The following is a 72,089-nucleotide window of genomic DNA, read 5'->3' as shown; positions in this document are numbered from 1 at the left end:
AAAGCATAAAGGTAAAAATTAGTAGTTCAAATTTATGTTGATGATATAATATTTGGTTCTACTAATGATGTTCTTTGCCAAGAATTTTTTAAGCTAATGCAAAGCGAATTCGAAATGAGCATGATGGGGGAGCTCTCATTTTTCTTGGGACTCCAAATCAAGCAAAGAAAAGATGGCATCTTCATCAATCAAGCTAAGTATTTCAAAGATATGCTCAAGAAGTTCGGACTGGAAAATGGGAAATATCATGACACTCCAATGAGCTCTTCTACAAAGCTTGACTTTGGTGAAGAAGGTAAATGTGTGGATGTTAAATTATATAGATCAATGATTGGTTATTTGCTTTATATAACTGCAAGTAGACCTGACATTATGTTTAGTGTTTGCTTATGTGCTAGATTTCAATCATGACCTAAGGAATCACATTTACTAGCTGTCAAGAGATTCTTAAGATTCCTTAAGGACACTCATAGTTAAGGAATTTGGTATCCTAGATACTCTAGCTTTAGCTTGCATGCTTTTTCTGATGCGGATTATGGAGGATGCAAATTAGATAGGAAAAACACCTCTGTTACTTGCCAATTCCTTGGAAATATGTTGATTTATTGGTTTTCAAAGAAACAAAATTGTGTTGCATTATCTACCACTGAAGTCGAATACATTTCAGCTGGTAGTTGTTATGCACAAGTTTTATGGATGAAACAACAACTTTTTGATTATGGAATTGAAGTAGGTACCATTCCTATCAAGTGTGACAATACTAGTGCTATTTGTCTCACTAAAAAACTCATCCAACACTCTAGAGCTAAAAACATTGAAATAAGACATCACTTCATTAGAGACCATGTCACTAAGGAAAATGTAGTTCTAGAATTTGTTGATACTTTGCATCAATTAGCGGATATCTTTACAAAACCTTTAGATAAGGAACGTTTTTGGACACTTAGGAGAGAATTAGGTTTAACCAACCTATCTTCACTTAGTGTTTAAATTAATTTTAGCACTTTTAAATAATAAATGAAAATGCTTATAATAGTAATTTCTGATTACATTCATTGCTATTAGTTAGGGGAGTTTATGATTCTTGATAAAAAAAAATTAACTTTATGTTCAAATGTAGCTTAAGGATTAATTTGATTGAATGAACATAATTAATTTTTGATATATGAGTTACCAATATCACTAGAGAAGATTAATTTAGCATTTTGAGTGTTTAAAATACAGATTTTTTAATTATAGGGCAGAGGGAATCGATACCCACTTGAAGGGGAACCGATTCCCCCTTTGAAGGGGAACCGATTCGCCCTAGGGGAATCGATACCCTTTGGGGTTTTGGTTTTATTGGGAAGAACCCTTGTATTTGGCTCAAACCCTCTCTTTTTCTTCCTTTTCCACTGTTCCCCCTCTCTACTCTCTCCCTATCTCCATTTTGCCTCAAATCAACGTTTTTAATCAGAATTCTCTTCAAATATCATCTCCTAAACCTGCTAGCATCATTAAAATCGTGCAAACAATATCAAAATCCACTCAATCTCATCTTTCAAGGTAAATTTTTTTAAACTCTCTATTTCATTGATTTTGAACATAGGACTATTAATTAGTTCTAGATAGAAATAGTGATCGGGCATTGATTGTTTAGTGATTAGAAACTAGAATTTACAACTAATTTCATCAAAAACACAAGAATTTTCCAAAATTTTTGAAATTTTCGAAATAAAAAAATTATTTTGATTGAATTATGTTGTTGTTATGGAAACTATACATATATTGATTCCCAAAAACCTCATTTTTCAATAAGTTTTTCAAAAAAAAAACTTTGCCCATTAGGATTAGTTTAAGAGAACCTTGAAATATTAAGAACTCAATTGAGTTTTGGGATTGATTGAATTGCATACATGTGTTTTCTAAATTGCAGGTTATCCATTCTATTCCGATTTCCTAAACCATGTCCAATCCTAAACGTGCTAGGTCATCATCTAGTCGCTCAAACCGTCAATCCAACCCACCTCCAAATCCTCCACATATTCCTGAAATTCCTATTCCTAATCCTGTTATCCTAATATGACTATCTAAAACTCGTGTTTTAATCATCCTGGTCCTAGAAATCATCGATTTTGGTATTATCAATATTTTAACTCTTACAAAATTAGAGAAGAACGTATCCCTTCTCGTCAAGCTATGATAGATATCAATTTTAGATATCTTCCTCTTTTACAAGAGTGAAAATTTGATAAACTTTGTGACCTTGAACCTATAGTTTACCATCAACTTGTTTGCATATTCTATTCTAATACCGTGTGTGTTAAAAACCGAGCTCAAACCAAAACCATAACAGTTCTTTCCTATCTCCTAGGACAATTCATCCATCTTGACTCAGCTTACATAGCTAATGAATTAGGATTAGATAATGATGGTATATCAAATGAAAAACAGGTTTTAGGTTCTCGTTATAAAAGAATGGATAATGCGAGTGTCTTAGATCTTCATAATCGTTTTCTTCATCTAATGATTTCTTGGTGGTTTTGACCATCCAGAGGTCGTTACTCTACTCTTCGTGCTTTAGATCTTTGGTGGTTACATTGCTTCCAAAACAATCTTAAAATAAATCTTCCTGAGATTATTTTTGCTGAAATTGTTGAAACCGTAAACCAAGTTCCAAATAAGAAACTCTGTTCATCTCTAGTTTACGGTTGCATTCTGAGTAATATATTTTCTAAAGCCGGACTTAGGGTAGGTCTAGATGTCGTCTTTCCTCTCAAGAAACAAATTAATCTTCTTTCCTTAATGAGAACGGGATGGATAAAGAATAAGGACACCTGTGAATGGGTTCAATCTTATGAAAATACTTCGGGAGCTAGCTCTTGTCAAGCTCCACCAGAAGCTGACGACGATCCCGAGCTTGAACAATTAATGCAAGATATTGACGAAGCTGACGATGAGCCGGAACAACACGAGGAAAAAGCTCAGCAAGAAGATCATTTGCCTCCATATTTTCAATCATTTATGGAGACATTTTATTTCTGTTATGCATCCTCGGATTCTCGCTTCACTTCCATAGAATCTCACTTCTCGACTATGGAAGCTCAACAATTGGAAATTCTCCAGGAGATGCGTGCAAATAATAAAGCAACCAACGCTCGTATTAATGAAATCACTCATGAAATGGCAGCTATGCGAGCTCATTTCCCACCTCCCGATCCTCATACGGATGCTTGAACTATGATCTTAGATTTGCTTGTTTGGATTGAACTTATTGTTAAAACATTTTGAATGCTTTTGGATTGTTTATTTTTGGTTGTTCGAACTTATGTTTAATACATTTGATTTGAATTTCGTGTTTATTTTGCATCTTTAGACATATATGACCAATTATCCATTACATGTTTATGAATATTGATTATGGAACTAATAGCTAACGTTTCTCTTGATCGTGTTCTTAGCAACTTATTTTTATATATTTAATCAATTGGCTAAATGATTTCAAAACCTTGTTTTAAAAAAATTTACGAATCTTTTTGATTTAACAAAAAGAGGGAGAAATGTTAAAAACGTTTTTGAAGAGGAGTAGTGTTAAAGTAAGGGGGAGTAGTATTTTCAAAATCAAAATCAAAATTCATTTTGAAATTTGAAAATCTTAAAATGTTTTGTTATATCAATAAGGGGGAGATTGTTGAAAACATTTTTGATGTTTCGATATAACAAATTAAATTAAAAGAATTTTAATTTTGAAAAAGATTTTTCTAAGCACATTCGATATATTAATCGAATATCAAAATTTTACTCAAAGTATTTCAAAGTTTATTTTAAATCCTTACTAAAGTGTAAAATTAAGTTTTAATATTAAAATAATTTTAAAACAATTTTACAATGTATTTTGAACCGTTTCAAAGCCAAAAAATACAATTTGTCCAGAGGGAACCGATTCCCCCCCAAGGGGGTACCGATTCCCCCTGAATGGTTTGGCTCCGAGAACTCCAGTATGCTCGGAGGGAACCGATTCCCCCCAGGGGTATCGATTCCTCCTACTGTTCAACGGTCGAAATATTTGAATTTTACACTTAGGGAACCGATTCCCCATGAGGGGTACCGATTCCCCCCACGCTCCAAGCTGTTTTATTAAATGATTTCACACTTAAACGGCTCTATTATCTCCACTAATCATCCCCAACGTTCAGAAGTGATTCAAGGTGTATTTAAACAAGTTCTGAAGCCTTTGATCAACAAGAAATCATAGAGAAACAAGAGAGAAAGCATCAAACACCAAGTTTGTGCAAATCAAGCCAATTTTCCTTTCAATATTCATTTTTCTTTCAAGAACACCATTTGTGATCATTTGTAATTATTTTTTAGTGTTCTTTTCTTATTCTATAATTGTACAAACATCTTACCTTGTGAGGTTTTCCTTGTAAGTTTGCAAATTTGTGCATTTCTCTTTGAAAAAGAGTGTGCTCAAGAATTTGGGGTATAATTCTTTAAGGAGTTGTAAGGTTACTCTTTGTCCTCAAAAGAAAGAACAAATTAGTGAATTTGTTGGAAAATCCTTAGTGTGGATAGCTAAGGTAGTGGACATAGACTTTGGTTAAAAAAGTCAAACCACTCTAAATCGCTGTGCAATTACTTTCAATTTTCTGCAAAAGCTTCCACCAAAATTTTAATTGCCAATTCACCCCCCTCTTGGCCGATTCTACCAATCGATTAACTCAACAGCTTTCTAAGTCAATCAGTTTTGTGATCTGGAAGGGCTTTGTCTAGGAACTTAAGTAATACGCTTTCAACTCATTTATACAAATTTTACTAATACAACGTCTAAATATGTCTTCTTGTTTTACAATGCAATCGCGAGTACAGTATTCATAGACTCACACCTTTGCGTAGAGCAAATATTGGTGAAAAAATGACTGGTTAGATATGCTTGTGCCCATTAGTGCCTGGTATTTCCCTTCTCAATCACCCATGAATACTTTTCGACATTAAATTTTGAATGCCATTGAAAATCAAATTCTTCAGTTGTCCACCATGAAGCCACACATCTAGAAAATGTTGTTGTAAATTTGTGGTCACCAAAATTAGTTTGTGCATTGTGAGAAAGATGCCAAGAACATAATCGATGCTTAGCAAAAGGGATAACATATCTAATAGTCCTCTGTATTTCCCTATCCCCATCTGTCACAACTGAAAGAGGTGATTTATTCATCATGGCATGTAAAAAATTCTGCAGCACCCACTCGAGAGATTGAGTTGCTTCGTCAGCGATTATAGCAGTAGAAAATACTATTTTGCTATGGTGATGATTGACACCAACAACATGCATAAGTGGTCGACTATACATTTATCTTTGTACGTTGTACGAACGTAATTACATCACTGAAACATGTATAATCTGATCTTGATGTTGAATCATCCCATATAAAATTAAGCAATGCCCCTGATTCATCTACTATGTTATAAAAACCTAGATCATCTTGTTTCTTATAATCAAAGTAAGAAATTAGTGCATTAACATCCCCATTTACTATTTCCTTTGCTTTACCTCTTTGAAGTAGATTGTAGAGGTCTTTATGTATAAATACAACATTTTGATAACCCCTTGCCTAGTGCGTGAAATAATTAATTACTTGTGATGTCCCAACACCAACATCTTTCAATGTTGTTGCCTCATCAACATCAGTCTCAATCACAACTCTATTTGAATACATAAATGGTTTCATAACATTTGTGCACAATGTATGATTATGTTCTTAAAAAAATTATTTACAACCCATTGATCTTCAATATTTTTTGTCACTAAACTTTATTCCCTTGCACCAGGTTCTTGTAACTAGCCGATGAGAACATTGACGATCAATAGTATGAACTTTGGATGACCGAAACTCTTCCTTTGAACAATAAAATTCTTGTGTCTTAACATTCGCTTCATCACATGAAGAAAATATATGACCAAACAACTTTTTAGATTCATCAACAGTAACTATTTTATGGCATTCCCTGCTCGGCTGAACTTCGTCTGATGCAGTATGGTCCATTTTTATAAATCAACGGTGGTCCCAACAAAAAATTTAGTCGTAGAAATAAATTTTAAATTCATTCTCTTTTTCTTTACTTTAATACTCACTAAAGAAATAAATTTTATATTCATTCTCCTATAAAAGACTAAAATGCCCTTTTACTTATCCTTTGTTACACTTTAATCTAAACCACTTATCTAAACCATTTCTCCTCTTTTATCACTTAGTCAAATAAATCCTCAATTTTTAAATCTTTTCAATAAAGTCCTTAATTCAATATTTGGGGCATTATAATTCTCCCCTTAAAAAATTTATCCTCGAATTTAAAGAAGTACCTGAAATGAAGAGGTGTGGAAATTGCTTCCTCATATCCTCCTCTCTTTCCCAAGTAGGTTCTTCTACCTTATGATTCTACCAAAGCACTCTAATTAATGGAATCCTTTTGTTACGTAATTCCTTGGTTTCCTTAGCCAAGATCCGTACTGTTTCCTACTCAAAAGTTAAATCTGGTCGGATTTCTATTTCTTCAGGAGTGATAATATGGGATGGATCTGATATGTACCTCTTAGCATCGATACATGAAAAACATTGTGAATCTTATCCATATCCGGAGGCAAAACTGACTGATAAGCTACGGGTCCAACCCTTTTCAATATCTCATACAGTCCAATTAATCTCGGACTCAGCTTTCCTTTTCGCCCAAAATGTAAAACATTCTTTTAAGGCGATACTTTCAAAAACACTTTGTATCCCTCTTGATATTCTATTTCTTATCTTTTTAAATATGCATAGGACTTCTGGTGATCTGAGGCTATCTTTAGATTACTCTGGATAATTTTCACTTTATCCTCCATATCTTTCATCAAATCTGGGCCATCTTAAAACTTGATTGATAACTATTGTTATAGGCGAATTCCGCTAAAGGCAAATACTTTTCCCATGATCCTTTAAATTCCATCACACATGCCCTTAGCATATCCTCTAGTATCTATATAACTCGTTCTGACTGCGCATCTGTCTGCGGATGAAAAGTTGTGTTGAAGTTCAATCGAGTACCTAATGCCTCATGCAAAGACTTCCGTAATCTTGAAGTAAACCTTGGGTCTCGATCGGATACTATCGATATCAGTACTCCATGAAGTCTAACTATCTCTTTTATATATAACTTCGTAAACTTATCCATCGGGTAATATACCAAAAGGGATAAAATGAGCCGTCTTGGTCAATCTGTCTACTATTACCCAAATTGAGTCCTTTATACCCGGTGACAACGATAGCCCTGAAACAAAATCCATTGTAACATGCTCCCACTTCCACTCAGGAATGGTTATCGGTTCTAGCAACCCTGAAGGCACTTGATGTTCTTCTTTCACTTGTTGACATGTCAAACATTTTGCCATAAATTCCGTTACAGCTCTTTTCATACCAAGCCACCAATAATGACTCCTCAAGTCCTGATACATCTTATTCCCATCTGGATGCATTGTCAAAGGACTATAGTATGCCTCGCAAAGAATATCCTTCCTCAATTCATCATCATAGGGAATGAAAAGTCTTCCACGGTAATATAAACATCCATTATCCCTCATTTCAAAATCTTTGGCCTCTTTTTTTTCAACTTGTGCCAATCTCATTGACCATTTCTCATCTCGACCTTACAACTCTTTTACCCGATCCTAAAACATCGACTTTAACTTTAATTCAGAATCAAAACACCATCATCTTTTAAAGACATACGTGCATCCAAAGACCTTAAAGCTGCAAAAGTCTTTCGGCTGAGCGCATCTGCTACCACATTAGCCTTTCCCGGATGATAGTCAACAACCAAATCATAATCTTTTAAGATCTCAATCCATATTCTCTGTCTTAAATTCAACACTTTCTGAGTCAACAAATAATTTAGACTTTTATGATCTGTGTAAACATGGCAACACTCACCGCACAGATAATGACGCTAAATTTTCAAAGCAAACACTACTGCGACTAATTCTAAGTAATGCGTTGGGTAATTTCTCTCATGATTCTTCAATTGTCTTGAGGCATAAGCCACAACTTTCCCTTCTTGCATCAGCACACATCCTAACCCATTATGGGATCCATCATTGTAGATGATATAATCTTTACCCGACTTAGGTTGCACGAGCACTAGAGCCTCAGTTACTATTCTCTTTAGCGTTTCAAAACTTTATTGGAACTTTTCTATCAAACAAAAGGCATGCCTTTTCGTAAGAACTTAGTTAGTGGTAGAGCTAACATTGAAAAGTTCTTCACAAACCTCCTATAATACCCAGTAAGCCCCAAGAAACTTTGAACATCAGAAACATTCTTTGGGGATTGCCAATCCACTATGGCTTGAATCTTTTTGGGATCAACACTTATGCCTTCTATATAGACTACATGACCGATGAAAGCAATCTAAGCTGACCAAAATTCGCATTTGGACAGTTTCGCATACAACTTTTTTTTCACGAAGTATCTGGATAACTATTCGAAGATAAGAATCATGTTCCTCTCTTGACTTGGAGTACAAAAATATATCATCCATAAATACCACCACGAATTGATCCAAGGCTGAAAAACTTTGTTCATCAAGTCCATGAATGTTGCAAGAGCATTAGTCAATTAAAACGGCATTACCACAAATTCATAATGTCTGTACCGAGTCTGAAAAGCCATCTTAAAAATATTCTCATTTTCAATCTTTAACTGATGGTACCCAAACCTCATATCTATCTTAGATAACACTTTTTAATTGATCAAACATGTCAACTATCCTCGGAAGATGATACTTGTTCTTTAATGTTACTTTATTTAACTAACGATAGTCAATACATAACCACATAGACTCGTCCTTCTTTTTCACAAATAGCACAGGTGCGTCCCAAGGAGAAACATTGGGTCTGATAAATCCTTTATCAAGCATCTCTTGCAACTGTGCTTTTAATTCCCTTAATTCCATTGGAGTTATTCGATAAAGAGCCATAAAAATAGGTTTAGTTACTGAGTAAACCTCAATCCTAAATTCTACTTCACTATCTGGAGGTAAACTCGGTAAATCTTCCTGAAAAACCTCTGAAAACAACTTAACTATTGGAATATCTTGTAATCTCACCTCTGACACTCGTGTGTCTAACACATTGGCTAGAAAATCTACGCATACTTTTGACATCATTTTCTTGGCGGTCATGGCCGATATCACATTAGATAGGGATTTCGCTTTCTCACCTATTACTACAATTTCGGAGCCTTCCGCATCTTTTAAGAATAATCACTTCCGATGAAAATGTATCCATCCATGATGTGGAGACAACCAATTCATGCCCAAAATGATTTCAAACTCATCAAAGAGCAAATCCATCAAATTTTCCAAAAACACAACCCCCCTTGAATCTTAATTGGACATTTTCTACACACTCATGCCACCCTTGCACTATGACCCATATGGTTCACCGCTATCATTTCACTAGAAATTGGTTCTAAAGGAATTCCTCTAGGTCTAACCAACTTTTTACTAATATCTAATATATGAGTGCGTAGAACCAAGATTAACTAAAATAAAAATAGGCTCATCAAAAAGATGAAATGTACCTGTTATGATCTCCAAATCATCTCTATCTTCACTGGTCTTTATATTATAAACTCAGGTCACTCCTCGAGTCTCTTGTCTTTGGCTAGACTCATATTGACAACCTGATCTTCCTCTTCATCTACTTAGACTTGGTGCGACCACTGATCTATCAGTTTGTACTGATCTATCTCCCAACTTCTTTGGACAATTCCGAGCAAAGTGACTAGATTCACCATAATAAAAACAAGCGCATGAGAGCAATCTACATACTCCCCCGTGTGACCTGCCACATGTCTGGTATAGAGGTCTTTGTCCATAAGCTCTTCCTGAGCTAGCAACAATGGAATATGACTTCTTAGTTAGTAGAATCAGCTCTGTCAATGTATCGAGAACCTGAGCCCTTGCCCCTCTTAGCATAATGTATAAATGAAGACATCCCAATCCTTTTTCTCGTCTGTATACTCTGTTCCGCTGCTAGAGTCTTTTCTTGAGCTCTTTCAATAGCCTTCGCTCTGTTTATCACTTCTTGCAGGCTAGACAAATTTAAGGCCAACATCATCTCTTTTAACTTTAGCCTCAGACCCTTAGTAAACCAATCCCGTCGAGCTTTGTCATTAGGAACTACCTCGGTAGCATAACGACTAAGCTTATTGTATTCATCCTCATACTCGTGCAGTGCTTGATCGCCTTGCTTCAAATTAAGAAACTTCAATAGCATTGAACTCATAAAATGTTCCCCAATATACTTTTTCTTGAACTCATCTTGAAAGAATTGCCAATTCACTTGTTCTGGCGATGCATACATAGTCATATTTATTCAACATACCTGAGTTGATCCTCAGAGTAACAATATATCTCCACCTAATTTTTCATGATCAGAGCACTGTAGACTTTCCAACATCATCATAACATCATTCAACCATAAATGCACGTCCATAGGACCTTCTCTTTCTTCTCCCCTGAACTCAATAGCTCCCAAACTTCTTAACTCCTTAGGGGTTAACATTTGTGGTGCTGGAGGAGCAAGAGGAGGCGGAGGAGGTTGAAACCTTGCCAAGATAGCATCGAGAGCTTGCATAAAAGCTTCGAACTCCGAAACAAGCATACACTGAGGTGCATGTGTGGTGGCTTTCTTAGACGGAATTGGATGTTCACTATTTTCTTCATAACCTTCACTACCTGATCTATCTCTACCCTCTCGACCATCTGCTTTTCTCAAATTAATGGAATTCGACATCTAGTATAACATACATAAAAATAGTACTTAGGTTAGTAAGGAGAGACATCTATCATATTCTTTCTATAACCTATCAGCAACTTGACATCTTACTGGCATGTAAACTCTTTTTACATCAAAATCACTCGACTTCGGTCGAGAATCGGCTAAACCTGTAGCTCTGATACCAATAAATATAACACCTATATCACATATACATTTCCGTACACGAGATATAGATGTCACATCACTTTTAAAATAGTTCTTCCTTAGAAAACCTGAAATATTTTTTTAACATTTAAATTAAAACTAATATAAAACATGCATTAAACTTAATTACAAAACAAAAAGTATCATTCATGTGTTTCATTATCTTACATCATGATAAATCAAATGTTTTCTAGAGCATTTGTACTAAATATTTTGCATGCCAACTAAATACATTAAAAGTATACATGTATGTCATATTGTTACTGACGAGGCAACCCTTGCTTCGATGTTTGATAATCTCCTTACTCCGCTTGTAGTAAAACCAACGCGTGAAATTAATACACGCTAAGAAAATTCTTAGTGAGGCATAAATAATCATAAGCAAAATTCTATGTTCAAGTATATTATGACAATTTTAATATCCATTACTTCTTTCAATTAATTAAACATTTGATAGTTTACTTCTGTAATACAAATATAGTCATTTCTCGACCATTACTCTAGTGTACGTGGATTGTACACCTATTACCAATACGAAAATTTATACATTTAATATGAATTTCCTAGTTTTACACATAAAGTGGCCATGAAGTATTTTTATCCACTTAATATGAATTCCTTAAGTTTACACACAAAGTGTCCGTACGGTAATTCATCCACTTAGTAAGAATTTCTTAAGTTTACACATAAAGTGTCCATACGAAAATTCATCCACTTAGTATGAATTTCTTAAGTTTACATATAAATTGCCCATACTAAAATTAATCCACTTAGTATTAATTTCTTAAGTTTACACATAAAGTGCCCATACAGAAATTCATCCACTTAGTATGAATTTCTTAAGTTTAGATGAATTTCTTAAGTTTACACATAAAGTGCCCATACAGAAATTCATCCACTTAGTATGAATTTCTTAAGTTTTTGCACACTTAGTGTCATTTGGTAATCACCATATATATATCAATCAATCATACATCTATGACTGCCGTAACATATACGTACTTAAATAAATGCACTCACCTAGCTTACCTCACTTTGGTATTCAAAATGTAAAGCTTATTACTCTGGAACTTGGCCTTTTCCTTTTTCTATTCTTGACTCAAGATCTTGATTTCGATATATTCAATATCCATTAAATACATGCACAATATTTATTGTTAGTATATTTCCTAACAAATACACTTAAACATTACACAATAGTACCTATTATTAACTTTTCTATAAAAATATCAGCCTATCTTACAATTTTTGGCTCTTTAGTATCGATACCCCTACTATGGTATCGATACTACTATACTATGGTACCGATACTCTATTACGGTATCGATACCATTTTTGCATTCTGTTAAAAATGGAATCGATACCTTCCTCACAGTATCTATACCCCACTAGGTATCGATACTTCTTACATCAGTATCGATACTACTCAACTATTCTTCTCATTTTAAGCTTATAGTATCGGTACTGTTTTATCAGTAGTGATACCCGTGCCCATATTTCCAGTTTTCCACCCGATTATTACACAAATAGGTCAAATTTCGTTATGTTTACACCCAACAATACTCTTAAACTCTTCTTTACCTATTCATACTCACTTTCCTTCATTTAACTTCTTAAAACACTTAACATTTCCCAAGAACATTTTAAACTAAGAATCATACCACTTTTTCTAACTTGTTTTTAAACCCATACAATGCTTCTAATCTCTTATTTACATATTTGACAAGTCAAACTTCATTAAAACTCATATTCTAACATAACACTCTAAACTCATTTTCTTGAATCTCTATTATCTCATCCATAACTTATTTTTGATCCCATTTAATCCTTTCTTAAGCTTCTTTTATGCTCAATGCTTCAAAAACCAACCAAAAACGAAGGAATAAACTAATAAATTAAAAACTCACCTTTAACTATGGATGAGGGCTTTTTCCACAGGAATGAGAATAAAAGAGGGATAGCTTTTGGATCCCTTAAATTTCCCTTATTCTTTATTTTAATACTCACTAAAGAAATAAATTTTAAATTCATTCTCCTATAAAAGACTAAAATGCCCTTTTACTTATCCTTTGTTACACTTTAGTCTAAACCACTAATCTAAATCATTTCTCATCTTTTATCACTTAGTCAAATAAATCCTCAATTTTTAAATCTTTTCAATAAAGTCCTTAATTCGAAATTTGGGGCATTACATTACTGCTGCTGGCGTTATGGGATGTTGCAATGGGTTGGTGATTAGCTTCAATCGGGGAATTGAATGCCCCGGATACTATGGGATTTCCCTTTGATTTCTCTTTTTTTTATTTTTTTTATTATAATAATATAATAATATGTATGGTGAAATATTGGTGATAACAGTTGCCCTTCTTTCCTCATTGCTGTGAAACAAGAATATGGAAAGGATAAAAAGCACCAATTTTTCAGCTTGATCATATAATATCTCTGAGCTCCAAGTTTTTATCATTATGATATGTTCACTTGAAATGTTCATCCCTCGAGTAATGCATCGCTGATTTGAAATGTCGTGAATCGAGCAAAGGTACAAGCTCTTCTTTATGAATTTTCTACTGGAAATGTTGGTCTCTCAAGTAAGGTGTCGGTGATTCAAAATGTCATGAATCGAGCCAATGTTGAATAAGTTCTTCTCATGAATTATCTACTAGGAATGTTGGTCCCTCATGTGAGGCGTGGATGATTCGAAGTGTTGTAAATCGAGCACAAGAAATGTCATCCCCTCTGGTGGGGCGTTGCTGATTCGAAATGTTATGAATCGAGCAAATGAAATGTTGATCCCTCAAGTGAGGCGTTATTCCTTTTAATAAAATAATCTCAAGTGAGATAAATCTTATGTTTCGAGTCAAATTATCTCAAGCGAGATAAAAATCTGTTTTTTTGAGTGAAACCATCTCAAGCGAGATAAAAATCTTTTGCTTCGAGCGAAACTATCTCAAGCATTATAAAGTATTCTATTTTGAGTGAAACTCTCTCAAGTGAGATAAAATCTTCTATTTCGAGTGAAATTATCTCGAACGAGATGTTGATCCCTCAAGTGAGGTGTCACTGATTCAAAATGTCATGAATAAAGCAAAGGAAATGTTGAAAACATCTTGCCCGAAGGTCTTATGGATAGCCCGAATGACTTATCATCTTTCTCGAAAGACTTATAGATGACTTGAAGAACTTAAGCATCATGCTCAAAAGACTTATTGATGGCCCGAAGGACTTACTCATCAAGAAACCCTCGAAAATCAAGCTTAGTTTCTTTAAATCTTTTGTTTTCATTTATCATCTAGAAACCCTTAAAAATTAGGCTTAGCTTCTTAAAAAAATTCTTTGGAAATAATCATCAAGAAACCCCTAAAAATCATGCTTAGTTTCTAAAAACTCATTTGAAAACATCAAGAAACTCCCAAAAATTAGGCTTAGTTTCTTTTGAAAATTCATTGAAAATAACCATCAAGAAACCCCTGAAAATCAGGCTTAGTTTCTTTTTTTAATTTTTTTTTTTGAAAATATCATGTTGTTCGGGTAACGTGCCCCCACATCAACGTAATGATTCTTCTTGGATTGGATTCCTCAATTCTTGAGGTTCTACTGCTCGGAATATAATTCCCTTTATTCAAGACTTGTGTTCTGTCTTTTTTCCTCTTCTTTTCTTGAAAAATATGCAAAAATGTAGCTGAAAGCAACTATCCTGATGATGAATGTTTGATGACAAGATGCAAATTAATGTAGGTGTAATGCATGTTTTTCCTTATTAATAGCAGTGAAATCATGTTCATACAATTTTGGTTCTCTTATTGATTTATTCGTCTTCATTCTCCTCCCACACCAAGTGTATTATTGCATCTTTTACAAAAAAATCTATTTTTTTGGCTCCCTAACATTCTAATTTTCTCCTCCAATTTCTGATTCTTAGCTTCTAGGTCTGAGGGACCTTTGTCAATTTCCAAGATACACTCTCCAGCGAGATTATCTTATCTGAAAATATTTTATTTCCTTTTATTTTCAAAATATGGAAAGTTCATTTAAGAAAATGTCATTCTTTTAGGCTCACAATTGAAGCAAATCACAAAACATAAGTTCACCAAATATCAAATGGATCAACAATTCTTTTAATCTTTCAAAGTTATACCTCTTTGACAAGTGTTAAAATTGATGGGTTGGTTTCAAGTTAGCTCCTTAAAGTTTCTAAGGTTTTAGTCTTCAAAATGTTATTTCTTTTCCAGTCCTTGTGAATTCTACGACGTGCCCCTCTTTGGCTTGGCATTTTAATCAAATGTGAACAAAAAGACGCAACTAGCATAATCAATCATTAGACTTTCTAGAATGCTTCTATGTCGGTTCTCTGAAATCTTTCATTTGTTCAAGCTTCATAGACTTCCTTTAGCAGAGGTAGTGTAAGGACATCAGTCTAAATATAAAATTCCTGAGTGCTTGTGTGAATTTGACTATAATAGGTGTTCCTCGATTCCCTTAGTCCATTTTCATCAAACTCATTATTAGATCAACTTGATTTAATTTTCCATTGTTTGGCTAGTTGAATTTAACTTTATTGTATATATTATAATCGCCTTCATTGAGCTAGTTGAAGGGCTCGTCTCATCACAAGATCTTCGACTTGATAATTGTAGTGGAGCAAACACCAAACTACCAAGTATCTGAGTAATGTCATGGTTCGAATGCAATCTATTCATAAAGTCAGGGCTTTTGAGTTGCCTCTATAACCAATTGCTTTAGAAAAATAGATCAGCTTTATTGTATAATAATAATTTATTAACCTTTTGAGTATTTAAATTTAGAACTTCTTAAACTCATCGAGAAGAATCTGTTATAGTCTAGGTGTCTTTGATGGTCAGAAAATCCCACATTTAGAGTTCAATTTCCAAACAACTGACATAAACTAAATTCATCTACTCCACCATTCCATTTGCGAAGATTAGTATATCACTGAACGTCTTCAACAGAAGTGTAGTCTAGGCAGTTTTGTAATGTCATAAACAAGAGATGCCCCCATGTTGTTCGATCATATTCATACTGAATGTCAAGCCTTTTGATCATTTACTCATGAGTGGTCCCTATAAGAGAAGTGTACGGGGTTCAAATGTATCATCTTTGGTAAGGTCAAAGGTCCTTATTTTATCATTTTTCAATCTTGTCATTTTATCAAAGTTCTCTAACTCTGATTTTTAAAAGAGCTTTCAATCCAGTGGATATTTAAAGAATTTCGAGTCTGAAAATTACTCATTTCTCATAACCTCAAAAGGTAGCATTTTATTTAAAATGTTTGATTGTCAAGTGACTTACAAACCTTTTAACGAAAAGAGAAAGAAAAGAAGTTCAAACAAGAAAATATGCAATTGCATCAAAAGTTCATAGTAGTTGTAATGATTTTCTCTCGATTTGCATCGGGATGCCCCGTCATTCATCGAATGTCCATGCCCATGAATCGATTAAATTCTGAACCTTGCACTTCAATGCCCCACTATTCTCAATGATGTACCTTGAACATCAGATGGTGATAACATCAAGTCCATAGCTTTCAATTCTTCTTTAGGAACGAGTGGGGTGACTTTATCTTAACTCAAAATTTTTATCGCAAGATTCTCCAAAGTTACTCCTAGGATCCATGATTAATACATGTTGAGATGCAATGTATACCATGTAATGTACAATGTATATATGCTAATGATAAGATGCACATGCAAATGCAAAATTGGGTGTGCAAAATGTGAGATGCAAATGCAGCAAGGAATTGATCCCAAAAATAATTGTTCCTTGAACAATTCTTGAGAAACTGATAATGTCTCAGTACACTAGGAAATAAAAATATGGTTTATCTTCAAGTTGTCCAGCTCTTACGAACGTCTAGGCACTGCATCATCTTCAAAGCTTCTACTTCATCTCCTACTTTTATAAATTTTTTGAGCTGGTTCGTGATCTTCAACTGTTGGCTTCAGTATCGAATCTTCTTGAGTCCACCTTGTTACCTCAGCATTATACGTCTGGCCTGTCTCCTTAGTAGGTAGACTATCTCCTGACACTACCCGATCTATGTAAAGCATCTTTGAAATTCTAGTGATCCCAGCAAAAGGCATTACAGTGGCATTATTTTTTAAGAACCTTCTAAATGATCAGTTATTTATGGGATCAATACCTTTGAATGATATGTCATGTTCATGCAAAAATGTAACAAGACCAGACAAAAGGAAATCAATGTTAGTAGACACAAAAAGAATCAAGTCAGTTGAAATGATTAGTTAAAGAAATGTAATCTTAGCAACAATAATTAAATACGACTCAAAGTTGAGACTGAAAAATAAAGCATACAAAGGAAATTAATAATCCTAACCGCATGCGTTCTAGTTCTCCTAGGTTATTCACATGGATCTAGCGGGGTAGGTTTATTAAATTCTCTACGTGAGGTTGGGTTCTAACAGTAGATTCCCAAGCTATCTTTATAACTTGCTAAGGTTGACTCCGATTCTGGCCCATTATAGACTTGCAAATCAGATTCTGCTTAGGGGATCATACCACTAAAAGCATACCTCCGATCTGATATCCGGATAGGCAACTTAGGATGCTTTCCAGAGATACTTTCTCAGACCCACAGAAGGAAGCCCAATGCTCCTCATAAGGTGTGACGTTTCTCCCTACTTAGGTAAACCAAGTTTGAGCACGGGTTTAGAGCTATGATATGCAACAATCCTAAATATTCACATAAATGTAAGCATTAATCAGAGAGAAAATATTTTTATTTTGAAATAACAAAATGAATTGTAAATTAAAATAAGATCAAACTCATAATTTCCCAAAATCCTAAATATAGGGTAACCAACTCGTGGCTCGACTCTCAAGTTGTTTTTAAAAACAAAACGTCCCCAGCGGAGATGCCAAGCTGTCGACACCATTTTCTCCCGGGCGGGGAAAAGACCGATACCGACTCAGGGGTTTTCTCTTTGAAAAGATTTTTCGAAATGTGAGGAGTCGCAACTAATCATTTAAGGTGCGATTGGGACACCATAAAACCGTATGATTTTAATAAAAACATTTTATTTTTATCAAAATACCAAGTTTTAAGCTTTGCAAAAATCTAGAAAAAAAGGTTCGAGAGTCAGTTACGCATGGGGAAGGATTAGCACCCCTACAAGAGCCAAAAACTTGGTACCTAGTTGATTACCCTATAATTAAAATCAAAAATTTTGAGTTCAGTCTTTATTTAATATGAAAATCATTACAGATGCAAAGTTGAAAAGGGTATTTGTTTATTTAGACAGATAGCATTCACTCTCAAGCATAAATGCGGGAGATCGGTTTTTACGCATGTGCCAAATAACCGAATATTGTCTCATTTTTAGAAAATCATGATGCGAATTTTGAAAAGGATGTAAACCTATTTTTTGAATCACCAGTATTCACCCCCTGAGCATACTTGCAGGAGATATACTATTTATCCCTTAATAAATGAATATTGCCTTAGATTTAAAAACAAAGTGCAAATCATACAAATTTTTATTCGTCCTAATTACTCTTGTTGAAAACATTTTGATATTTCGATATAACAAATTATGTTAAATGAATTTTAAGATTTTCCAAATGATTTTTTAAGTATATTCGATAGAATTATTCAAATATCAAAACATTACTCCAAATCTTTCAAATATCATTTTTAATCCTTACTCAAAGTGTAAAATTAAGTTTTAATCTTAAAACAATTTCAAAATAATTTTACAAAGTATTTCGAACCATTTCAAAGCAAAAAATTTCAGATTGCTCAGAGGGAACCAATTCCCCCCAAGGAGGTACCGATTCCCCCTGAATGGTTTGGCTCCGAGAATTCCAGTATGCTCGGAGGGAACCGATTCCCCCCATGGGGTACCAATTCCCCCTTGTATAACGGTCGAAATATTTGAATTTTAAACTTAGGGAATCAATTCCCCATAGGGGGTACCGATTCCCCCCACGCTCCAAACTGTTTTATGAATTATTTTCACACTAAAAGGGCTATATTATTTTCTCTAATCATCCGCAACGTTCAGAAGTGATTCAAGGTGTATTTAAGCAAGCTTAGAAGCCATTGATCAATAACAAGAAACATCAAGCAATTAGAATCAAGAGAGAATCAAAGAGAAAGCATCAAACCTCAAGTTTGAGCATTTCAAGCCTATTTTTCATTCAATATTCATTTGGCTTTCAAGAACACTTATTGTGCTCAATTGTATTTATTCTTGAGTGTTCTTTCTTTGTTCTAGAATTGTGCAAACATATTTGCCTTGTGAGGTTTTTCTTGTAAGTTTGCAAATTTGTATTTCTCTTTGAGAAAAGAGTGTTCTCAAGAATTGGGGTATATTCTTAAGGGAGTTGTAAGGTTATCTTTTTGGCCTCAAAAGAAAGAAAATATTAGTGAATTTGTTGGAAAATCCTTAGTGTGGATAGCTAAGGTAGTGGACGTAGACTTTGGTTGATAAAGTCGAACCACTCTAAATCGCTGTGCAATTTCTTTCAATTTTCTGCAAAAGCTTCCACAAAAAATTTTATTGCCAATTCACCCCCCTCTTGGCCGATTCAGTCAATCGATTAACTCAACAATTGGCATCAGAGCCTAACTCATTTGAAGGTTTAATCGCCTCTTGTATCGATTCGGGAAGAGTTATATCGATAATCAAAGTCATCAATGGCCTCCGCTTCAAACTTTGACTCCGGTCTCAATTCGATGCCCGTCAACAAGCCTCCTTTCTTCAATGGAGCTAACTATGCCTATTGGAAGAATAGAATGATGTACTTCATTCAAGCAAGTGACATGGGAGCATGGAATACTGTAGAAGAAGGATATATCAAACCTCTCACTCATCCAAGGTTGTGGAGTGAATGAGAGACAAGAATGTTCCAGCTCAACTCCAAAGCCATCCATATCATTTTTTATGCTCTTGGATCAGATGAATACAGAAGATTTTCATCGTGTACAACCGCCAAATAAATATGGGACAAACTTCAAGTCACTCATAAAGGTACCGATGAGGTAAAGAAATCTAAAATTAGTATTCTAACGCATAGCTATGAAAATTTCAGAATGAAACCAAATGAAGATATCAAAGCTATGACGGATAGATTTTCAACGATTGTCAATGGTCTCAAATCATATGGAGAGATCATTTCAAATAAAAAGATTGTGAGGAAGTTAGTCTACTCCCTCCCAAAATCATGGCAATCAAAGAAGATGGCAATCATCGAGTCTAAGGACTTAACGTCCTTAACTCTTGAAGAGCTAATTGGGTCACTCCTCACTCATGAAATGATGCTCGAAGATGAGCTGGACCTCAACAAGATTGACGAGACACCAAAGGAGAAGGAGAAGAAGAAAAACATTGGAGTTGCTCTCAAATCCATAAAAGATGAGAGTGATTCGAATGACGATGACGATGACGAGGAAATGGCATTGTTTTCCAAACGGTTCAGAAAAATGATGAGACCTTATCGAGAAAGAAAATTAAAACAAAATGAAGGCCTCAAAAATGAACCGAAAGAGAAGGACCCAATCATTTGCTACGAATGCAAAAAGCCAGGGCATGTCAGATATGATTGCCCACAATTGAAGAAAAAAGGTCAATCAAAGAATAAGCACAGGGCTCATGTGGCTACATGGAGCGATGAAGAAAGTTTAAATGAAGAGGAACAAGAAGTAGCTAACTTGTGCTTGATGGCATTTGGGGAAGATTCTAAGGTAACCTCTAACTCATCCGATTTTGATAATTTATCCTATGATGAGTTATTAGAGGAATATAATGGGTTGGCTTCGGATTATGAGAAATTATTTTTAAAATATAAAAATGATGTTTCAAAATTTAAAAATGAAAACAAACTCATATCCAAAACCAACAACGATCTTGAAAGTAAAATCAAAGATTTGCAAATCAAACTAGAAGAGTTTGAAAAGAAAATTTTAGATTTGCAAAATTTACTTTCAAAGATCAATGATGATCATCAAAAGAAAATTGATGATCTTAAAACTTCTTTTGATAAAGTTGGAACAAACATTTTGAAAAAGGTGGAAATTCAAAATCCAACTTTGTTAGAAAAAGTTTTAGAAACTACAATCATAGAGGTCCCCAAAGAACCTCTAATGGAAAAATCGTTAGAAGTATGTGGGTTCCTAAAGAACTCATTACTACTAAAGATAAAAATATCCTACACAAATGGATACCTAAGGGGACTAGGATTTTGGAAACTAATGAATATGGACCCAAAAGAATTTGGGTATCAAAAATCAAAAATTAATATATGTTTGTAGGGAAAGGAGCATTGTTACAAGGCACGGGAAACAAATTCAAATTCATGGTACCTTGATAGTGGATGTTCAAGACACATGACCGAAGACAAAAGCCAGTTCATTGAGCTTAACGCCAAAAATGGAGGAGAAGTGACTTTTGGAGACAATTCAAAAGGTCACATTGAAGGTATTGGTACAATAGGTAATACCTCTTCCATACAAATTAAAAATGTTTTACATGTGAATGGATTAAAGCATAATCTATTGAGTATTAGTCAATTATGCGATAAAGGATTCAATGTCTTATTTGAAATTAATGGTTGTAAAGTCATTGACATTGCATCTAATCGGATTATGCTTGTTGGTCATATAATAGGAAACATATACATGGTGCATTTCGATTCTTTTGATATGACTAATTTATGCCAAGTTGCTAAGGATGAACATGATAGTTGGTTATGGCATAGGAGACTAGGACATGCTAGTATGAGTGTTTTGCAACGGTTAATTCGAGGAGACCTAGTAAGAGGGTTGCCTAAGCTTAAATTTGATAATGATAAAATCTGTGATGCTTGTGCTAAAGGAAAACAAAAGTTAGTTTCTTTTAAATCCATTAATGATGTATCAACTAGTAGAGTTTTACAATTGATCCATTTAGATCTTTTTGGGCCAACTAGAACTACTAGCTTGGGTGGAAAACAATATGCATTTGTCTTGGTATATGACTATTCTAGATATACTTGGGTTCTATTTTTAAGTACTAAAGATGAAGCATTAAAACAATTCTTCACGTTTTCAAAAGTAATCCAAAATGAAAAAGGTTACTCTATAACTAGTGTTAGGAGTGATCATGGAACTGAATTTGAAAATCTTGGATTTACTGAATTTTGTAACTCTAACGGTATTAGCCATAATTTTTCAGCACCTAGAACCCCTCAACAAAATGGAGTTGTTGAGAGGAAAAATCAAACTTTAGAAAAAATGGCTAGAACCATGCTTTGTGAAAATAATTTGCCAAAATATTTTTGGGCGGAAGCCACAAATACCGCTTGTTATGTTGTAAATCGAGTAATGATTAGGCCAATTTTAAAGAAAACTCCATATGAAATTTTCAAAAATAAAAAGCCTAACAATAGTTATTTTCATCCTTTTGGATGTAAATGTTTTGTTTTAAACAACGGTAAAGAAAACCTTGGCAAATTTGATACTAAAAGTGATGAAGGAATTTTTTGGGGTTATTCCCTAAATTCTAAAGCCTATCGTGTATTTAATAAAAGAACTTTAGTTGTAGAAGAGTCTTCGATGATAATCCCCTTCCGAGGAAGGATTCTTGTGTGAATGATGATGTAGGTGTTATAAATACAAATAACGTTAGACATGACGTTGGAGAACCATCATCAAATGAAGAACGAAAATGAGGAAACTCATGATCCTCCCTTGAGATTCAACCATTGAAAAAGGGAAAGTATCTTTCCAAGTATGCTTAGTCCAAGAGAGTAAAAACTATGTGAACATTGGATTATGGCTATGCAATAAGAGTTAAACTAATTTGAGAGAAGTAAAGTATGAACATTAGTTGAAAGGCCTAGTAATAAATCTACTGTAGGTACTAGATGGGTATTTAGGAATAAGCTTGATGAGAGTGGTAATATAGTGAGAAACAAGGCTAGACTTGTTGCTCAAGGGTATACTCAAGAAGAGGGCATAGACTATGATGAAACATACGCTCCCGTAACTAGGATGGAAGCAATTAGAATGTTATTAGCATTTGCATATTTCAATGAATTTAAATTAATCAAATGGATGTTTAAAAGTGCATTTTTAAATGGTTTTATAAAGAAGAAGTGTATGTGGAACAACCTCTAGGTTTTGAAGATTCAAATTTTCCGGATCATGTTTTAAAATTGACAAAAGCTCTTTATGGTTTAAAGCAAGCTTCTAGAGCTTGGTATGAAAGATTGTCAAATTTTTTAATTTAAAAAGGTTTTTCAAAAGGGAAGGTTGACACTACATTGTTTTTGAAGCATAAAGGTAAAGATTTATTAGTAGTTCAAATTTATGTTGATGATATAATATTTGGTTCTACTAATGATGTTCTTTGCCAAGAATTTTCTAAGCTAATGCAAAGTGAGTTTGAGATGAGCATGATGGGGGACTCTCATTTTTCTTGGGACTCCAAATCAAACAAAGAAAAGATGGCATCTTCATCAATCAAGCTAAGTACGTCAAAGATATGCTCAAGAAGTTTGGACTGGAAAATGGGAAACCTCATGACACTCCAATGAGCTCTTCAACAAAGCTTGACTTAGATGAAGGAGGAAAATATGTAGATGTTAAATTATATAGGTCAATGATTTGATCTCTACTTTAACTAACTGCAAGTAGACCGGACATTATGTTTAGTGTTTGCTTATGTGCTTGCCAATTTCTTGGAAATATGCTAATTTCTTGGTTTTCAACGAAACAAAATTGTGTTGCATTATCTACCACTGAAGCCGAATACATTTCGGCTGGTAGTTGTTGTGCATAAGTTTTATGGATGAAACACAACTTTTTGATTATGGAATTGAAGTAGGTACCATTCCTATCAAGTGTGACAATACTAGTGTTAATAGTCTCACTAAAAATCTCATCCAACACTCTAGAACTAAGCACATTGAAATAAGACATCACTTCATTAGAGACCATGTCACTAAGGAAGATGTAGTCTAGAATTTGTTGATACTTTTGCACCAATTAGTGGATATCTTTACAAACCTTTAGACAAGGAAAGATTTTGGACCTTAGAGAATTAGGTTTGACCAACCTATCTTCACTGAGTGTTTAAAAATAATTTTAGCACTTTTAATAATAAATAAAAAATGCTTATAATAGTATTTTTGATTGCATTCATTGCTATAGTTAGGGGGAGTTTATGATTCTTGATGAAAATTAATTTTATGTTCAAATATCGTTTAAAGATTAATTGAATTGTTTGAACATGATTAATTTTCAATATATGAGTTGCCAATACCACTAGAGGAAATTAATTTAGCATTTTGGGTGTTTAAAATCGGATTTTAGCATTTTGGTGTAGAGGGAATCGATCCCTCTTGAGGGAACTGATTCCCCCTTTGAAGGGGAACCCATTCCCCCCACAGGGGAATCGATACCCCCTGGGGTTCTGGTTATACACGGGCAGAACCCTTATTTTTACTCAAAACCCCCTTTCTCTTCACGCCGTTTCTTCCCTCAACTCTCTCCCTATCTCCATTCTTGCCTCAAATCATCGATTTTAATCGGAATTCACTTCAAATATCATCTCCTAAACTTGCAATCATCATTAAAATCGTGCAAACAACATCAAAATCCACTCAATCTCATCCTTCAAGGTAAAATTTTCTAAACTTCATATTTTATTGATTTTGAACATAAGACTTGTTTTAATTAGTTCTAGGACGAACTTTAGATCGGGCATTGATTGTTTAGTGATTAGAAACTAGATATTACAACCAATTTCATCAAAAACACAAGAATTTTCCAAATTTTTTTAAAATTTTCGATTTTAAAAAAATGTTAATTTTCAAATTATCGTGTTTTGATTAAATTATGTTGTTGTTATGAAAACTATATATATATTGTTTCTCAAAACCATATTTTTCATTTTCGATTTTAAAAAAATGTTAATTTTCAAATTATCGTGTTTTGATTAAATTATGTTGTTGTTATGAAAACTATATATATATTGTTTCTCAAAACCATATTTTTCAAAAGTTTTTCAAAAAAAACTTTGCCCATTAGGATTGATTTAGAGAACCTTGAAATATTGAGGACTCAATTGAGTTTTGGGATTGATTAAATTGCATACATGTGTTTTCTAAATTACAGGTTATCAATTTTATTTCGATTTCTTAAACCATGTCAAATCCTAACCGTGCTAGGTCATCATCTAGTCGCTCACACTGTCAACCAAATCCACCTCCAAATCCTCCTCCTATTCCAATTTCTAATCCTAATCCCATTGATCCTAACTTGACTATCCAAAATTCGTGTTTCAATCATCCTGGTCCTAGAAATCATCGTTTTTGGTATTATCAATATTTCAACTCTTACAAAATCTGGGAAGAACGTATTCCTTCTCGTCAAGCTATGTTAGTTATCAATTTTAAATATCTTCCTCTTTTACAAGAGTGGAAATTTGATAAACTATTTGACTTTGAACCCATCGTTTACCATCAACTTGTTCGTATTTTCTATTCTAATGACATTTGTGTTAAAAACCAAACTGAAACCGAAACCATAGGAATTCGTTCCTAACTCCTAGGACAATTCTTATATATTGACTTGGCTTACATAGCCAATACATTCGGACTAGATAATGATGGTATTTCAAATGAAAAATAGGTTTTAGGATCTCGTTATAAAAGAAGGGATAGTGCAAGTGTCTTAGACCTTCATGAACGTTTTCTTTATCTAATGATTTCTTGGTGGTTTCGACCATCCGGAGGTCGTTATTCTACTCTTAGAGCCTTAGATCTTTGGTGGTTACATTGTTTCAAAAACAATATTAAAATTAACCTACCTCATATTATTTTTGTTGAAATTGTTGAAACCGTAAATCTTGTTCCTAACAAGAAACTCTGTTCATCTCTTGTTTACGGTTACATTTTGAGTAATCTGTTTTCCAAAGCTAGGGTTAGAGTCGGTCTAGATGTCGTTTTTCCCCTTAGGAAACAAATTAACCTTCTTTCCTTAATGAGAGCGGGATGGATTAAGGATAAGGAAACCGATGAATGGGTTCGATCTTCTGCAAATACTCCGAGAGCTAGTTCTTCACAAGCTCCACCCAAAGCTGACGAAGATCTCGAGCTTGAGCAATTAATGCGAGACATCGATGAAGCCGAAGATGAGCCTGAGCAGCTCGAAGAGCAAGCACAACAAACGCATCAAATGCCTCCAAATTTTTAATCCTTTATGGAGACATTCGATTTCCGATACGCTACCATGGATTCACGCTTTTTTCTATAGAGTCCCACTTATCCACAATGGGAGCTCAACAATTAGAAATTCTTCGGGGAGATGCGTGCAAACAATGAAGCAACCAACGCGCGTATTAATGACCTCACTCACGAAATGGCCGCTATGCGAGTTTTCCTCCTCCTGATCCTGATATGTGATTCTATGTTTTGCTTTGAACTCCAAACTTATTGTTTTAACATTTTGAATATTTTGGAATGTTTGAATTTGTGGATTGATTGACTTTGAATTTGTTTGGATATATGAATGGTTAGAAATTATCTATTTGGTGTGATTAAATTTATTCATTATTGCATCATTTACTTCATGATTAGATATATGACCAATTTTGCCATTTCACATTAATTATGAATATTGATTATGAAACTAATGGCTAACGTTTCTCTTGCTTGTGATCTTAGCAGCTTATATTATATATAATCAATTGGCTAAATGATTTCAAAACCTTGTTTAAATTCTTTAAAATGTCTTTTTGATTTAACAAAAAGGGGGAGAAGTTAAAAAATGATAAATGGGAGAAGTGTTAATGTTAAAGTAAGGAAGAGTAATTTCAAAACTTGATTTCAAAATCTTAAAATTACTAAAATGTTTTGTTATATCAAAAAGGGGGAGATTGTTGAAAACATTTTGATATTTCGATATAAAAAATTAAGTTAAATGAATTTTAAGATTTTCCAAATGATTTTCTAAGTATATTCGATAGAATTATTCGAATATCAAAACATTACTCCAAATCTTTCAAAGATCATTTTTAATCCTTACTCAAAGTGTAAAATTAAGTTTTAATCTTAAAACAATTTCAAAATAATTTTACAAAGTATTTCGAACCATTTCAAAGCCAAACATTCCAGATTGCTTAGAGGGAACCGATTCCCCCCCAAGGGGGTACCGATTCCCCCTGAATGGTTTGGCTCCAAGAATTCCAGTATGCTCGGAGGGAACCGATTTCCCCCCAGGGGGTACCGATTCCCCCCTTGTATAACGGTCGAAATATTTGAATTTTACACTTAGGGAACCGATTCCCCATAGGGGGTACCGATTCCCACCACGCTCCAAACTGTTTTATTAATTGTTTTCACACTAAAACAGCTATATTATTTTCTCTAATCATCCCCAACGTTCAGAAGTGATTCAAGGTGTATTTAAGCAAGCTTAGAAGCCATTGATCAATAACAAGAAACATCAAGCAATTAGAATCAAGAGAGAATCAAAGAGAAAGCATCAAACCTCAAGTTTGAGCATTTCAAGCCTATTTTTCATTCAATATTCATTTGGCTTTCAAGAACACTTATTGTGCTCAATTGTATTTATTCTTGAGTGTTCTTTCTTTGTAGAATTGTGCAAACATATTTGCCTTGTGAGGTTTTTCTTGTAAGTTTGCAAATTTGTATTTCTCTTTGAGAAAAGAGTGTTCTCAAGAATTGGGGTATATTCTTGAGGGAGTTGTAAGGTTATCTCTTTGGCCTCAAAAGAAAGAACAAATTAGTGAATTTGTTGGAAAATCCTTAGTGTGGATAGCTAAGGTAGTGGACGTAGACTTTGGTTGATAAAGTCAAACCACTCTAAATCGCTGTGCAATTTCTTTCATTTTTCTGCAAAAGCTTCCACAAAAATTTTTATTGCCAATTCACCCCCCTCTTGGCCGATTCAGTCAATCGATTAACTCAACAACTCTAAGGGTAAATTAAGGCTTTTTCTAGCTTAAAGTGTCAAATAATGAAAATTAAGGAACTTAGAAGCTCTAGCCTAAAATATAGGTCCTAATATTAATCCTATTTGATTTTAATCAATTATTGAATCAAATAACAGAGATGTCCCTCGAGCATTTACGCGAAGGCCGACTCGGATTATTCTCTAAATTAAGAGGATTATATTGAAATCTAACTAAAGGGAGGTTCTATTTAACCTATTTAATTATGTCCGAGCATTTACGCGAAGGCCGACTCGGATTATTCTCTAAATTAAGAGGATTATATTGAAATCTAACTAAAGGGAGGTTCTATTTAACCTATTTAATTATGTCAAAATTAAAACACTAATCGAAGTTCAGGGACTAAAAAGGTCAAGGTCTAAAAAATAATTTCTAAAAGCCTAAAAGAATAGGGACCTAAATTAATAATTTCTAAGGTTGAGGACTAAATCTAAACTAATTATTACCTAAATTATTAAACCTAAATTTTATTTAGAAAATATTAATTATTAATAAATTTTAAGAGTCGAGCAATCGATTCAAGTAATCGGGTATATATTGTGAAAACTCGACTTGAATTGCTCCCTAATGTGAAATCCTAATTTCTAATCTTGATTCGAATATTAATCTAATTTAAAACTAAATCTAATATTTAAAGTATGAATTAAAACAATTAATAATAAACTTAATTAAAATAATTAAAATAACAATAATAAAAAACAGTGAAAACAACATAAAATAAAAAAAATAAACATAAGTACAATGACGTAATTGCATAAAACAAAATTACAAAGCTAGAAAGAACAAAATGAACATACAATGGGGACCAAATCAAAACAAATAGAATTTTGAAGGCTAAATCGAAATAAAATGAAAATAATCAAATTAGGGACTAAAATACAAAACATGCTAGAATTAAAGGGGTTTAATGGTAATTTTCCAATTTATTTAAGCCTGAAAAATCTATAAAAATAAAAAGGGTAAATTACAAAATCGATCCACATAAAATTAAAAAAAATAAATAGTCATTATACATGACTAAAATGCAAAAACACGAAAAACTTTCAGGGGTCTAAACAAAAATAACCTTAAAAAATAAAGCATACACAGAAATAGGTGAAATAGTAGTTTCGGTCCCTACATGGACCAAACTGCACAAATACTGTAAAGTTTTAGGGGGTTAAATGCAAATAAACCCTTAATTTTTTCTATAAAAGCCAAATTATCACTTTTTTCTTTTATTTTCACGTGTTTTAGAGAAAAAATGAGAGAGAAAATTAATTCTCTCTCGCCTGATTCCGGTCGGCCCTTTGCCGGTCGACCATCGCACACGGTGGCCGGAAACCCCAAATCGACCCAAAATACCCCTTAAGCCTAGATCTAGCCCCATATGACCTATTTTAAGGCTAAAACGACCGAAAACTACTCGACTTTACATATCAACGACGTTTTCGATGACCCAGGTAAGCCCGATTTCTTTGCCTTTTATTTTTTGTTTTGTTTTGTTATTTTACTGTAAAAGTAGTTGGTTTTTGGTTGAAATTGTTTTAAATAAAAAAAACCTCTTTTACTTGTTTTTTATTTGATACATATATTAATATAATTCAAAACAATATAAAGCTTTGTTCTACTGAGTTCCTAAACCGAAAAACAGGAACACGAGGGAAACAATAATAATAATAATAATAATAATAATAATAATAATAATAATAATAATGTTCGAATATATGAAAAAAAGAGAAATAAATACCCTTTAAACTTTTGTTGTTATTGCTTTGACGAAAAGATTACAGCATATCCTTTTTTTTCTAGAGAAAAATTGTTGATTTGGTTGTGTGGTTGTTGATGAAGTGAGGAGGCTGCTGACAGGGCATGGAGATGGCGTGGAGCAGCAGGTGATTGGTGAGATCCTGATGGTTACTACTGCTGGCGGTAAGGGCTGCTGCAACCGGGTTGGTGATTAGCTTCAACCGGGGCATTGAATGCCCCATATACTAAGGGATTTCCCTTTGATTTCTCCTTTTTTTTAGTTTTTTGTATTATTATAATAATATAATAATATGTATGGAGAAAAATTGGTGACAACAATTATTATATATTAATTATTTTGAGACATACTCTTCTATGGTGAAATACTTTTTAGTTTTTTTTATTAGTTTGTTAATAATAAAAGGGTTTAATTTTTGCATATTTGATGTTCTTACAACTTATTTATATGGCCCACTTGATTCTGACATGAAACTTCTAGAAAGTTTTAGATTACAATAAGCAGTTAATTCGGGTTCTCGAAAATATTATTCAATCAAAAAGAAAAAATTTTGTTTGTAGACTAAAATAATATGAGCACAAGTGGTATAATCACCTCAATGAGTACTTATTGATGGAAAGATATAAGAAAGATCATATTTTCTCGTGTATTTTTATTAAAATGATTGGATCAAGATTTGTCATAATTATTGTGTATGTTGATTATTTAAATATCATTGTAACTCTTGAAGAGATCTTTGCGACGATAGAATATTTAAAGAAAGAATTTGAAATGAAATATCTTTTAAAGTTAAGTTTTAATCTTGAATTACATATTGAGCCCCTAAATAATGAAATCTTTATACACCAAACAACATACATAGAAAATATACTAAGACATTTTACATGCATAACGCATATCTGTTAAACACCACAATGGTTGTTAGATTATTTGATGTAAAGAAAGATCATTTTCATCTTCGAAAAATTAAAGGTTTTCTTGATCCAAAAGTACCACATTTAAGTTTTATTAACGTATTGATGTATCTTACTAGTCATAACGACATTATATATCATTTGTTGTCAATTTATTAGTAAGATTGATATTTAACCCGAAGACTTTGAAAAGAGATTAATAGGTTAACATATATTTTGTTATCTTCAAGGTATGAAAGATATGGGGTGATTTTTCCTTAATTTTTCCAAAATATATTTGGTCAATTTTACTTATGCAAGGCACTTATCTAATCCTCATAATTCTCGATCAAAAATTGGTTATGTTTTCACATATATTTGTACTATAATATTTTGGTGTTCTATATGTTGAAGCTGTATTTGAGGTTGAAGGCACTGACAGAATGTTGAATGTTCTGATTTCTGAAGATCAACTTGCAAGGGGAATGTTAAGGATTAGTGAATGTTGTTGCGTAAGTGTGTGCATGATACATGATGTACACGTGCAGATGAGCAGTTGGAGTTGTTTCCATTCTGTTGAGTTAGTTACAACTGATTCAATTGAGTTGTTTACAGCTGTAATTCAAGCTATTATAAATGTTCCTCTTGAGTCTTGTGTAACTTAGCACTTAGAAAATAAACAATGTTCAGAAGTTTTCCTATTTTGTTTCTTCTGGTTTATATTTTTGAGTAGTTTGTTGTATAACTTTACACTATAAAACAATCAATTGATGTCACTTCCTCTAATCATATTGATATTTCCGTTATCCATGATGTTAAACGTGAATGTGTGTGACTAAGGTGTAATAAATCATGTACAAGAAGACTGCAGTCTATGCTCTATAAAAGAAAGCTCTGACAATCTTATATAAAGATAGTACAACATGCATTATACAACTTAAAGAATGATGCATAAATGGTGATAGAAAAAAAATATCACACCAAAATTCTTCTTTACTTATGATCTACAAAAGAATATAAACATAGATGTTCAATAGATATAATCAAATGAAAATTTGGCAGACCAATTTATTAAAGTGCTTCCTACAACTACATTTGAGATGTTCATCTTCAAAACTGGGTTGTGTTGTTTCAAATATATTAAGTGATGAGCTCATGAGGGAAAGTAAATATGTGTTGTATTTTTTTTTTCTCTTTATTCATAGTTTTGTCCCATTGAATTTTCTTGGAAAGGTCATGTCATGAATATTAAAATACGATGTACTCTTTCTCCACTAAGATTTTGTCTCAAAAAAAATTTCTAGAAAGTTTTTGACGAGACACGTATTTTAGGAAATGCAAAAGAAGTGTTACGAAAAATATTAATGTGGATATTCTCACCTTTCGTCTTTCTTGTCCCTTATCCTTTTATCTCATTGTACAATCCCTTTATTCAGATGGTTCTAACCCTATAAATAGTTCTTTATAAAGTCTATAATTCACAAACAATAGAAACTTTATTTTTCTCATGATTTGTGTTTTTCTCTTTTTTTATATAGAAACCACTAATTTTATTAAAAATAAAAATATTTAAATTACCAAAAAGGTTCACAACTAGAACTGTAATCTAAACACATAATAAGAATATTTTCCTATAATCATTAACACAAGAAAATTAACCATTAAGATTACTCAAAGACTATATAAGGAAAATTGAAAAACTTAACCAAATAAATTCAAACAAAAGGTAAATTACAAACAAATCTGACTGCATCGATAAATAAATCATAAATTGCCAAATGTTATTATATTTGATGCATTGATGTAATTTTTATATAATGTAATTATATTAATTGGGTTTTAAGGAAAACAATATATTATTTTTAAATTTATTTTTCAATTAAATTGGTTACAACAAATTTAGTACATTTTGAGCGGTATCAAAAATATTTCTATTTGATAATGCTTTAAACATGACACGTTGAATTATTTCATAAATTGTTGTTCGGGTTTACTTTATAATATATACATTGACAAGTCAATTTAATGACATACAAAAACTGGATAATAAAGAATACATCACTTTTTTTTTTTGGTTTTAACTGAACAACAGATTACATTGTTTCTTCTATAGCACTAAGTTGCTGCTCTAGTTGAAATAAATCCATCACCTGAACAGGTGGAGCAGTAAATAATGATTCTCGTCCTAGTGATCCTCGGGACAAAGATGCTAATTTATCTGCAATCGCATTATGAGCTTTCCGAACATTGCCTAAACGAACCTCCCAATCTCGCTTCAACATTTCTTTAATCACAGTGAAAAGGACATTATCTTGATGATCGGAGTCTAGTTTCGAAGGTCCACTTATAGCCTCAATATTGTTAGCAGTGATTCAAATCGCGGTTGCAGTCGGGTTATCGGTCATGTCGTGTTTACCACCATTGCGGCTATAGCGGGTGCTATTGCGACCATAGGAGACATTATTGCGGGTATAGTGGGTATACTGGAAAGCAGCGCTACCGCAATTTTTTCGCGGACGCTATCGCGGACTGCTATTTAAAACTCTAATTGTTATTCCATTTCAAGTCTCCATGCACGTCGGAGAGCATCAAGTATCGACCATAGCTCTGCGTTCAGTACTGAGCATTTTCCTATGCTTTGTGAAAAACCAAAGAGCCAATCACCATGTGTTAAGTATGGCTCATAAATATACCAGTAAAGAGGACAGGAGATGGAGCGGAGTGAGCAAAGCGAACATCAACTGTCTTTACAAAGAAAGTCTCGTTGTGGGGTTACGAATTATGTGGGCTGGGGGTGCGGGGCGTAGCCCCCGGTACGGTACAGGGTTAATTTTGTAATTATGTACCAGGGTTTTCTATTATAAATAGAGATGTAACCTAGATCTAAAATATCATTGAATAAAAAACTTCTAGCGCCGCCTAGGCACCGAGGACGTAAGCACATTGCCGAACCTCGTAAAATTCTCGTGTTCTTTTGTTTTCTTTACCCGTTTTCGTCAACAATTGGTATCAGATGTCAGGAGCAAAATTCGAAGTCTCGAAATTCAATGGTCAGGGTAACTTCGGATTATGGCAAACGAGGGTGAAGGATCTATTGGCGCAGCAAGGGATCTTGAAGGCTTTGCGACCTACAAAGCCGGCGTCGATGGATGAGGAAGATTGGGAATAATTGCAGCAGCGAGCGGCAGGAACCATACGATTATGCTTGGCGGACGAGGTCATGTATCACGTGATTATGCTTGGCGGACGAGGTCATGTATCACGTCATGCATCTATCGTCTCCAGACGAAATTTGGAAGTTGGAAAGTCAGTTTATGTCCAAATCCTTAACGACAAAACTGTATCTGAAGCAGCGGCTGTATGGGTGAATGCAGGACGATCACGATTTGGCGCAACACGTGAATGTCTTCAATCAAATCGTTTCTGATCTGGCTCGGCTTGATGTGAAAATTGAGGATGAAGACAGAGCGATGATTCTGTTGTGTTCGTTGCCCCTCTTACGAACACATGGTGACTACTCTTACATATGGGAAAGAGACTATCAATGTTGAGGAGATTACTGCAGCCTTGTTGGCTCACAACCAGCGGAAGCAGAATGCAGGGGAAAGCTCTCAAGCCGATAGTTTATATGTCAAGGGTAATCGAGATCGTGACGGAAGCCAGAGAAGGCAGGGTCCGAGAAGTGGAATTCCAGATCCAAATCCAGGGATAAAGACGATTCACTGTTACAAGTGCAAGGAGGCGGGACATGAGCGAGACTGTCCGAAGTTGAAAAAGCAGACTGATGAGAAGCGTGATGGCTCATCCAAGTCTGTGAACGTGGTCGAGGATGATAATTCTGATTGCAGTGAGGGTGATATGCTTTCTATTTCAACGACACAATTGACAGATGCTTGGATTCTTGATTCTGGATGTTCTTATCACATCACGCCAAATAGGGAATGGTTTTCGACATACAGGCCGGTTAATTCTGGTTCGGTTTATTTGGGTGATGATCGATGTTGCAATATTGTTGGTATTGGTGATGTCAGAATTAAGATGCACGAGTCCGTTGCAGGTGGATTCACTCTTTGAGTCCTGGATGATACGAAAATTGTGGCATATGCGCCTTGCTCATCTTAGTGAACGTGGTATGGCAGAATTACACAGAGAAACTTGTTGCATGGTGTCAAAGCTGTAAGCTCGACTTTTGCAAGTATTGTGTTCTTGGTAAACAGACTAAAGTCCGTTTCAAGACTGCGAAGCACACAACTCAAGGGATTCTTGATTATGTGCATTCTGATGTATGGGGGCCTTCCACGACATCGTCTTTGGGTGGATCTAGGTACTATGTTACTTTTATTGATGATTTTTCACGGAAAGTTTGGGTGTATTTTTTGAAACAGAAATCTGAAGTTTTTGAGAAGTTCAAGCTGTGGAAAGCTGAGGTAGAAAACCAAACAGGACGAAAAATCAAGTGTTTGCGGTCTGACAATGGTACGGAGTACACAGATTCACAGTTCCTACAATTCTGTAAGGAGCATGGGATTTAGAGGCATTTTACAGTGCTCAAGACACCACAACAGAATGGTGTTGCGGAACGAATGAACAGGTCGTTGAATGAAAGAGCCAGATGTTTGCGGTTGAATGGGGCTTCCCAAACACTTCTGGGCTGAGGCTGTTAACATGGCGGTTACCTTATCACAGATCGCCAAGGGCATCGCTGGCTGGGAAAGTTGCAGAAGAGGTATGGACTGGTCATGATGTTAGTTTTGATAACTTACGGATTTTTGGTTGTCCTGCTTATGTGCATGTACCTGCTGATGAGAGATCCAAACTTGATGCAAAATCGAAGGAGTGCATTTTTCTGGGTTACAAGAAAGGTGTCAAAGGATTCAAGTTCTGGGATCCAGTTACGAAGAAAGTTGTGATTAGTAGAGATGTCGTTTTTGATGAACAATCCATGTTGCAGCAGAAGCAAGACACGACAGTGGTGGATTTCGAGCAGTTTCCAGTTGAGAAACCAGAAACTTCTCAACCGACTTCTGGTGGTTCCACTACGGATGATTTGCAGGATTATAGTATCGCCAGAGACAGGGTGAGACGGACGAATAAAGCCTCCGAACAGATGGTTTTGAAGACTTGGTATCTTTTGCACTTATTGTTAGCAGTGATGATCCGGTTACTTTTCATGATGCCGTTACTAGTCAGGAAAACGACAAGTGGATGGCAGCCATGGTTGAGATGGAGTCTTTGAATCACAATCGCACATGGGAGTTAGTTCCCCTTCCTGAGGGTAAGAAGCCGATTGGTTGCAATGGGTGTATAAGAAGAAACCAGTAGTAACAGAAAAAGAGGGGGAGAAGTTCAAGGCTCGTTTGGTAGCGAAGGGTTTTTCACAGCAGAAAGGAGTTGATTATGATGAATCTTTTCTCCTGTGGTCAGGCACACTTCAATCCGAGCAGTACTTGCATTGGTGGCTAGTTGGGATTTGCATTTAGAGCAGATGGATGTTAAAACTGCTTTTTGCATGGTGATTTAGAGGAGCAGATCTACATGCGGCAACCTGAAGGTTTCACTCAACCTGGAAACGAGCATTTAGTTTGCAGATTGAAGAAATCTTTGTACGGGTTGAAACAGTCTCCGAGACAGTGGTATAAACGGTTTGACTCTTATATGATCAAGATTGGCTACAACCGATGTGAGTATGATTGTTGTGTCTATGTTAAGAGCCTTGATGATGGTTCTTTTATTTTTCTATTACTGTATGTTGATGATATGTTGATTGCTGCGAAGAACATGGATGATGTTATCGGTTTGAAAACTTTATTGAGTCAGGAATTTGATATGAAAGATTTAGGTGCTGCAAAGAAATTCTTGGAATGGAAATTTGCAGGGACAGGGACTCAAGGAAACTGCGGCTATCTCAACGGGGTTATGTTGAGAAAATGCTAGAAAGGTTTGCGATGAGCAGCGCGAAACCAGTTAGCACTCCATTGGCGAATCACTTTAAGCTCTCAGAACAGTGCCCCAAGACAGATAAGGAAGCTGAAGATATGGCAAAGGTTCCGTATTCTAATGCTGTTGGCTGCTTGATGTATGCGATGGTATGTACTCGTCCTGATTTAGCTCATGCTGTTAGTCAAGTTTGTAAGTACATGTCTAAACCTGGTAAGCAACATTGGGAAGCAGTCAAGTGGATCTTTCGGTACTTAAGGGTACTGTGGAACATGGAATTGTTTTTGGGAGTCAGCGGGATAATCCTTTGGTTGTAGGATATGTGGATTCAGACTATGCAGGTGACTTGGATATAGAAGATCTACGACAGGGTATGTCTTTACTCTTGGTGGAGGGCCTATTTGTTGGAAGTCTACTGTTCAATCTATTGTGGCTCTATCTACAACTGAAGCTGAGTACATGCAGCGGCTGAAGCTGCAAAAGAAGCTTTATGGCTTACTGGTTTAGTGAAGGAGTTGGGTGTTCAACAAGGTGGAGTTCAGTTGCTTTGTGATAATCAAAGTGCTATTCACTTGGCTAAGAATCAGGTGTATCGTGCTAGAACTAAACATATTGATGTAAGGTTCCACAAGATCAGAGAGTTGGTTGCATCTGGAGAGGTTTTGTTTCAAAAGGTACATACTGATGAAAATGCCGCTGATATGTTCACTAAGCCAGTTACGACAGACAAGTTCAAGCATTGCTTGGACTTGTTGAATGTTTCGAGTTGTTAAAGAATCAAGGTAACCCAACCCACATTGAATTTTCAAGAGGCAGGATATTCGCCAAGGTGGAGATTTGTTAGGTATGGCTCATAAATATACCAGTAAAGAGGACAGGAGATGGAGCGGAGTGAGCGAAGCGAACATCAACTGTCCTTACAAAGAAAGTCTCGTTGTGGGGTTACGAATTATGTGGGTTGGGGGTGTGGGGGCGCAGCCCCCGCGGTATGGTACAGGGTTAATTTTGTAATTATGTACCAGGGTTTTCTATTATAAATAGAGATGTAACCTAGATCTAAAATATCATTGAATAAAAAACTTCTAGCGCCGCCTAGGCACCGAGGACGTAAGCACATTGCCGAACCTCGTAAAATTCTCGTGTTCTTTTGTTTTCTTTACCCGTTTTCGTCAACACCATGGTACGATCGAAACACACTTCCCACTGCAGTGTGTTCTTAGACAATGTTAATTTTAATCCACCCATCATGCGGGCTCCTCCATGAAATGGAACTTGTATTTTGACCCCTAACCGATGAATAACACAACTTAGAATTTCATCGTGCTCCCTGGATCTCCTTCATATATTGCAAACTCAAATTAAGAATGTCCTCATTCTCAATAAACGCAGGATCAAAAAGAATTTTATTTCTTCTAGTCCAAAACATCCAGCAAATAATCGGGAAAAGAATAGACCAAGGGACGTTCGGATTAGCAAGAGATTCAACTGCTTAATGTTTTCACGTATCCACTCCTCCATAGGCAATGAGGTAAATTCCTAAAACCCATTCTGTCGAATCAAGGTCTTCCAACAGTCCCTAGCTTTAGTTCAATCACGTAAGACATGAATGACATCTTCGGAATCACGTTTACAAATGTCACATCTATTATCAAGAGTCATAGGCGCCGAACTTTTTTCTGTATTGGTTGAAAGATTACCAAATCAATTTCCCAATGCCGTCACTAGGATTCGTCGGCTCTTCTGTAAGTTCCTTATAAGCAGATTTAATTGAAAACACTGTTTCGTCCTCCCACTTCTAGCTCGGCCGATCCTTTCCCAAATGATCCATAGGTGGCAGAACAACCAAAATACGTTGCACACAATCCTCTGGCAGTAAGATTCTCAATCGGCTTACATCCCATTGCTCAGACGACGTTGTAAATGCCACGACTGGACAAGGTAAAAGATCTGAGGCAAGGATTTAAATAGCAGTCCGTGACCGCAATAACGCCCACGATATAGCGGTAGCGGTGTCCTCCGAAACCGTTATTATAGGACCGCAATCCTCGTAATAGCGTCCGTTAAGTCCGCAATCGCGACGAATGCGACACGACTGAAAATGCGACCGTGACCGCTATTTGAATATCTGATATGAGGTATTCTAATTCCAATGAACTAATGGCTCGATTGTGTTCATCCACTCAACATACCAAAAATCCACATGGTAGCCATCTCAGACACTCCAAATTAACCCATGTTGCACTTCATCCCAGATACGACTAATTCCTGACTAAATCCTTGAGCAATTTTGGGTCCGTAATAATGAAGGGACAACACCCTCCCATCTATACTAGTTTCATAAAAAATGCTTGATTGAATTTCTCCATATCTCGGAACCCAAGTCCCCCATTATCAACTGGACTTTGCACATCCTCCCATCGTACTCGATCAGTTGATTTACCCCATAAAAAACCTCGTATCAGCTTTTCAATTTCCATACACACTCCTTCAGGTAGCCATGTTGCTTGCATCATATAACTTGGAATAGCTTGAAGGATAGACTGAGCGAGGGTAATGCGACCAGCAAGAGATAAAGAACTAGCAGACCAACTAGATAACTTGCTCTTGACTTTGTCCAGTAAATACCCGTAAGTAGCATTGGTCACCCTATTATGTACAAAGGGATTCCAAGATACTTACCTAGATCATGCACTTCCGCAAAACCAAAACCACTAACAATCTCCTCCCGTATAGTTGGATTAGTATTCTTGGAGAATAAAATTTGGGTTTCTATCGCACTAACTTTGTGTCCAGATGCCAAGCAGAACTCTTCTAACACTGATCGAATATCCCTCGTCTGAGTCATAATGGTCTCGCAGAATAAAACTAGATTATCTACAAAGAAGAGATGAGATAATCCAGGTCCATTTCTGCAGAGGAATATTTCAGACCATAAACCTTTAGCAATACGGTCATTAATAGCGTGAGATAAACGCTCCAAACATAAAACAAAATATAAAGAGATAATTGATCACCTTGAAGGATTCCGCGAGAAGGCTTGAATTGTCTGTGAGTTCCTCATTCCATAATACTTAGGTCAATACAATACTGATACATTCCATAATTAAGTGAATCAAGTCAACAGGTAGACCAATATCACTTTAATTAAATGTGATAAATTTTAAATAATAAAAGTGCCAAATGTCACCATTTGATGCTTTAATGTGAGATTATCTTTTATTTCGCCTGGATGTGCTAAGTTTAGTTTGTACATGATTATAGATTATATTTTCAATGTTTGAATTTTTATTTACTTTTTAAATAATAAAATCATAAATATGATTTTTTTAGAAATTAAATGTAATATTTTTTGGAACATTTGTGATGCATAATATATATTTTTTAATTTTATACAAATTAAGGGGAAATACTATTTTTAAAGGGAAACATGTCATAAATATTATTTGAGAAAGAAATGTTTTTTTACGAAAGAAGGAATCAAAATAATATTCTAATGAAAAAATAAATTATATTTTTTTAGCAAAACGTGTTAAAAAAGTTTTTTTACTATTGTGTTCCAAAAAGTTAGAATATTAATTAATAAATTATTTTTAAAAGGAATTCATGGATGCATGCAGTTGCATTTATATTGTTTTATGTATAATTTATTTTAAAAATGAACTAATTATATGAAATGGAGTGAGATTCTCGGAGATGTCTAAGGAAAAACGCGATAAAACTATATAAGTAACTTTAGAAAACCGGTTAGAACTTAACAAAACCGATTAAACGCGACCAGAAATGTTGACTTACACAAAATATGTTATAGTTTAGTATCTAAACTTTTTTGATACATGTATACAAGTATCGATACATAACAGGACAACAGGTTCGAACTTAAACAAATCGGTTGAAACTTAACATTTGAGGTAGGTTGGACCATATAATGTTTGAGATTGTAAAAAAGTATCGTTACTTGTAAAAAAGTATCGGTACATCTAGTAAAATATAAGAAACTTTAGAAAATCAGTTGGAACTTAACAAAACCAGTTAAGCGCGACCGAAAATGTTGGCTTACACATGATATGTTATGGTTTTAGTATCGATACTTGTTTCGATACATGTATACAAGTATCGATACATAGCAAGATAACATGTTGGAACTTAAACAAATTGGTTGGAACTTAAGAAAACCGGTTAAATGCGAATGAAAATGTTGGCTTACACATAATATGTTATAGTTTGGTATTGATACTTTTATATAATATCAATACTTTTGAATTTTATAAGACATGGAAAAAGAAACTGCTCGAAAATATTGATATTATATACAAATATCAATACTTGGGGAATAGTATCATTTAAATATATTTAACATAACCGGTTAAAATGAAGACATTCCACAAAATTTGAAGGAAAAATATTGTCGATCAATAGAAGCCCTAGTTTTTTCTCTAAGCAATAGAAGCAAAACGTTTTTGAAATCCTAGTTTTTTCTTGCTACGAAAGGGTCCCCTAAAACTCAAAATCGAAATGTCAAAAGGTATGTTTTCGGAACCCTAGTTTTTAGTATTGTGATTTAAGGAATTAGGGGTTAGAATTTAGGAAGTAAAAATGAAATTGGGATCGATTATGATATGATTTTATACGAAATGTTAAAATTGTAGGTTGTAATTCATAAGAAAAGGTGTAAGTTAACATAAATATCGATACTTTTATACAACATTATAGGTAGAAATTATTCCATTGAACATAATTGATTATTATATAATCAATTATCGATTTGAGATACATTGCTTGAATGTATTTGTTGAAGAAATTGTATATTAGATACTCTATATATAACATGTATTTCTTTAATTTAATGCTTGAATTTACATAACAATTTACTATAATTAGTTACTATAACCGACCACTATAATGGATAAACTGTTATATGAAGGAAAAACGAAGTCAATGGATATGTCAATTATTGTTCGTGAAGATGACTTAGAAAAGGAGTCGAAGATATATGAGACAGAAGAAACTCGAAAGAAACCTCTGAGTTGATATATATACTTCTAGTAAGTAACAATTTATTTGTGTAATTGTTGTTTAAATGGTTATTGAATTAAATTATTTAAGAACTTCAAATTAATTACAAATTCCAAATGTTGACAGTTTGAATGAATTGTCAAAGAATGAAGGAAGCTAGGAATAAAAACACGGGTTCGATATGTAAACTGAATTTAGAATGAGTATTATTCAGCGTTAAATTATTGATTAAGAAACGTTTATGATTAATTGCATGTGAGACAAGATACTTCGAAGAAATTGAACTTAGTGAGGGATGTTGGGAAAGAACCTTACATGACATTGTCCAAAAATAATAGAGAAAAATAAAGCTTGGAGGAGATGACATGAAAAGAAAGTATTCATTAGACTTTTCGGATAAAATAAATAGTTGAAGTTGTAAATATTTTGATAAATGATCTATAAAAACACTAATATTATCTATTTTTTTAAATGTATGAAGTGTCGACATGGTGTAGCATAATAAGAGTTCATGAATTGATTGAACACTTGAAGGAAAACAAGAAAGAATATGTGTTGATAGAAATAGGGTTTGGATCTTTGATTGGAGTCAAGGAGTGACCAGTTCGAAGGGATTTGTGTAGTTTGTTGATGGAGGACTTTGATATGAAAAATTGTAGACTTAGGATCTGTGAATTTTCATTGCCTCTGGGGCTTGAAGATGTTGAAGTCGTATTACGGACACAAAATGAAGGGAATAGTGTTTAAGAAGTCATTCAGAGGGAGGATTGGAAAAAAGTTGCCCATAAGTATAATATGACTTGAAGTAGATATTGAAATCGGTCTTTATCATGGGGATGTCTTGAAGGCTCGGATATTATTATACATTCTCAGGATATTTTTTTGTCCAGTGGGTGATAAATCCTCGAGCAAGGACAATATGAAGTTGATGTACGACGAAGGGTTAAAGGTCAACTCAATTGGGCTAAATGAAAGATATTAAAAGTTATATAGAGGAAAAATATGATGAATTGAAAAAATATAATGAATAAAGGTTGGATACAGTAAGAAGGAAGTATGTGGAAGAAGAGAAGGAAAAGATAGAAGAGTTTGATGATTATTTGGGGACACCAAATAACGCGATTGATGTTGAGTTGAATTCAGAATATCTTGCACCTAGAAAGAAACCACAGGTAAGATGAATAAAAAATTGAATTTGATATTGTTTTTTGTGTTGTGACTAATATTTAAAATCAAAATTGTAGGTTGAAAGATCTACTCAAAAGGTTAGTGGTCAAGTAATGGCGGAAAAAAGTATTTGTATTTGTATTGTTGATGAATATTTGTTTGGTACGTAAACGGAAATTGAAACGTTTAACGAATATTATTAATGTAATATAACTTTGTTAACACATGAAATTTCAATGGAACATATATATGATATAAAGTTTGAATAATTGAATGTATTGTCTTAGGCTAAAGTACCAAAAGATATAGGTGCATATGAAAGTGCAATATGTGACTATATATGGAATAGTCGGTTACCAAAAAGGTAAGTAATATGTATTGCTTTGTGAGTGTTATCTAACTATTTATTTGAAAACGTGAATCCAAAAATTATCATACAACCAAGTTGTTATCGAATTGGGAAACCAACATTCCACAGTAGCCAACATGGACGCGTTACAACCTAGTACATGGGTTAGTGGTGCGATAAGTAGAAAGTATAATAATTTTTTTTGTTTAAAGTGATATTGATATACAATTTAATAGGTTGAATTTGTGTAATTATTTTGTAAGGTTATTGATTTGGTCAGCTGGGTGTTAGTTTATAAATTGAATAAGAACATAAGGGGGAAGCAAAAGATTGCCTACATTCCTTACAACGTAGCGGTGAGTTAAATTAATAAATATAGAAATAAAATGTTATGTGGTTAATTAATAATGATTGTATAGGAATTGTAGTCATTGATGTTAGAGAGCAATCATGGAGCTGCTATCGTTGTGGATTTTTGGAAACCCATTTTGAGATACCGTGCGAAAGTAACCGATTGTGACACGGTAAGAATAATTTGATTTGCAAATGATGTTTAGTATTTAATTTATTATAAATAAATGTTGTATTTTGCTAAATTGGGTGTGAAATTTAATGTAGATCCTTATTCTAATAAATGATAGTAAGAGCCATTGGTATTTGTTGGTGTTGCATGTGGATTCTCGTAAAGCAAAGCTTTATGATAGACTATATCATTCGCCAAGGGCCAAAAAGAGAGTGCAATATGCGATGAATTTGGTATGAATGAAAGAAAAAATAATTTATAATTCATAATTTGTTTTACATACTCTTTGTAATCTAACTTGATATTTTTTTCATCCATATGACACTATTAGATAAATTTAACTAGGAACATATTTTTGTAAATGTATTTGGGAAGATGAAGGTGTCATTCAAAGATTTTAAATTTTTGGATCATAAAATGAATACGCAATTGAATGGGTATGAAATTTGACTATGTAAGAAGTGAAATATTGATCAGGGTTTCATATTTGACATTTGTGGTAATCAGGTTTTTTACAAACATGATTACAACATTTTTGTGATCATGTGGATGGAAGAAAGTGCTTTTAGAGGGTCAATGGATGAAGTAGTAAGTGGTTTGAAAAAGTATTTTTTTAATTTATAAACTCTTATATTGAATGATGTGATAGCAGAATGAAAATTTGAATATAGGTTGTTGGAGAATAGGATCGTATGAGAATATTAAACGATCTCATAAACCACAAAAAAAGAAATTGAGAGATGATTTTACATTTGCTTGCTTGAAATATATGAAAGAAGTGAGGGTTGTTAGAGGGAAAAAGTGATGATGTTCGAAATGCCTAATTTTGTATGTACATATTTCTTGAAATATAATGTTAGGCTAGCAAAGTTACAACAAAAGAAGGAATATTGAATGAAATTATGTTTGTGATGCCTAATTTTTGATGTAGAATTTTTTTTGTACATGTATGTATTACATACCATGTGTTATGATCTTTACGATATAAATAGATCGATACTTATATTATTTCGAAGGTTGACATTGTCTTGAAATGTAATGGAGAGATTAAAATTATAAAAAAAGCATTAAAATTTCAAGACATCATGGTAAAGCATATATATTAACTCGCATAATTGTCATCATCTGGAAGATCGTAAGACCATTCCATTCCCTCTTGAAAAAAAACGTCTTGGTAGGTTGTGTACTTTTTTTCCAAACTGAGCTTCAATCAAGGACGTGTTATTTTTTTATGTCCCTCATCATTACAGAACCCACATCGCCTAATTTTGGTATAAACTTTTTCTTTTGTACTTCTTTTCTCTTACCTTATTTATGTGGAGGGTTGCGAACGTCATTTACAACATTTCTTCGGTCAACTGAATCTTTCAAACCAAATGAGTGTTAACATTTGGAAGTTAGTCTTTTCATCTCATCTCTTGCGGTTAGAAAGACGCATCAGTCTTTGATGCAATGTAGCATAACCAAGTTGACATTGCACGTAGTGAAGCAAATCGTGTCATTTGCATAACTTCGAGGGGTACATTTAAGTCAACAAAACTTGGTGCAAAAGCCTTTGATTCCTTAGTCCACGTACTTAGAATCAAAGAATTGGGCAGAGATATGTAATCCAAGTGCTTCAATACATGAAGTTGATGGTGATATGGAATTTTGAATGTCTCAAAATTTCTATACGAGCATGTTACGTTTTCCATAAAGACATTAAAAGTTTTCAAATCTCTTGTTATTTTCTTTGTACTTTAACAAATAAAAAGTTTTAGATTCATCTGATAAGGATGAAGTTGTTCCTCAAGCCGGTACAAGTTATCCCATTGAAGTTCTTCTTGGAAAATCCAAAATGATTCTCTCGTATAAACTTCAGCATGGCTTTCTAAGTCAATCAGTTTTGTGATCTAGAAAGGCTTTGTCTAGGAACTTAAGTAATATGCTTTCAACTCATTTATACATATTTTACTAATACAACGTCTAAATATGTCTTCTTGTTTTTCAATGCAATCGCGAGTAAAGTATTCATAGACTCACACCTTTGCGTAGAGAAAATATTGGTGAAAACATTACCGGTTAGATATGCTTGTGCCCATAAGTGCCTAGTATTTCCCTTCTCAATCACCCAAGAATACTTTTCGACATTGAATTTTGAATGACGTTGAAAATCAAATTCTTCAGTTGTCCACCAGGAAGCCACACATCTAGAAAATGTTGTTGTAAATTTGTGGTCACCAAAATTAGTTTGTGCATTGTGAGAAAGATGCCAAGAACATAATCGGTGCTTAGCGAAAGGGATAACATATCTAATAGTCCTCTGTATTTCCCTATCCCCATCTGTCATAACTAAAAGAGGTGATTTATTCATCATGGCATGTAAAATATTCTGCAGCACCCACTCGAGAGATTGAGTTGTTTCATCAGTGATTATAGCAGTAGCAAATACTATTTTGCTATGGTGATGATTGACACCAACAACAGGCATAAGTGGTCGACTATACAATTATCTTTGAACGTTGTACGAACGTAATTACATCACTGAAGCATGTATAATCTGATCTTGATGTTGAATCATCCCATATAAAATTAAGTAATGCCCCTTATTCATCTACTATGTTATAAAAAACCTAGATCATCTTATTTCTTATAATCAAAGTAAGAAATTAGTGCATTAACATCCCCATTTACTATTTCCTTTGTTTTACCTCTTTAAAGTACATTATAGAGGTCTTCATGTATAAATACACCATTTTGATAACCCCTTGCCTGTTGCGTGAAATAATTAATTACTTGTGATGTCTCAACACCAACATCTTTCAATGTTGTTGCCTCATCAACATCAGTCTCAATCACAACTCTATTTGAATACATAAATGGTGTCATAACATTTCTGCACAATGTATGATTATGTTCCTAAAATAATTATTTACAACCCATTGATCTTCAATATTTTTTTGTCACTAAATTTTTTCCCTTGCATCGGGTTCATGTAACTGGCCGATGAGAACATTGACGATCAACAGTATGAACTTTGGATGACCGAAACCCTTCTTTTGAACAACAAAATTCTTGTGTCTTCACATTCGCTTCCCTATCTAAGAGTGTTGTCTCTCGGCGTGCACTAAAACCATGTTTCCTTATGTATTCCCTATAAAAATCACAAGCTTCATCACATGAAGAAAATATCTGACCAAACAACTTTTTAGATTCATCAACAGTAACTATTTTATGGCATTCCCTGCTCGGCTGAACTTCGTCTGATGCAGTATGGTCCATTTTTATAAATCAACGGTGGTCCCAACAAAACATTTAGTAGTAGAAAAGTTGAGTGGTCCTAGTAGGATTTGAATTTTGATGTTAAAAGATGAATTAGAGGTTCATAAAACATACTTCAGTGGTGCTTTCAATTATATTAAGTGGTGGTTGTTGAAGTGTGGGTACAACATTTATTTATTATGACATATTTTGGTGTGTATAATTAATAAGCAACAAATGTTTTTGTTGAAGGTTGAAGTATTAATACTTGTAATAAAAGTCTCGATACTTCTGAGGCATAATGATATCTAAGAAAATTATTCTAACAAAGTATCGATACAACTATTGTAACTATCAGTATTTTTTTGAAACAAAATATGCAATTTGTTCAAGGTAGATGTATGAAAGTCTCGATACGTTTTCAACAGTGTACTCTCTCAAAAAAAATGTCATGACAAAGTATCGATACACATAGTTCAAGTATCGATATTTATAATTTTGAAACACACAATGCATTTTGTTGAAGGTTGAAGTATTGATACTTGTCATAAAAGTCTTGATACTTTTGAGGTAGAATGATATCTAAGAAAATTGTCCTGACAAAGTATCGATACAACTATTGTAAGTATCGATATTTATATTTTTGAAACAATATATGAAATTTGTTCAAGGTAGACATATTGATACTATTTATGAAAGTCTCGATACTTTTTTTGAAAATATGCTCTCTCAAAAAATTACCATGAAAAAGTATCAATATACATAGTGAAAGCATCGATATTTATAATTTTGAAACACACAATGCATTCTGTTGAAGGTTGAAGTGTCGATACTTGTAATGAAAGTATAGATACTTTTTTCACAAAATGGTATCTAAGAAAATTTTCCTGACAAAGTATCGATACAACTATTGTAAGTATCAATGTTTATAATTTCGAAACACAATATGCAATTTATTCAATGTTGAAGTATCGATACTTTTTGTGAAAGTTTCGATACTTTTTTGACAATATGCTCTCCAACAAATTGTCTTAACAAAGTATCAATACACATAGTGTAAGTATTGATATTAATACTTTGGAAACGTTATTCAATAGTATTAGTATCGATGCTTGAACTAAAAGTGTTGGTACTTTTTCCACAGTATAGTATGTCTGCTATTTGTCCTCACAAAGTATCAAAATACATACTGTAAGTATCGATATTTATAATTTCCAAACATAATATGCATTCATTCAAACTGATATTGATTACATAGATTGTACACAAGCATTGAGGTACCATACTATTACAAGAGAAACAAATAACGTAAAACCCCAACACATTCTCTCATTCCTTCTTCGAATCTCATTTGCTTTGATTCTTTTCAACAGTCCGACAATTACAATTCTTGTACGTGGACTTATGGGAGGATCAAACCAACAAAAATACCTACAAGGACGATTACCTAATCTACCATGGTTCTTGCATCCAAAAAATCTTTTTCTATGATTGTCAGTTGACCATGATGTATGCAATTGCGTCGGATATCCACAGCCTTAGACCGGAAAATAAATTGGTTGATCCATTACTACGTTCTACTATGTTAGTCTTATTCAACATGGAACTTCTTTGAATTGTTGTAGTTATTGAGTAGTTTTTAGGGAGAGAAGAACAATTTAGGGTTTATAAATTAGGGGTGTTGATATTTCAACCGGTTTAGTAGTATAATTCTATTACCGTTTACATTATTAAGACCTATAAACAAATCGGTAGCAAGTTTAATATAATAGGTTGCGCCTAGTTTTTATTTTAACCAGTTAAGTTGTAATTATTTTGCCGTTTACATTATTATTATACCTATAAACAAACCAGTTGCTAGTTTAACGTAATAAGTTGCGCCTAAATTTTATTTTAATCGGTTAAGTTGTAAATATTTTACTATTTACATTATTGTTATATCTATAAATAAATTGGTTGTTAGTTTAACGTAATAAGTTGCGCCTAAATTTTATTTTAACCTGTTAAGTTATAAATATTTTACTGTTTACATTATTATTATTATATCTATAAACAAACCGATAGCAAGTTTAACAAAATAGGTTGTACCTAATTTTTATTTTAATTGGTTAAGTTGTAATTATTTTATGGTTTACATTATTATTATACCTATAAACAAACCAACTACTAGTTTAACGTAATAGGTTGTGTCTTATTTTTTTAGGTTGTGAGCCTTTTATTTATTTGTGTTTTAAATTTTATCCATACTTATACCATCAGTATCAATTCTTATGTAATTGTTTATAATTTTTAATAATTGTATTGATATGTTGCTCCCCAAAAGGCAGATATCTCTTCCACTACGATAAGAAAATTACACCGTTCATGCTTCTTTAAATATTCCCATCGACTGGATTCATTTTTACAACAATTGCGATAAAATTTACAAGTGAAGTTAAAGAGATTTTCCATTTACTATCGTAAATTAGGATTTTAGGGTTTGGATATTTTTGTTCTTAATATTCTTTTATTTCCTGTAATAGGCTTTATACCCACTCATATAAATGGCTCCAAAACGTCCTAGATGCAATTCTTCTCAAGTAAGGTCTTCTTCTCAAGTAAGATCTTCTGAGGTCATGTCGTTTGATGAAAAAAACTTTAGAATCGATCAGAAACAAAAATATTATAGGCATTTTAAATGAAGAAAAATTCATCCCCAAATGTGTTATTGACATGGATGTCAAGTTCAATCCAAACTATAAATTTGGTTTTAAATAGATCTTTACAGATTGGGGTTGGCTTGAGTTTCTTGGTGTAGAACTAAAATATTTCCCTAAACTTGTTCGAGTACTCTTCAGTAATGCTTCATTCGCGCGTGAGGCTAAAAGGGATAAAATCATCGGAATTAATACTCATGTAATGGGGAAGGTTATATATATATATATATATATATATATATATATATATATATATATATATATCCATATTCTATAGCTTGGGGTTTAGGTCTTGAGAATAAAAGGGATTCCGATGAATAGCCTCGTTCATCTAGATGTGGAGGCATGATTGTTTCACTTTATTGTCTCTTGGTTTATTCAGCCTTCTGGTCGAATTTTTTTGATAGTTTAAGATTTGATTATTGATTGTTAGCAAAGTAAATATAAAAACTGGTCCAAACATTGGACAACTTTGATTCCTTAAATTTCTTAATTTAGTGACTATGGGTGAATTAATTACTACTTCACTATCATATGCATGTGTCATTAACTATCTTTTGAGGAAGTATGAAGTAGATGTTTTGCTTGACAAACCTGTTTACTTATCTCAGAAGATTGACATGTTATCCATTACTAAAGCCGGATACGAATTTATAGAAAATGTCAGTTGGAATAAGAAAGATGGCATTGGACCGGCAGAAGACAAAGAGAAATTAGACGCCAAGGACAATGACGGGCATCAACCAATGGAAGACGCACCAATGGAAGAGGTTGGGGTTGAAGAGGAGATTACAATGATGTCTGTCATGGAGTACATGGTTAATTTCCGTGAACATTTTTGTGTGCCACATGAATGACCAAATTGGGTAAATGCAAGCCGATATTTTGTCATTTCGTGACGAAATCTCCAACTTGCGTAACGAATTCTTTTAACAAAATCATAAGAGTTAGGTAATTCATACTTTATGTTCTAAATATTTACATCTTTTAAAATGTATTTGGCTTTCTTATAACATAGGTAGAGAATGAGGTGGAAAATGAAGTGCAGAATCAAGTGGAGAATGAAGAGAAAGACCTTACAGATGATGATGATGAAGATCCAAATAAATATTTTCTTTATGCAACATCACCGTCAAGAAAACTTCTCATTTTTTATGTCAATGGAGTCCTTGCCTATTTTTCAAAGCAACCTAGAGGTATTAAATTTTTAAATTTTTATACATTATTTTAACCCCTCAATGTACTATATTAATGTACTTTTGTTCATGTTGTAGATGTTATAATGAGACCATGTCTATCACGATTTATTCATTTGTGTTTGGAGAACTTTGTTGTTGCCATTGGTCTTTGAAGTTGAGATAATCATTGTTAAGATATTGAATTACTATGGATAATTTAAAATTGGATATTTCTCGTGCTAATTGTTAACAATTTCAGACATAACATTGATCGTGCACTTGAAAAACTACATGGTTTGTCTGACCAAGTTTTATTCATTTGGGCAAGATGAATGTTTTTTAGTTTGCTTAATTTAATTTGTTTATGATCTTCCTAAAAATTGATGTTTAACTATTTCTTTAACTAGGATCAGGAAAGGTGCAAACAAAAAGATGAATTCACCTTTTGTAAAGATTTGCACGATGTTTGGAATAAGTATCCTCAATTCAACCCAAGAAATACATTGTTGGTGGATGATTCAGTAGAAAAATGAGTTGTAATCTAGTAAGTTGTAATTTTTTCTATTAAACTATATGTTGATAAATTTGTTCACTATTAATTTCTCTATTTATATAGCAATACAGTTACATATGTCCGTATCCATTTGACGCTTCATCTTCGAACGACAATGATTTAGGTATGACACAAATTGATGCCCACTTATGCGAGCATGGTTGATTACATTATTGAACATGCTTGATTTGTTGATTTCGATTATTTATATTTGTTATCAGAAAAAGGTGAAAACATTTGGGAGTATTTGGAAAATTTGACGAATACACATAATCTTTAGGAGTTTATTAAAAATAAATTTTTTTTCTTCGGTTTAATTTCTTTATGAGTGGACAACTAGAACATGGTTAATTTATTTATTGCTTATATGATTGTTATGTATAACATTGTTTTGTATGTTTGGTTTAGTTATATTTTTTTATATATTTGTATCCATACACATAATGCATTATTTTGAATTTGAATGTACTCAAACATGTCTCTATATTATTACAACCGACAAATTTAAATGTACTCAAACATATCTACATATTATTACAATCGATTTATTTCATATACTATTACAACTGAAAAAATTAATGCATCAATTGTACTCAAACATACAGTACTTAAATTTGAATTTGAATGTGAATGTGAATGTGAATTTCAATTTTATTTTTAATTTCAATATGAATTTGAGGTCAACTATGAATTGGAGCTTTTGTGTTTTGTTCCCTTCAAACAACAACAGTGTTGTTGTCTCTCCTGCTAAAAGCTTACAACACCATTCATCTTCTATCAAATAATATAGAACAATCAAGCAACAACTCATCAAAAAATCTTGAGCAATTAACCAACAACTTATCAGAAAAACTCGAGCAATCAACTAACCAGAATTCATCAGTATATTCCTTCAAAGTTATTTACATAATTATTTCTGGTTTTCTCTTATACATTGTGTTTCATTATTGTTTTAGTTTAATTGATGTGATATATGCGGATCTATTGGTTGGGCAGAACTAGTTAATATATGTTGCGTTTGTAACATCAAACGCCATTTGTAAGATTTTTTTCTCATAAACTTCCATAATTATCGTGTTAGCCTTGATTAACCCTAACTTCCATTATTTCTTTCCTACATCAACCGTCGAGTATTGCATGTCCATTATCATTTTGAGGCATAAGTTGGAAGATTGGATATGTAAAGATTTCCTTTTGGATAGGATCCATCTCATCCAGCTCATTCAGATAGGATAACCCTAAACCAAAACCATCTAAAAGATATACACCTTATTGAGATTGATTGTTTGCTAGCTTGTCTCTCAAATGATCAGTCTCAATCAGGTGTGTGTCTCTTACATAAAAGATTATGGAAATGTAATCTACAGTTGTAATAAGAAAGCAAACAATAAATGTAAATCAAACATTTTAATATATAATTTCATGCTTATGTTATTCTACATTCAACTTCCCCAAGCAAATTATATAACACACAAATATCATTCACAATAATGGACCATTCTTTCACTCTTTATAGTTAGTGGGCTCATCAGATGTTAAGTTTAGTTCTTCAATCTATTGTTCTTTCTCTTGTTTTCTCCTATAAACAAACAAATTTAATGTTACAAGTTCTGCTTCTATATTTCTAGATGCATCTTCTTCTAACTTTGGATTTCAACTGCAATAACATGTATCTACTTTAACATATTCATAAAATTATTCAACATTATTACCAAATTTGCTATGTATGTCTCAATCATTTTATGAATTGATGCATTATTATTCAGATGGCCCATTACTGAATCTTCTTCAACTGAACCCCTGGGGAACCTATAGCTAGTGACGACAGTTTCATATTTCCCTCTACACCAACCTTGTTTGACACTTGATTAATCAAATTGAGCATTTTAATGTCTCTTCAGATGAAATTTTGAAAGATTTCTCCTCATAATACATAATAGCTGAAATTCTTGCCATTGAGAACTTTTGATTTGGCCTTACGATATAATTCGACTTTAATATTTCTCTCCATAATACAATATGTGACTTACACAGTAAATATTCTATTTCATACACAGTAAAGATTCCATTTTGATGGGGCACAATAAAGATTCAATTGTCCATACTATTTATGAAAGCATCGATACATTTTCGATAGTATACTATATCAAACAATTGTCCAGACAAAGTATTGATACACCTACTCTAAGTATCAGTATTTTAAATTTGAGGAAGTTTGAAATATCGATACTGGTTATGAAAGTATCGATACGTTTACGACCATTTTGCTATGTCACAAAATGTTTCTGACATAGTATCAATACACCTACTATAAGTGTCATTATTACTAATTTCAAAAAAAAATCATAGTTGATGTATCGATGCTTAGTCTAAAAGTTTCGATACTTTTTTGACAGTTTTCTATGTCCAAAGGTTATCCTGACAAAGTATCAAAACCCATATTGTAGGTATTGATACGTACACTTTCAATCATTTTTCTTATTTTAACCAGTTTAGTTAACATTCTTGTGTAATGTTATAGGTTATGCCTTGTTATTTTTAACTGGTTACCTTATATGTAGGAGTAACGTATTCAGTTGCGTCTTGTTTTTCCTTTTACCGATTACCTTATAAGTAAGAGTAACGTTAATGGTTGCACCTTGTTATTTTTAACCGGTTTATAAGTAGGAGTAATGTTACTGATTGCGCCTTGTTTTGTATTTTATTGATTACCTTATAAGTAGGAGTAAAGTTACCAATGGTAACTAGGAGAAATCTAACCAGGTTGATGTGCGGGAGTTCATATATAAATAGGAACTTTCTTCCCTTATTTGTTATGAATTGTTAAGCTTTTTGTCTTTCTTGTCATGTTGCATTCTTTTGAAGAGAGGATGCTTTATAAATCCCATATGATAGCTTGAGATTGGGGCTTTGCTTGCTCAATTTCCATTTTGTTTTAGCCATCGTCCTTAGAAATCCTTATGCTAATATCAGTGCTAGAAGTTATGCGCTTCTTTAAAGAGAATTTCTAGCACTGATATTGACATAAGGATCTCTAAGAAACATAAATCCTCATAATCATATCATTCGTATTGCGTAAGTATCGATATTTTAATCTTCATCAACTTTCTCAAAACTAAAGAATCGAACATCAGAGAAAAAGTCGATATTTTAACATTCATATACTTTTTCAAATGCTAAAGTATCGATACACCTACTCTAAGTATCGATATTTAAACAATCATAAAATTTTCAAATGCTTAAGTATCGATACTGGTTATGAAAGTATCGATACATTTACAATAGTATGCTATGTCAAAAAATTGTCCTAACAAAGTATCGATACACATACTCTAAGTATCGATATTAATAATTTCGAAACATAAATTACATAGTTGATGTATCGATACTTAGTATAAAAGTTTCAATTTTTTTATCGATTTCACCTTGTTTTATTTTTTCCGATTACCTTATAAGTAGGAGTAATGATAACAGTTACCTTGTTATTTTTTACCCGTTACCTTGTTTTTTTATTGTTTACCTTAGTAAAACAATAACAGTTACTTATAAGGATGTATGAGAAACCGAAGTATCAATATTTTGCATAAGTATCGATACTTTTACAAAGATATTTTAGTATTCAAACTTATTTGCATACATTTTATATAAAAAGTTTAAAAATCAAGTATTTTAACTTTCAATCTTAACTTAAACAATTTTTTCAAATGAACAAGTATCAAACATCATAACATAAGTAACTTTTGATCTTAACTTGAACAATATTTTCAAATCAATAAGTATCGATATTTTAATTTTCATCAACTTTCTCAAATGCTAAAGTATCAAACATCATAGAAAAAGGATTGATATTTTAGCATTCATCAAATGCTAAAGTATCGATCATCATATCATAGTATCGATATTTGTTTAAAAAAACTCCCTCCAAATGATACAATTATATATTAAAGCGCAACCGAATTCATTAAACACAAGTTTAACATTTCAGATTGCAACCTACTTCTTTATTCACAATAACATTATTATTGGGTGCAACCGAATATATTGTAAGAACTCATAACATTATAAGTAATTAACTTATTTTGTTATCATGAGATTGTCTAATGCCTCATCAGATTAAACTTTGGTAATTATTTTAGATGCTACCTAATATGTTAATAATACTTATAACAAAATAAGTAATTATCTTATTTTGTTATCGTGATATTTCTATGGCCCCATCATCTAAACTTTAATAACATTTTAGGCGCAACCTAATATGTTAATAATATTTATAACACTATAAGTAATTAACCTATTTTGTTATCGTGATATTTCTGAGGCTCCATCAACTTAAATTCTTGTAACATATTAGGCGCAACCTCATATGTTGATAATATTAATAACATCATAAGTAATTAAATTATTTTCTTACCGTTTATAATATTTTAGGCTCGGCCTGTTATGTTACTATGATTGATAACGTTTCCGTTTATTAACCTAAATTACTAAAGTCAATATTTTCTTTACCATTTTTCATACAACGATAATATGTCCTATTATTACCATTATTATTAACAATTCAAATAATTTTTCGATGGGGACTTATAACATTTCTAGTAGCGCTTTTAACTAGTTACTTTTGAAATCAGTCACACCGTTTATTAACCATATTTTAGCCACTCACAATATAATTTCCCGAAGTTTTCAAACTATTGATGTGTGGAAATTATAGTATATCATGATTCCATAATTACTTGTACTTTATATATATATATATATATATATATATATATATATTAAAAAAATCTAGAATCTATTTACAAAATATAAATAGCTAGAATGTAACACCCCAATTTAGGGGCTAAATTTTAGAATTATAAAGGGGTGGATTTAATTGTTATTTTGAGAAGAAAATTGAGGACTAAATTAAAAAATTTCAAAGTTGGTAGACCATTTTAAGAAGTGCAGGAAATTCAGTGGCTAAACTCATGATTTGACCATTTTTCTTTAGGAGAAAATATAAACCTCTGTTTCCCGTGTTTCAGCAGAAAATTCTCAGTTTTTCCTCCCCTTTGACACTCATTTCAACTCCGATCTAATCGCTGTCCGACTTTCGATTGACGAACCGAAACCACCATCGTGTTCGTTGTCGACCGATGAACAAAAACCGTCAAACCTTTCATCATCGTTCATCGTTAATTTCAGTTGGAAGTATCGTTGATTTTAACTCGATTTCCGTTGGTTTTTCATCGATTCACGACAATCCGACCATCCATTTTCGACACCTCCCGCACCATCGTGTTCTTTGCATCGTTCGGCGTCCAATGGTGTCCTCCGTTTCTCCGTCGTCGCCGGCATGTGGTGGCGTGAGAAAGTCAAAGTTTTTGATGTTTCGGAATCGAGCTCTCCACCGTTCAAAATTGTGAACCGAGGTTGGTAAGTGTCTCAAAATGCCTTAAAATAACTTTTAGAAATTTTTCAGGAATTTTTTCGACACCGTATCACTGTTCACGCACCGACACTGCGCGTAGGGGGTACTGATTTTGTAATTAATTTCTGTTAGGGTGATATTCGTGTAAAACTCGGGTGTTAGTTTCGTAAATATTTTTAAAAGGGTGTTAGTTTTGTAATTAATTTCTATTAGGGTGATAATTGTATAAAACAATTGATCGTTGACTGTCGTTAACCACCTTTAACCAAAACTTTGACCGGCGTTGACCGAGCATTGAACGACCATAGACTATTTTCAAATGCACCTATTCTGATATTTTTCGACGTCTTGAGTTCGATTCCGCAGTCCGTTTTTCAAAATTCAGACCCGAAAGCCTCGAAATTACTAGTCAAACTCGTTGACTTTGACAGAAAAGTCAAAATTTTTGAAAAGTCAAATTTTATGTTTTTCGACGTTCTGAATCGGAATCCGAAGACTGTTTCATCAAATTCAAACCCGGTAAGCTGTTTTTGACTGATTTATCACCCGATTTGATCCGTTTTTTTGAAATTAAGCTCCGTTTTTATGTAATTTTTGTTGATATACATCTGAGGAATTATTGGAAGATGATTTCAAGATCGAGGGCGTTCGAATGGAATTTATATGGTCGATCAGTATAGCACGAAAAACGAGGTAATACTTTACTGCCTCTTTATGTTTTATGGAACATGTTGATATTGGTAAATGCATGAATAAGATAATGTTGGTCACTTATGTGGAGTTAATTAATGAAGGTCTACACTCGATACGAATGCGGTAGAAAGTAAGTAACTGAATATGGCTCAGATGACTATTATAAAAAAATTGGAGGACAATTGGAATTAAATTACAAGTTCTGGAATTAGGTGATAAAGGAATCATCCATGGATATGTAGATTATAATTTATCTCATTAAAGGTACTTAGATGATAAATTATGAGAATATTTCGATTAGGTAAAATTACGAAAATACCCCTATGTTGTAAAATGACAAGTTGTCCCTCGAAGTTGATTAATAACTCTAAAAAGATATATTGATATGATAAATTTACAGATATAAATTTGGATAACCGGTTTTTCATCCCAAGAGGGTTTGTGCAAGTTATTAGAAGTCTGTTAAGGAATCATTTCAAGATAAGAGAATGTTCGGGAAAGCAATTGACCATAGGATCTCTAAATTATAATTATATTTATTAAGAGTTAATACCGAAATTATTTGGTTAAGAAATTACAAAAATAACCTTGAAAGGTAAAAATAGTCTGAGTTGACTCTAAATGGGAAAGTAACCTGAGAACTTGTACTTAAACCAATAAATTACTTATTTGATTGTTTAGATCCTACCTTTGTATGGAAAATTCATGATAATTCGTTAGTAACATCTGAAAAGACTTTTAACCTGGAAATCTCCGATTTGAGAATAAATTATCAAGGGTGTTTTTTTGTCAGAACTATTCAAAAGGGCTGGAAAAGATTATACGTTTGAATTAAATAATAAGATCAGATGGATGGAAATGATTGAAATAGATCGGATTTGTCAGAATAGTTTGACGGTACTGACATAAATGATAAGTTTGAATTTAATAATAAGATCGGACGGAATGAATTATTAGACTACAATGGATCTATAAAATGACCAAATACCCTTAGAATGCAAATGACTAAGAATATCACCAAGCTCAAGAATGGTAGATATCCTCGAGCTCAGAAATAAATGGAATAAAATTGAATACCAAAATGACCAAAATACCATTATGGCCTATACTAAGTAAATGTCTTGGATTAATTAAGGAATCCAAATAAGCATAGGTGTTGGACTACCTTTAGAAGTTATGGAACACAACTTAAGTGAGTTGATCAATCTTAATGATATGTCAGTATCTGAACGACATAGATGTTACTTGAATGCGTGTTCGTCTTCTCAAGTATGGTTCGATGATAATTTTGAAAGTACTCAGCTAAGCTCAACTCTAGATCGCATTCGGTAATAAGAAATGGATATTCGTTAGACAAATCAACTACGAAGACCAAATTAAATTGAACAAAAGTACAATATGTATATGAAATTCAGAAACATATGGATTACCCTGAAAAACCCCAAAGTAACTATAATAGACTTGACTGCTAAATGAATTAAGTAATCAAGGCTAAGGATTAAGTAAGTGATTTGGATGAGTCTGGAAACATTAATGAGCATACATGATGTAATGTTTTTTATGGATCATGAACTACAAATCAAGCACATCAGCAGTTCATGATATAGTGAAAGCGTGAACATGAAATTAAGAGCATTGGAATATCTGTTAGTCTCCTTAAGATCTATTCAGTGATGACTCAGAAGATGATCTATGGATAATAATATTTGGTATTAAAGAGTAAATACCCTGGAAGGTTAATGAATTAACAAGTTGATAAGTATTATTTCTGGGAGCTATTCTTCTAGAGTTATTCGATAAACTAATTAATCGACATAGATTGTAAAGGTATTGAACCTTCATTTCTTCCCTATCAGCTCAAGTCTCATTCTGAATTACTGATGATTCCATCAGTTATTGATCTCTTCCAATAGTGATTCTACCTTCTGGTATTCTATCGGCATACTGAAAATCTGTGTTTCTCTGTCTGATATGATTATCCAGTATCTCTGAATAACATCTGAAAACTCTAGTGTGTTACCTATTCACATGAATAGTTTATCTGATTTTCGATTTGGATTTTGATATGATACTTGACCTGGATTTTGATATGATACTTGACATGTATTCTGATATGCTACTTGACCTGAATTATGTTTTAATTTTATATACATATATCCGTTACGAACGAAACATATTTTATTTGGGGTAATGTTGGAGGAAGTATACCTGGAGGCTCCTCGGCTGTGTGGTCAATGCCTTACTTACCGGCTCCTCGGATGTGTACTCAGGGCCTTACTGGACTTGACGGTGGGTGTATGGTTCTGGGGAACCTACACATTTTGGACTTGACGGATGGGGGTAGTGTTCATGTTTTTAAAACATGTTACATAAATCGATTTTACTGAAATATTTTATCTGTATCTTTTCACTGGTTTTACGGGAACACACTAGATAACCTATTCTGATCTCCTGAACCTAGACATCCGAAATATTTCTTTCTGAACTGAATATTATCTGTTACTACCTGAGATATCAATGGGACCTCAGCTCAGCCTACAAATCTGTAGATATCTTATTCAATAAGGAAATATATGTTTATTTGTATCTGCACGTTCTTCAGCATCATCTGGTAGTTCTGTATTACTGAGCTTTCCGAAGCTCACTCTGTTACTCACCTTTTCAGGTTAAAAGAATCGTACCAGTGCGGTTATCAACTTCAATAAGGGATTTCTTCCGTCGTTGGTTGCAGAGTATGGTACTTGTGATTAGGGGCATGTAATTGTATTTTGTTTTAATATTTGAGTATGAAAATATGTTTTATTTCTGTATACTGATAAATCTTTTTATAAGTTACATATTTTAATAAAGGTTTTAAATTTTCCGCTATTTTTACAGTGGGTCGCTCCGGTGGCCCTAATGTGACACTCCATATTGGATCGGGTTATCCACATTGGTCTGAGGGGGTTACATAGACTTTTTTCAAATAGGGGTGAACAAAATTTGACTTGACTCGAAAATTAATTTTTTTAATTCAATTTGATGCTAAAGAAACTCTAATTAACTTGACTTGACTCATAATTTTATAAACTCAACTTGATTCAAAAAAAATTTAAATTCGAGTCTAATTATAAAATAGAACACTAATAATTTGAATACCTCAAAATTTTTAGTAATTAGTATATTGATTTTCAAGTTTGAGCTGTGTCTTTCAAGTCTATATATATATATATATATATATATATATGGTTATAGAAAATGTTTAAATTGGACTTAAATAGTATCACAACATTATAATTATTTATAATTAAATTTAAATATAAACTTGAATTTTGTAAATTAAAATCGAGTTGATTTTTTTAAACAAAATTTGAATTATAAAATATGATTTATTAACTCGAATAACTCAAAACAATTTATTCGACTTGAATGAATGTTCTCCTAACTCTAACGACATATTAGAAGAAGATATCTATATTCTGTTAGTAGATATAAACTGGAGGAGGAAACGATAAACTCAAAAGGAGAAATTATTGGAAAATAAAATTGGAAAGTATAGAACAATAAATTAAAACTATGGAAAGGGAATCTCAGAGGAAAAGGAGTAAAATTGAAGGGACAAGAGTGCAATATTGCTAGAATCTGATTTCGGCGAAATTATAAAGAAAGGTAACTTGATTTAAAGTTAAAAAAGAACGAAATAGGATTGATAAAAAATGTGATAAGAAAACTATAATATTTTAGGTTTGACGCAACTTAAAATATAATATTTTTTATAACATTTTCGGTTACAATATAAAATATTACATAGAACGTCACATTTTTTGTTGACGATTGAAAATATTATGAATAAGATAATATTTTAGATTGCAACCGAAAATATTAGAAGAATGTGACATTTTAGGTTGCGTCCAATTTAAAATGTTATTTTTTATTACATTTTCTATCGTGTTCTATTTTCTCCATTTTTATCATAAATTTTAGGATAAACTACGCGTTGGTACCTGAACTATCAATTATGATCTATTTTAGTGCATAAACTTTCAATCTTTTCATAATTGTATCTAACATTTATTTTTTGTTTCATTTTAGTATCCCGCCATTAAAGCTTACCGAACGGGCTAAAGTGCATAGCTCCGGTGGACAAACGACCAATTCAAACGGTGGACCACGAGAGAATGACAAGTCGACCAACATAGTCTAGTTTCAGGCCCATTAGTCAATTGACGACATAGATTGAAGGATGAAGAAGTCGAAGAGTTCATAATTGATTTGGGAGATTGAGACATTTTCCATTGAAATAAAGGCCAAAATCACATTCAGGGTCAGAAAAGGTGCGGACTAAAAAGTTTGGGCTTTATCGGCCAACGGATGTGATGGTCAGTGACTGTAGACACAGCCAGTGAGCCCATCATTTAAGTTTTTAACGATTGATACTAAAATGAAATAAAAAACTAAACACTAAGTATAGTTTTAAAAAAATTAAAAGATTAAATACTAAAACGAATCAAAATTGATCATTTAAGTATTAAATATGTGATTTTCCTTAAGTTTTAAGTTGTACCACACAACTGAGCCTGATTACGTTGTAGCGGACCCCACTTCAATATGAGATTATGAATTTCGTTCTTTAGTCACCCAAATTGTGAATCTCCTTAAAATGCAATATTAAACCAATTCCCGCTAAAATCCCCAAGCTCATAAACAGTAATCTCGGTATCCAGCAGTTTCACACAAGCTGGCATTTCTGGAATTCAAACCTTACAATAAGGGCAAAATGGGGTTCAAAAACAACATTTTTAAAATAAAAGGGAAAAAAGACTGAAATTAAATAAATAAATAAATAAATAAATAGCGACTATAAATTGGGAGCAGAGGAATCTTCTCTATCTCCCATTATCCTCCATAGCCAAAACACAAAGCAATATCCCTTTTCTTTTCTGTTGTTATTTTATTCACAGAAGTAGTAGGCCTATAAATTGGGAGCAGAGGAATCTTCTCTATCTCCCATTATCCTCCATAGCCAAAACACAAAGCAATTTCCCTTTTCTTTTCTGTTGTTATTTTATTCACAGAAGTAGTAGGCAGAGATCATCACTTTCAGAAAGAGAAAACAAAAGAAAGCATAGAAATCCGTAACGTTTTCCACCAAATATCTGCTCTCCCCCCCCCCCACACATAAAGTTTGGATAACTGTGAAGGTTCAGAGTTCTGACTCAAACCAGCTCTGCCTTATCTCTTGTCTCACTGTTTTAGTAAAGCCACACCATTCTTCTTCAGGTAACAGAATTTCCTCTCCGGAGGAAAAGGGTTTCACTGAATTTCCAACTGCACTTAATCCAAATGCTTACTTCTTTCCCTCCTCGATCTCATTATGTTTTATTGAAGATTTTGTTTGGTTGTTGACTTTTTTACTTCATTTTTTGGTTTTTTTTTTTGTGAATTATGTTCATTTTAACATTCAAGTCTTGGGTTCCAGGATATTGAGTTGAATTTTTGTTCAGTTTTTTCTATCTAATATTTTTGTTTTCCCATTTCAACTTGTTTAGTTTCTCAGTTCTTTTCCCTACTGTTTTGGATTTGAATTTCATTGATTTTGCTTCTTCTTGTTTTGTTAAAGAAATTAATCTCTGTTTTCTAGAGGGAAATTCAAGTTTCCCGCAAATTTCTTGTCGGTTGACTGTGTTGACTTTCTTTAATTTCTTTCCTTGTTTGGTTTTTGTTATAGATTAACCATGTTAGAAAAGATGGAAATTCTGGACGTTGAGAAAGTGATAAAAGAATTCGAAGCGATGACCAAAGATGCGGAGAATGTTCAAAGGGAGACTTTAAAGAAGATTTTAGAAGAAAATGGAAGCGCCGAGTATTTGCAGAATCTGGGTCTCAATGGCAGAACTGACCCTGAAAGCTTCAAGGCTTGTGTTCCTCTAGTCACTCACAATGACTTGGAGCCTTTCATTCAGAGAATCGCTGATGGTCCTTCTGCCCCGATTCTCACCCGAAAACTAATCACCAACATATCTCTCAGGTACCTATTCCTTTACTTTTAACTTTGATTGTCCCTTTCAAATTGAATGCACAGCTTCTATTGTGAATTTGCAGCTCTGGCACCACTCAAGGAAAACCCAAGTTCGTGCCTTTCAATGATGAATTGATGGAAACTACTTTGCGGATATTCCGTACTTCTTATGCTTTTAGAAACAGGTAGGTATATACAATTGCATATCTCTTAATCTTTCTTGTCCCCCAAAGGTTTTTTTTATGGTCCACACCTTTTTGTTCCAGCTACGTGATTGGTTATTGATCAGTATGTATTGTTGATGTACAGGGAATTCCCTATTAACAACGGAAAGGCTTTGCAGTTCATTTATAGTAGTAAGCCGAGTAGAACCAAAGGGGGTTTGTTCGCCGGAACTGCGACGACGAATGTGTTCCGCAATTCGCTGTTTAAAAACGCGATGAGAGGGATGCAATCTCAGTGTTGCAGCCCTGATGAGGTGATATTTGCTCCAGATTTTCACCAATCCTTGTACTGTCATCTTTTATGTGGCCTGATCTCCCGTGAGGAAATTCAGTTGGTTTCCTCTACCTTTGCGCATAGTATTGTTCATGCGTTTCGAACTTTTGAACAAGTGTGGGAAGAGCTTTGTGCTGATATTAGAGATGGGGTCCTCACGAGCCGCATCACCTTCCCTTCGGTTCGATCGGCTATGGCCAAAATGCTGAAGCCGAATCCTGAATTGGCTGATTTGATTCACAGGAAATGTTCTGGATTGAGTAATTGGTACGGATTGATACCAGAGCTTTTCCCTAATGTCAAATACATCTATGGGATCATGACTGGGTCCATGGAGCCTTATCTGAAAAAATTAAGGCATTATGCAGGAGATGTGCCTCTTGTAAGTGCTGATTATGGTTCTTCTGAGGGATGGATCGGAGCAAATGTCAATCCGAAAGTGCCTGCAGAGTCAACTACGTATGCCGTTCTTCCGAATATTGGGTATTTTGAGTTCATTCCCCTGAAAGAGGATGCTGAAGAGCAAGTCCAAGACAAAGTTGGTGCTAGTTTCATCTCTATGGAGCCCAAACCAGTGGGTCTGACTGAAGTTAAGGTCGGTGAAGAGTATGAAGTTATTGTCACAAGTGTTGCAGGTACTAAATTGTTCTTTTTTCGAAGAATCGGAACTTTTTCTGCATTTCCTACAATTAGTTTAGAAGATTTGAGGAGATTTGCATGCATTCTTTAATATCACTTCAGCTCCATATCTAAACCGCGTTCACATCATAGTCCATATTGCACGTTACAGTGTGTAAAACTTCTAAAGTTGTTTATTTGTTGATAAAATGACCCAACCATGAAATAAATGCTCTTCATGTGGGTGTAGCCATGTAGGAGCAAGTTATTTATGGTCCAAGCCTTGTTCCTTCCAATGATTTTTTGTTTTCTTAACCTACTTTGTTTGAAAAAAGAACCCATTGTTCAGACACGTCTGTCCCAATTGGTTAAGACAAAGGCTCATTTAATTGGCTTATTTGTTTGATACATATTCCTACACATCCACATGTTTCTTTAATATTACAATATTAGGAAATAGAAAATCTCTTATCAAGAACCACCCATGTGTTCTCCTCCATGTATCTCGGTTGGTCCACATTTGAAACTTCTTAATTGAAATCAGGAACTTATATTCTCCCTATAGGTTCTCCTTTTCTGTAAATCAGTAAGTATATCAGGAAATCCTTTCAGGGTAGTCTACGAGTTCGTTGCTGTATTTTTCTGGAGAATAAAGAATGGACAAAACTTACAAACTACTGATGTATTTTGAAAAGGATGGGGGCTTAATGGTCAATGGTCTGGTTGAACAACACTTAAGATATTTTTATGTTTATGATTTTCAATAATTAACATCGTTATACATGACAAAGAAAGGGAGAAGAGATGGATGCTATTGGGGCCATTTTGATGTCATAGGTTTTCGTGTATTGTGCTGGAAAAAAGTATAGGATCATGTAAAACAAAACTGCCTTGGTTATGAAACAATTAAAGGTGATCACATTCATCTCACACACAAATATAATAATGTTTTTTAATTTGATGTTTAGTGGAAACTGGTAACTTGTATTTTAGTCATTGGCTACCGAATCCTGATTTGCAAGTGGAAATTTTCTATTGTGGATTGTTGACCCTGTAAACATTGCATTAGCCATGATTGTCATTATTAAATGTATATAATTGAATGATTTTGAAACACTGCCATGTTAGTATAACTTGCTGGTTGTCCTTTTCTTTCAAATATTTTAATACCCTTTCAACTGCAAACCAAAGGTTTGTACAGGTACCGGCTAGGGGATGTTGTCAAGGTAATGGGGTTCCATAACTCGACCCCGGAGTTGAAATTTATATGCAGAAGGAATCTGATGCTCACCGTAAACATCGACAAGAACACCGAGAACGATCTGCAGCTAGCGGTGGAAGAAGCAGCCAAGCTAATTTCCGAGGAGAAGCTCGAAGTGATTGATTTCTCTAGCCATGTCGACTTATGGACGGACCCCGGTCACTATGTGATATTCTGGGAAATCAGTGGGGAAGTAAGCGACCAAGTGCTGAAAGAATGCTGCAATTGTTTGGATCGTTCTTTTGTCGATGCAGGGTATGTTAGTTCCCGGAAGGTGAATGCGATCGGTCCGCTTGAGCTCCGAGTTCTTCGGAGTGGAACGTTTCAGAATATACTGGACCATTATTTAGGGTTAGGTGCTGCTGTTAGCCAGTTTAAAACACCACGATGCGTAGGGCCTACGAACCAGAAAGTGTTGCAAATCTTGTGCGGCAATGTGGTCAAGAGCTACTTTAGTACTGCTTTCTAGCTGTTGTTAAATATTCCCCACATTAAACTAATCTTTATATAATAAAATCGAATGTGTTCATTGGCTGTCACATGTATAATTGTATGACCTCGATTCCACCATCTTATCTTCTCAATTGCTTCACAACCCCTAATTTTATTAGAGGATAAATTATATCATTAATTACTCAATTATTTAGTTATCAAATTATTTTTTTTATAAAATTGTAATTGACATTATATTTTAGTTTTATTTTAATCACTTTTTTATAAAAGTTATTTGGTATAATAATAATAATTTTAATCTTTAAAATTTATACATTCTATCAATATGATATTTTTTAGGTTTAAGGGTTATTTTTTTCCTTGTAGTAGACTTAATTTATCATTTCATCCCTATGATATTTTCACAATAGTATAGCCCTTGAAGTTATTTAATTGCATCATCATATACCATTGAACGCTTTGACTAATAGAAATGTTAGTATTCTGCATATGTGGACGCCAACAATTTATCACTTAAAGGTTATTTTTACTTCTGTAGTAGACTCAATTTATCATTTTCATCCTTATGATATTTTCACAATAATATAGCCATTGAAGTTATTTAATTGCATCATCATATACCATTGAATGTTTTGACTAATAGAAACGTTAGTATTCTGCATATGTGGACGCCAACAATTTTCACGTCAACCAATATTACTAACGTAGCTTGATGATGATGTGACACTTATTAAAATATAAACAATAAAATATTTAAAATATTTCCTAACATATTATTTGTCTATAAATAATAAAATATTTACATAGAAATATTTTAAATATTATATTATTTATTTTTTAAATAAATGTCACGACATCATCAAACCACGCCAACAATATTGGTTAACGTGAAATTTGTTGGTGTCCATAGACGCAGAAAACTAACGATTCTTTTAGTTAAAACGGACAACGGTATATGATGATCCAATTAAACAATTTCGAGGATTAAATTGATGCTAAAATACTATAAGGGCGAAAATGATAAATTGAATCTAGATGGCAAAAGTAGCCCTAATGTCGTTTTTTACCAATTAAAACTGCAAAACCATTGTTTTATTCGAATTACTCAATCATCCATTTCAGTATGAAGAAGGCTATGAGCACCATCAGGAGGGTGTTGCAGAATCGTGAGGTCTGGTCTTCCTGTACGTCCAAGATGAATCAATGCATCAACTACACCATTTGTTTCCCGACGAACATGCTTAATCTTAGTAATCCATTGGAGATGGAGAAGCTTGAGGATTCTACGAGTAATTGTTGTTTCATTTAGCTGGACATTAGAGTTAAGGATCATCACCACCTCATCGCACCCCGATCCTAAGCTATGGCTAGACCATCTAACACATCCCAAAGTTCGACGTGGAAAACTGAGCATTGCCCAATATTCCGGTGAAAGCCTACTAACCATTGACAATCGTGTTGGAAATAAAACACTCACACAAACAACTTTTATTGAAACTCAAACAAATATTAGAAGAGCACTCTCACTAAAAAAACAAGAACTACAACTCACTCTTATAAGACTTTCCTTCTCCACTCACTTAGAAGCTCTTAATTTTTCTTGATGCTTAAAACTAAAATGGGGTGGGGTATTTATACTACTCAAGAATAATCCTACACCACACAAATAAACTAATTTAAACCATTACAAATTCAACAAATACCTAACTCTCACCTAACTAAATTGATGTAAGCAATGACATCATTACTTAAATGATGTAAGCAATGACATCTTTACTTAAATGATGTAAGCAATGACATCAATTTAGTTTGGGTTTGGGTTTAGGTTCCCATAATGGATCAAGTTTATGATCCAACACCCCCCCTTAAACTTGATCTCGTGACCCCTAATAGGTTCCTTAATCTTATGAAGTCTTCACTTTTCAATGGCTTGGTAAAAATATCGGCAACTTGATCTTGTGACTTCACGTATTCAACTTCCACATCGTTTCTTGCAACACACTCCCTTATATAGTGGTAGCGAATGTCGATGTGCTTGCTTCGATCATGGAATACTGGATTCTTTGATAAGGCAATGGCTGATTTGTTGTCGACACAAACCTTGGTAGGCTCTTCTTGTATCAAACCTATCTCCTTCAATAGATTTCTAAGCCAAATTGCTTGACAAACACATGAGGTAGCAACAACATATTCCGCTTCACAAGTGGACAATGTGACAATCGGTTGTTTCTTTGACATCCATGTGAACGCAATATCTCCCATGAAAAATACGAATCCAGTAGTGCTCCTTCGATTATCTATATCTCCACCCCAATCACTGTCGCTATATCCAACAAGCTTGTAATAATTAGAAACTGAATAGAACAAGCCAAAGTCAATTGTACCTTTCAGATAGCGAAGAATTCTCTTTGCGGCTTTAAAATGGGTGGTTGTTGGAGATTCCATGTAGCGACTAACCAATCCAACTGCGTGAAGAATATCGGGTCTCGTGCAAGTTAGATAGCGTATACTTCCTACTAAACTTTTGAAGAATGTTGGATCTACACTTTCGCCTTCTTCATGTTTGGTCATCTTGATCCCGTATTCTGCCGGTGTGCTTATTGGCTTACAGTTCTCCATCTTGAACTTCTTCAGTATCTCCTTTGCATAGCTTTTCTGTGAAATGAAAATTCCATCATTTTGTTGCTTAACTTCAATGCCAAGGTAGTATGCCATGAGCCCCATGTCTGTCATCTCGAATTCTTTCATCATCACATCCTTGAATTCATTAAACATGCTTGGGTTGCTTCCAGTGAAGATCAAATCTTCCATATAGAGACACACGATCAAAATATCTTCATCTTTGATCTTGATATATAGAGCATGCTCGTAGGGGCATTTGTTGAAGCCATTCTCTTAGAAGTACTTGTCGATTCGGCTATTCCATGCCCTTGGTGCTTGTTTTAGCCCGTAAAGAGCCTTCTTCAACTTCAACACCTTGTCTTCATGCCCTTTGACTTCATAGCCTGATGGTTGCTGAATGTAAACTTCCTCTTCAAGAACTCCATTTAGGAAGGCGGACTTTACATCCATATGTTGTATCTTCCACTTATTTTGAGCTGCCAAAGATATGATTAGTCTGATAGTCTCCAATCGAGCAACAGGAGCAAATACCTCATCATAGTCAATTCCAGCCTTTTGACTATAGCCTTTAGCAACTAGTCTCGCCTTATGCCTTTCAATCTCTCCTTTGGTGTTTTGCTTTGTTTTGTACACCCATTTGACACCTATCGCCTTATGTCCCTTGGGAAGTGAGGTAAGTTCCCATGTGTCATTCTTCTCGATGGCCTTGATTTCTTCATCCATCGCATATCTCCATTTCTTTTCTTGTACCGCTTCTTGAAAGCTCATTGGTTCACAATCGGCAAACAGACAAAATAATGTAAGATTATCTTGTCGTTCAGTTACCTCATAGAGATCTCTAAGGCTTCTTGTGTGTTGTACAACTCTTTCACTTTGACTCCCACTTGACGATGACGAAGGTGATGAGTCTCCTTGAGTGGTTGATGTTGGTGAAGTGGGTGGAGTTGCAAGCTCTTGTTGAGATTCATCTAGTTGTTCCCTCATTGTCTGCTCATCTTCTTCAAACTAAGGAAAGAAATTGAAGTCATCTGTATGAGAGTTAAAATCCCATTCTCCTTCTTCGTTAAATACCACATCTCGACTAATCACAAACTTCTTATTGTTTGGATTGTACAACTTGTAGCCCTTCGAATTTGCATCATAGCCGATGAAGATAAAACTCTCACTTTTATCACCAAGCTTCGTTCTTCTCTCGTCTGGTACGTGAACATGGGCTATACTTCCAAAAGTTCTCAAGTGGGAAATGTCAGGCTTTCTTCCACTCCATGCTTCTTGCGGTGTTTTTCCCCATACACTTCTTGTTGGAGATCGGTTTGTCAAGTAGACTGCACACGCTACTGCCTCCGCCCAAAATTCCTTGGGTAGTTTCTTGCTTTTGAGCATGCTTCGTGCCATGTCGAGGATTGTTCTGTTCTTTCTTTCTGCCACACCATTTTGCTGGGGGGATCTAGGAACTGTCATTTGTCGACGAATTCCATTTGCTTCACAGAACTCTTGAAGCTCCCTGGAAGTAAATTCTCCACCTCGATCGGATCTCATGGCTTTGATCTTTCTACCGCTTTCTCTCTCCACTGCTGCTTTGAACTTCTTGAAGACTTCAAAAACTTCTGACTTCTGTTTTAAGAAATATACCCAGGTTTTTCTTGAAAAATCATCAATGAAGAGAAGAAAATAGTTACTGTTACCGAGAGAGCTTGGCTTGATCGGTCCAAACACATCGGTATGGATGAGCTCAAGTGGCTTCTTGGCTCTTGTATCTGACTCCTTTGGAAAGCTTTTCCTAAATTGTTTCCCTACTAGACACCCTTCACAGAACTGGTCAGGATGGTTGATGCGAGGTAGTCCTTTCACCATCTCCTTCTTAGATAATAGCTCTAGACCTCCAAAATTGAGATGCCCAAATAGAAGATGCCAAAGCCATGATGCATCTTTGTAGCAAGATTTCAGGCACTTTGCAACATCATTTTGTATGTTGATCAAGAACATTCTATTCTTTGACATCGACACTTTAGAAATGAAGTTATTCTTATCATCTTTTATAGAAAGATTATAATTATTCATATGAATATCATAACCTTTCTCTACCAGTTGCCCTAAACTTAAGATGTTACTTTTCATATTGGGCACATAGTAGACATTTAAAATAAATTGATGTCTCCCATATTTGAAACGGATAAGAATGTTACCTCTCCCTTTCACTGTTATTGTGGAATCATCTCCAAACGAAACATTTCCGCTTACTGACTCGTCTAGCTCCACGAACATGTCTTTCCTTCCACACATGTGATTGCTTGCACCACTGTCAAGATACCAGGAATTTGCTTGGCCACCATCAGTTTCCTTTCGTGATAGAAGAAGAGTTTCTTTGCCATCTGTCTTTTCCTCCACGTAATTGGCCTTCTCCTCAATTTTGTTGTTGGGAGCTCTACATTCTAAAGCATAATGCCCAAACTTCTGACAATTATAACATCGAACTTGAGATTTGTCATGCCTTGAGTTCGGATTAATTATTCCACGGCCTCGTGTTGAGCTTTCTCCTTTATCATAGTTATTGTTGGAATTGTTGTTGTTGTAATTCCAGCCTCGTCCACGACCTCGACTTCTACCTCGACAATGACCTCTACCTCTGCCTTGGCCACGTTGGTTTCTATCATTGCGTTGGCTCTCATGCATATCCTTGAGTTGCAGCTTGAGGAGTTGCTCAGTAAACTCATACTTCTTCTTATGCTTCTCTTCGTATGCTTGCAATGATCCTTGGAGCTGCTCGATCCTCATTTATTCCAAGTCTTTAGTTTCTTCAATCGTCACGACGATGTGCTCAAATTTGGGATCCAACGAACGAAGTATCTTCTCTATTATCGTCACATCTTCTAACTTTTCACCATTTCTTTTTAATTGATTAGAAACAGCTACTACTCTTGAGAAATAATCTGAAATAGACTCAGATGCTTTCATGTGTAAGGATTCGAATTCACCTCTTAATGTTTGGAGACGAACCTTCTTCACTTGCTCGGGTCCTTTGTAAGAGGTTTGCAGCTTCCCCCATGCTTTCTTGCTAGAGCTTGCACTTGAAATCTTTTCAAAACCATCATCATCTAATGCTTGGTAGATGAGGTAGAGAGCCTTCTTGTCTCTCTTTCTTGAATCCTTCAAAGTTGTCTTTTGATATGGTGTAAGAGTAGAAAAAACAACATCACCCACAATCTCGTTATAGCATTTCTCTATGATATCCCACACATCTTGTGAT

General features: G+C 33.9%; 1 protein-coding gene across 1 annotated transcript; it reads left to right on the top strand.

Moving 5' to 3' along the window:
* Nucleotides 1–62,377: 62,377 nt before the first annotated feature.
* LOC120165361 (jasmonoyl--L-amino acid synthetase JAR4-like) lies at nucleotides 62,378–66,315 on the top strand. Its single transcript, XM_039174901.1, has 5 exons — nucleotides 62,378–62,651; nucleotides 63,102–63,399; nucleotides 63,474–63,575; nucleotides 63,700–64,523; nucleotides 65,698–66,315. Exons 2-5 carry the CDS (start codon nucleotides 63,107–63,109, stop codon nucleotides 66,234–66,236), a joined length of 1,758 nt encoding a protein of 585 aa, XP_039030832.1. The 5' UTR covers nucleotides 62,378–62,651; nucleotides 63,102–63,106; the 3' UTR covers nucleotides 66,237–66,315.
* Nucleotides 66,316–72,089: the final 5,774 nt, after the last annotated feature.

This window comes from Hibiscus syriacus, unplaced genomic scaffold, assembly GCF_006381635.1.
Source record: "Hibiscus syriacus cultivar Baekdansim isolate YM2019G1 unplaced genomic scaffold, ASM638163v2 tig00111582_pilon, whole genome shotgun sequence".
In the NCBI taxonomy this organism is placed as follows: domain Eukaryota; kingdom Viridiplantae; phylum Streptophyta; class Magnoliopsida; order Malvales; family Malvaceae; genus Hibiscus; species Hibiscus syriacus.
This window is presented reverse-complemented; position numbering and strand designations above follow the sequence as displayed.

Bases quoted from the DNA above. Each gene is read 5' to 3' on its own strand.
- LOC120165361 (XM_039174901.1), top strand. From the start codon at position 63,107: ATGTTAGAAAAGATGGAAATTCTGGACGTTGAGAAAGTGATAAAAGAA. The intron at 63,400-63,473 runs GTACCTATTCCT...GTGAATTTGCAG, and splicing joins ATCACCAACATATCTCTCAG to CTCTGGCACCACTCAAGGAA. The intron at 64,524-65,697 runs GTACTAAATTGT...TGCAAACCAAAG, and splicing joins TATTGTCACAAGTGTTGCAG to GTTTGTACAGGTACCGGCTA.